This window comes from Chenopodium album, chromosome 11, assembly GCF_948465745.1.
Source record: "Chenopodium album chromosome 11, dcCheAlbu1.1, whole genome shotgun sequence".
NCBI lineage: Eukaryota > Viridiplantae > Streptophyta > Magnoliopsida > Caryophyllales > Amaranthaceae > Chenopodium > Chenopodium album.
In genome coordinates this window covers 21,622,296-21,694,384 of record NC_137844.1, presented here as the reverse complement: position 1 = coordinate 21,694,384, position 72,089 = coordinate 21,622,296, and the positions used below count along the sequence as shown (strand labels likewise).

General features: G+C 34.6%; 2 protein-coding genes and 1 long non-coding RNA gene across 3 annotated transcripts; 2 read left to right on the top strand and 1 right to left on the bottom strand.

Annotated features, from left to right (window-relative positions):
• The first annotated feature begins 30,957 nt into the window (after positions 1-30,957).
• LOC145567490 (cyclin-dependent kinase D-1-like) lies at positions 30,958-49,442 on the top strand. The gene is made up of 8 exons (XM_081626783.1): positions 30,958-31,359; positions 32,615-32,913; positions 33,000-33,108; positions 36,143-36,268; positions 43,951-44,186; positions 44,366-44,689; positions 48,745-48,863; positions 48,977-49,442. Exons 1-7 carry the CDS (start codon positions 31,249-31,251, stop codon positions 48,800-48,802), a joined length of 1,263 nt encoding a protein of 420 aa, XP_081482909.1. The 5' UTR covers positions 30,958-31,248; the 3' UTR covers positions 48,803-48,863; positions 48,977-49,442.
• On the bottom strand, positions 49,304-54,565 carry LOC145567489 (protein DETOXIFICATION 16-like). Its single transcript, XM_081626782.1, has 8 exons — positions 54,172-54,565; positions 51,818-52,362; positions 51,610-51,696; positions 51,153-51,209; positions 50,783-51,021; positions 50,566-50,684; positions 50,379-50,465; positions 49,304-50,281 (listed from the first exon to the last, which is right to left on the bottom strand). The coding sequence occupies exons 1-8, from the start codon at positions 54,430-54,432 to the stop codon at positions 50,222-50,224; spliced, it is 1,455 nt and encodes a 484-aa protein (XP_081482908.1). The 5' UTR covers positions 54,433-54,565; the 3' UTR covers positions 49,304-50,221.
• A 1,900-nt stretch (positions 54,566-56,465) lies between these two features.
• Positions 56,466-58,194, top strand: LOC145568729 (uncharacterized). The gene is made up of 2 exons (XR_014095911.1): positions 56,466-56,967; positions 57,989-58,194. It is a non-coding gene; the product is annotated as an uncharacterized LOC145568729 (long non-coding RNA).
• The last annotated feature ends 13,895 nt before the right edge of the window (positions 58,195-72,089 follow it).

Here is a 72,089-nt window from a genome sequence, read left to right as displayed (position 1 = left end):
GCTCTCTTCAGGTTTTAGAGACGGCTGAGCAGGCCGACTCTCTTTCTGTCTGTCAGACTTCTTGGAGTCCGACTACTTATTTGAGGAGCAGAGTTCGGTCGCTTGTATGTAGGCTTCCGCCTCCATCAAGGCTCCCTGGAGGGTGAAGATTTTCTTGCGGACGAGTTCGAACTTGAAAGTCGACCCATCCTTCAGACCCTTGAAAAAGTCTATATAAGCCACTTCGTCAAGCAGTCCTTGGATCTGGATTCTCACCAGATTGAACCGCCTGACGTATGAACGCGGCCCCTCTCTATCTCCCTGCTGCATATTGTCTAGATCAAGGCTCGTTTTCTTCACAGGAATGTTCATAGAGAAGTTAGAAGCAAACAAGAACGCTTGAAGCTATTGATGCAACCAGCCGGCAGATTACCGAACCACTGTTGGGCTATGCCCTTCAAGGTGGCTGAAAGCAACGACACCATGCGGCATCATCCAACCCCTGTAAGTAAATGAGGTGGGTGTATGCCAGAAGGTGATCTTCTGGGTTGGCGGTACCATCATAGGTCCCAACCAACACATTTTTAACTTTGGTCGATTGTTCGGCCTCAGCTATTTCCCTGGAGAACGCAGAGGGTTGTTCCCCAAGGTTTTGCAGCCGAAGCTGCCAGTCCATAGGCTGGTAGTTATATGCCGCTTGTCCTCCGAAGCAGGCAGGCTGGATGTAGGGCAAAGCAGGCGGCCTGTATAATGGTTGTGCCATATACTACGCTCAGTTGATTACATGGGGTCTCGACTGGACGAAAGGGCCGCTTTATAGAGTCCCATGCACAGATTGAGAATTCCTCACAGATGTATTCTGAAAGCTATCATGATAAGTCGACGTAGATGCCGACTCTGACAGCTGCTGGGTCTTCTTTTGCTCGATGTACTGTCGAGCGTCAGAGAATGTTTTCTTGCTTCCATCCGGCTGTACATGCCGGATGGCTTTTCTTGCCACCGTTTCCGGGAAACGGAGTCTTGAAAGGTCAATCTGGGGTCGAGCCTTCTCCTTTGGAGCAGGGTGAGGAGTCGACTGTCGGTCCCTGACCGACTTCTACTTTCCAGACTAAGCTAGTTTTTTGGCCGACTGTTCCTTTCTGGGAGCGGTCGACCGTTTGGTGATCATATCTTTAATTGCACCCTTGAAGCTGCTCATGAATTTCATGAGCTCATCTCGGGTGACTGGGGCTGATCCTACCGCCTAGGATAAATCAGCCAGCTGCCTTGAGGGCTTACTGATCTGTCCATGGGGCCTGCTTGGACCTTCCTGGTTAGCGTTGTGCTCCTGCCTGTCTTTATGATGGATACGCTTAGAGATAAGGGACCCATCATGGGCCACATAGGTTTCGATGTCTCCATCATCACCAGAGTCATGGTCCGACTGGACCACCACTTCTTCCGGAGGCCAATTGGTCTCTGGAGGCGGCACAGGTAGATCTTGTGAAGCCATCTTAGAGGTACTCTCCCCAAAAATGGCGCCAAATATTTCGGGGGTTTTTGTATCCCTTGGGAGAGTTACAACTCAAAGATTGGATTCAACATAGACACCTGTACCTGCAAAACAAACGGAGCTCCGAATGGTCGGAGGTCCGCCTCCGAAGATTAAGTTAGTACGGAATCGGAGTAAAGCGTGCGGAAAGAAAATTATCTGCTCGGATTCCGAGCTCAGGTGTTCTCTGTTTTAGAGAGCAATAAATGCCTTAATGATTGAGACGTGAAGTTCGAGGTGTCAAAGTTATCCCAATTATTGGGGGAATCTCCCTATTTATAGGGTCTTAGAAAAACGTGCCCTACCCTAGGGTTTGATGACCTAGGGATTAGGGCTGCGCCGTTTTGCGGCGCCCCTTGGGATTTGGGCCTTGAAGGCCGCAATTCCCAGGGGGCATATCTGAGTGACACGTGTCGCCCATGTGGGAAGTCCATTTGGACACCTCCCAGAATGACACGTGTCATTCTCTCATTGGTCCACTTGGGGGTATTAAATACCCCAAATCAAGCTTAATTTAAATGATTATAATAGGGTGAATGTTGATTGTACATAATTTGGATTTAAACTCTTATAGAATATCCCATTGTATTTTGCCAACGAACACCTCCACCATAGCGACTTCAACGGAGGAGTCGCGTATGTCGGCTTGTCGGACGAGGATGCAAACGTTAAGACAGAGGTTAAGTTGTAGGCGATTATTGAAAAGGTAAGTTGATCCAGTGTACAATCAAATGTTGTTATTGAATAAAGGACTACTTCGGTTTGATTCTTGCATTTAATTTTTATTTCTCTTATTTTGATGCTTGCTTTCCTATTTTATGAATATCGAGGTTTCAAAACATAGTTTATTCCTTCTATAGAATCTTCCACTGTAACTATCTTTTATTTCAAATATTAAAATAATTCATCGTGTGATTCAATAACTTAAAAAAGGACACTAGTGTCAATCAAAATTAACATAAACATGCAACTAACCATTGTTGGACATGTGACAATTGCCTAGCCCTTTTAAGATTCATATTAGTATATCTTCAACTAAATACACTAAACTCTTACCATAACTTATTCCCTCTCTTCTTTCAAAAACTTAAATATAGAAATCAACTTTTTAAAAATTAAATTTACTCCCTATAATTCAACTTTCAAAAAAATAAAATATAGAATTTAACTTTTAAAATATAAACGTGTACTATTAAAATAGTAATATAATTCAAACAAAATCATTCATAATTCTCGTGGGAATATAAATCCATGTCACTCATATTCATCTCACTCCATCACCCTCTTCATCTCACTCTTTCATTTTAGTTGTTCACCACAATCTTGAATCTTCCATCTCAAAAATGGTAATATTTTACTTTACCTTACTTTTTTTATGTAATAATTTAATAATCCTCGTTGTTTATTGTTAAATTATTTTCACATTTTAACATTAAATATATACGATTCTTTTGCAGCCTCCTACTATGCGGATTAGGTACACAAACCTGAGATGGAGTGGATGGTTGGTAAGTTACTATATCTGTATTTTTGTTGTAGATTTACAGAAAAGCATTATTAATTTATATTCATACGTACTTGCAACCAGTGGGGCCTTGGTTTGCTTCTTACACCAAGGATACGCCTCGTCATAAGTTGTACCGGGGAAGATTGGTCAACGAAGTTGGGACATCGGTATAACTAATTTAAGTGAATTTTACTTCATCGATGAAGGGTGTGATGTATTCGTTAGCTGACAATGGGTTAGAAGATGGGGATCTCTTAACGTTGTACTATTTCTTTGACGGAGAGATGCGGATCAAAGTTAAAAGGTTTTCGTTTGTCCTTCAACTTGAGAATAACTATGATCCCGAAGATTTAGATTGGGATATTGGTCGTCTGGTAAGGGAAGAAAATCTTCCCTTAAAGGTTCATCATCGACAACTTCAAGTGCAAGAGAGAGAGTAGACAACTTTGTCGTGGGAAAGGCAATAAAGCGTTTGGAATAATGTTTACAAAATCGTACATCAATAACGGCATCATTGTAAGTCTGTTTTAATATTAAATAGTGTTATTTAATTGTTTGTATGTGATGAACGCTTGTAGTACTTATTGACGAGAAGTTACATTTCCTTAATATGATTTTATCTAATAAAGGTAATAAAATATTAGTGAAATTCTCTTTGGTAAACTCAAACTTTATGATTTTCTCAGTGGTAAACATTAAAAAAAATTATTATCAATGGTAAACCCTAATTATCTTTACTAATTCATTAGTAACATTAATGATCATTTTTTATTCAACTCTTTAACTAAAATTAGAGTTTTTTTAATTAAAAAAGTTATTTTAGAGATAATTATTTTTTTAAAAAAAAAAAACAAACAAACAAACCCCTTCCCCCACCCACCGGCCACTAAGCCACCTGACCCCCCTTCCCCCCGGCCAGCAGCGCCTATCGGCGACCCCCACGCTTGCCGGTGACCTTCTATCCATTCCCGCGACACCCCACCCCCTCCATTCCCCAACCCTGATTCTACCCATTCCTGCGACATCCCTCCCCCTCCATTCCCCAATCTCGAATTTTTGTAACAATGGCGGACAACTAATCTGGAAACTTCAAAATCCAACTTTACAATTTCAACCTTCACCTTCAATTTCACCAGCGTCTTTTTTCGATCAATTCACTTCCAATTTGATCCTCTCTCTCTTCGTCAAGATCTGATGCGTGGTTTTTTTTGCTGTCGATCCTCCAAATTAGGATTTGCAAGAGAGGAATTGGGGATTTTTTTAGGGTTAGGGTTCGGGTAGAAATCGGGGATTGGGAATTAGGGTGGAGGGAATGGGAGGGGGAGTCTAACAGGGGGGAATCGGTGTCGCCGGCAACATACAAGAGTGGGGAGCTGAGCTATCTGGCGTCGGTCAGGTGGTTGCGGTGGAAGGAGGAGAAAGAGGTTGGTGGTGAAAGAGGGTCGTGGGCGGTGATTTGTCTGGGTTGGTGGTGGTCTGAAAAGAGGTTGGCTTCTTTTTTTTAATAAAATAATTGAATTATTAAAAAATATAAGAAATTAACCATGGTTAGTGAGTTTATATTAAAATAGCTATTATCTATGGTAATCAATAATTCAAGTTTACCATTGATAATAATTTTTTTTTAATGTTTACCATTAAGAAAATCAAAAAGTTTGAGTTTACCAAAGAGAATTTTCCAGAATATTATAAGATTATCATATCCTTAATATGATTTTATCTAAAAAAGGTAATAAAATATTGCCTAAGAATATTTACAGCTAACTTAATCACCTAAGAATATTAACATGATAAATTAAGAAGATACAAGGTTAATTACAGCTAGGATCAAGGGATTGTAGTCAGTGAGATATTATACGATATTATCCTTTTCATTTAATTCAAACTTAAACTTGTGCAGAGAAGACACTAACCATGGCGACTTCGATGGTACATCCGATATTAATATATGGGATGAAGGCGAAGAGACAAAGGTAAAGTTGCAGTCAGATTATACGCTTACAAACCGTGGTTTCTACGATATTTCAATCAACTGTTGTGGCATCAAAGGGTACATTGTTAAGTATGAAATTCGTGTAGGCCAAGAATTGGTTGTTAGTTCAAACGTGAGGACAATGACGACCTAACCTTTTTCCTGTGGCTTGTGTAATGAGGTCGAAATAAAATTACTTTTGCTATATATGTTTGTTTTTTACGTTTATGAGTAGTGCATCTGTTGGGTTAATTAGTGTTAAATGGTAACATCATGTACGGTTTAAATTTGGTTTGACAATTTAATAATTATTATATTGTGTAATAATGAGTAGTGCATTACTTAGGTTAGTGTCGCGGATTATATTGTGTAATAATGAGTAGTGCATTACTTAGGTTAGTGTCGCGGATTAATAGTTATTGAGTTGTGTTGAATTGGGGTTGAAGATGGTTTTAGGTCCTTAGCTTTCACGAGTCTTTATGTACACAACTATGCCAAATAATCTTTACTTGGTTTGGTTTCGGTCTAAATCATAGTACTTTCATATGACTTGTTGATTTATTAGTAGTGCTTTCATTTGGTGTACTAATAGTGAACTAATCAATCCATATATACAGGGTTACATTTTATAATTAAATTAACCGAATAAAATTTCTAATGACATGTATGACAATGGATTATTTTGAATAATGTATTGATGTACGTGTTATTGAAAACTTTATAAACATTATCAAACAATAAATGAATATATCATCATTATTTTGAACAAGTTGAATATAAAGTTTATATTTAATTTGGTTATAAATATTTATCAATGTATGTTGATCAAGTTGAATTTTGACTTGCTATGTTCCATGTTCATGGTTATATTGATGCATTTTAAGCATAGATTGTTTGTTGTTGAATGTGTAAAATTTTAATGGCTCTTAAAAATAAGACCTATAACTGACTGGTGCATTAAATGTATACTACTCCGTACTAAAATTGTACTGCATTTATAAAAGTAAAAGCTATCATATGGCTAAAATGGGTAGGGGAAATGCATAGCAATTGTTTAGCACCCACGTGGCCATGCACTGTCAAATGGTTGTATGTAAAAGTTTTCATCCAACGACTACTAATAAGAGTGAGAAAAAAGAGAAAGATTAAGATATAATTTTAAGAGTAGGCTTTAAAAATAATTGCTAGAATCCTAGATAGAATTAGGGCCCCTCTTCGGATAGGGGCATATAGTGTAGCCTTTTAGGGGGTTAGGGCTTTTGAAAGGGTTTTGTGTCTACTTTACTTTGGACAAGATAAGTCATATCACCTTTTGTGTAGTTGTACATTTTTTAGTGCTGTCAAATAATAATTGTAGTTTGATTTAGTTAATTTATATGTTAAGGGGAAAAGCTTAGTCATTAAGTTAGATTTTTGGGTGCCGTGAATGGTTAAGTAGTTATATGTACAATCGACTTTGTAATTCAAATAAATTGCACAATATCTTCTGTAAGCTAAGCATTGGTAAGATTTAAGTGTTACGGACTATTAATCAAGTTTTTTTTTAGATATGTGTTTTGTTAATAATCACCTTACATAATTAAGCTAAGACAAGTATATTTTGATGAAATTGAGTAAAAGATTAAGTAATTAATTTATAGTTCATGAAGGAGTAAATTCGTTTTAGATAGAATCGTTGTTGATAGAATTTGCTTTGGTTATAATCAACTTACATAATTAAGGTAAGAAGAGAATATTTTGACCAAAAAATAATAATGAATGATTAAAGGATATTACGTAACTATTTTATAGTTAGTGATAAAGTAATATCTTTAAATATATCAAAGATATCAAAAAAAGATATAGTGATATATACTCCATTAATATAGTGACAAGACATGGTAGAGCAGGAGTAGGGCTAGGCATGTAAAAATAGGTGTGTAGCTGTGTAGGGCTATAAGCCTATAGGTTATAGTGACAAGACAAGTCATACAAAGTAGCTTTTCTTTTGCAGCATTTATGGGTGCCGTGAAAGTAGTTTTGAATCTTGTGTGTGATGCACCTGTTTGCAATATATAGGTGCCATGAAATAGTAAGAGTAGTTTTTCTTTTTGTCATTTTCAATGCTTTGTCAATCTTCAATGCCTTGTGATTTTCAATGCCTTGTGATTTTCAATGCCTTGTCAATTTTCAATGCCTTGTCATTTTTAATGCTTCAAAGTTCAACACTCGCTTTTGTAATTTTCAATCAGGATCAACAAAATTACCTGTAAGAACCATGACTCAATTCTTTGTGGTTTTGAACACCATAAATCCGTGGTTAAAGAGATCCTATCCACATCTTTTAAGGTTTCTTTCAACTTGTTTTTATCAATCTCATAAGCTTTAAATGCATCGTTTCTTATAGTATAAAGTGATACACTTGTTCATTGTGGTATTCCCCTCTTTAACATCATTTTCAAACCCTACTTTTTCTACAACATAAAATGGTTTCTCATGCTTTATAATTCCAATTTGCAATCCTTCCCTCATACTTAACATATCATGCTTACCATTATGCAAAACACTAATAAACCCAGAATTAGGTGTACTCATTTTATTAGTCTTTGTTTGGGTGTTTATAAGTGTCACTTCTTCAGCATTGTTCTCTAATTCATCATCGAGTTTGGGTATCTCATCACCAAGACGTACAAAAATTCATCCACAACAGGTGTTGAAGAGCAATTACGTGTCGGTAATTGTGGAGAATTAGATTGATATGTGAAAGCGAAAAATAACGCAACATATATAACCATAAAAAATTATAGGCAATCCACAAATGCATAGTGGTATACTGTAGGGAATATTTCAAGCCATCCCACACTTGAGCCCCACTGTGATCATGCACTTAAGCATGGTGGTGTCCAAAGGGAAGGAAGCTAGAGCAAAAGAGTCGCCAACAAGTTTTAGGAACTTGTAAACCGTTCACAAGGTGAAGGTTACACCCCTTAACGATCCATGAGATCGTCAACTCCAAAAGGTCTTGAACCAAATAGGGTTCGGGGATGAAGGTACAAATCCAACCTAAAAGAGATTGAACTTGCCCTAAATAGGCCTCAACTTTATTCTTCTTGTATTCATGTGCGCTTTCTGACTAACATGCAAACAATAGATTAACCCTAAACATGTTTCGTCTATGTTGGTTGATTATTAATGCACAAATAAAACTATTATTGGCGATCACTTGAATTATAATCATATTAGCCTAAACAAGATTATTAATTATCTTATTAAGCGTGATTTCAAGTACAAAATTCCCTTTAAATATGCATAAAAGGCGTGATCAAGCAATAACAATAAATAAGTATCAAGCAACATAATAATCATCATAATTATTATAATCATGTTAAAGCATAATAATAGAAAGATCCTAGGCATGATACTAACAAGATTAATAACAAACCCTAGCATGTCACTAAGCAATAAAAATCGAAGCTTTAAACCTAACATGGTACTAACATGATATTAGAAAAGAGTAAAAGACACCTTAAACATGATACTAGAAAGCAATAATAACATCCTAACATGATACTAGGAATTAAACAAATTTAAACATGCTTTCTACAAGAATAGAGCAATAAGACTACATACTTTAATGCCTCGTATCTCTTTCTAATAACAAAATACACGCGTTAGTAACTTCAAGGAAAAGTATAAAACAAATAATTAAATTAAATAATTGAAATAGAGATTTGGGACCAAACCCTCAGAAATTATAACCTTTCACGTCTAGGGCGAAGACAACTTCGAACTCGGCTAGGTGTGTCTAGTGCTAATGTATGAGGAATTGTGTTTGAGGGAAGGTTTAGAAAAAGAATAGAGAGAGAAGGAAAGCTTTTAGCTTTAGAGAGAGAAAGAGAGAGATGATGATTGTAGATGATTGAAAAAAGGGGAGATATGACCTCTATTTATAGGAAAAAAGAGAGTCGAAGAATAAGAAAAGAATCCGAATTCGAATCGAAATAAAACTCGTCGGTCAGCCGTTTTTGTAGATTTTGTTTTTATCATAAATTTTGATCCAGAAGTCCAAATAAGTCATATAATATGTAGTTGGAAATATCTTGAAGTCTACTTTCCAACCCAATTAGAATCATATTAAAATATTTTATAGATAAAAAGATATGGCCGAAATAGTGGGACGGTGTTAGTTTTGGATAGAGTTTCGTATTCCTTTCATATCTTTTTCGTTATAGCTCGGAATTAATATTATAATATATCATTGGAAAGATAATTTCAAGATCTATCCAACCATATAAGATTTGGATAAAGATTATGAGGCACGAAAATAATATCTGACTGTCTTTAAACATCTTTAAATTCGAATAGAATTAGGACTTAAAAAAGGAAAGTTTTAAAAAAGGAAAGTTTTATTCAATTTCAAACTCTTTGATTTTATCTTTTCAAAAAAGGATAATTAAGATCTTTTAGAAACTCATAGAAGCTTCTAATAAATCCTAATTAGTTTAGGAATGGGATTAAACCTTTGGATACTCCACATGATCATTAGGTCGTAGGTAAAATCCGGTTTGGGCCCGGTTTAGTATTTTGGCCATAACTTCCTCATTATTCATCGGAATTGGGCTTATAATATGTCGTTGGAAAGGTCTTTTCAAACCCCATCCAACTACACTATTATTTGACCCATATCATGGACCAAACTGGACTGCACGTTTTTCATAAAATAGAGTAAGAAAAGAAATATTTTCAAAAACAGAAAAAAGAGATATTTTAATTAAAACATCCTCATCACTAGACTTTTCACACTTTCACCTCATTCGATAATCAAATGACGTGAAAGGTATTCATCACTGGGTTTGGTTTTTGGGGAGACACAATTGGGTGTCTACAGAAGCCCCCACTTTGACTAAGTTTGGAGAAACTTATGTTTCGAAAACAAAAGTCAAAGTAGCGATAGGGACATAAAATGATTCAGAACATTTTGCGATCCTAAATCATTCTTGTAACGCCGATACCTGCAAACTAGCGTTAGTTAAAACAGATAAAAGAGTTAAGAAACGCGTATCTTGTACCGTCGAGCACACGTCTCTGGAGTAACCGATTTTTGTTGTTGCATTGTTGTTGTGACAACCTTCCACAAGCTAGGGAACGTCATCTTGCCGTTGTTGATGTTGTGGTCATGCTTCGTTGCCGTTGATGGTCACTCGTTTCTGAACAAAAGAGCTTCTTTTTTAAGAATGTTCACTCGTCTCTAAACAATGGAGCTTTTAGGGGGATGTTCACTCGTCTCTGAACAAAAGAGATTTTGGAGGGATGTTCACTCGTCTCTGAACAATGGAGCTTTGATAGGATGCCCACGCGTCCCTGAGCAACAGAGCTTGAAAAGAAATGTCCACACGTCTCTGAACAAAAGAGCTTGAAAAGAAATGTCCATGTGTCTCTGAACAAAGAGCTTTAATAGGATGCACACGCGTCTCTAAGCAAAAGATCTTGAAAAGAAATGTCCACGCATCTCTGAACAAAGAGCTTTGAATCATATGCCCACGCGTCTCTGAGCAAAAGAGCTTTTTATGTCCACGCGTCTCTGAACAAAGAGCTTTGATACTTGAATGTTTGTTGAGATCGTTCGGTTGGCTGCGAACAGGAGCTTTGCTGAATGGTTGTATCCTGTAAAAATCAAAAGATTGCCAAAAGACTTTGCTGGTGTTTTTCTTAGGGTTGACCTAAGGTGATTGACTGACTTGAGGTTGACTCAATGTGTTTTGACATGTGTGTGACTCTTGTGTGACTTAATGTGTTTTAACACATGTGTTAGACTCAATTCGAGGTGACATGACTCAACGTACATGACTCGTGTGTGCATTATAATGTGATTGTGCGACTCAAAAAATGCAAAAAAGCAAAAAATTTCCGTCATTTTTTGTGAAGGGTACCGACTTTCTCCCGAAAAAGAAAGACACAAAAAAGAAAGAAGTTTTTTATGGTGCATGTTGAATGAGCTTAGTCAAATGTATGCGCCCACGTTGTATCTCATAGTACAAGGATTGTAACATCTTACACTATCCTACTTGACTCGATAATGAAAGTATTTAGGTAACTTAGGCGCGGAGGCTAAGTGATTCATACTTTGTGATGCAATGATGATTATGATTGATGAGTGATGTTGATATGAAAAGGCATGCTTCAGCGTTGTGTTAAGATTTCATGACAAAGGGTTCCTAAAGGTAGGATTATTTGGTCATGTATCTGTGATGTGTATGATAGTGACACTAAAGTTAGGCCGCAAGGGCTAAGTGTGTGGAAAAATATATTGAAAAGAGTCAAATGGTGGTGACTCTTAGGCTAGGTAGGCTAATAATGTAAGGATTAAGCCCCCAAGTCTAGCTCTAAATGGAAAAGAATGAGCATTGGAAATTCCTTGATATGATCAATTATGAATGTAAATATGAATGCATTTTTATTACGGCCGCACCCCAATGTGAATCAGGCCAAACGTAGCTCTAGCCGAACCTCGCACAAGTATGTGTATACCTCAAAGAGGTCTTTTAAGGGTTATAACGTGGTTAGGCTAAAGGTTGAAGAAGAAAGGGATAAAGGCTCAAGACCCTACATAAGCCCCCAAGGTGTGCAACCTTGCTTTTGAATCTTTGTATTATTATGCTTGAGGTTTCTCACTTTTGAGCTCTTTCTTTTTTTATTTTTGCTCTCTTTTTTTTTTTTTTTTTTGCTTTTGCATTTTTTTTTTAATTTGAACCTTTTTTGATAAGTGTGGGCAATCTCGATCATGCGGTCTATCACTCACTTGGCATTCATGTTTCTCAGACACGGTACCTAGCACTCGATAAGAGACGCAATCTGAGACGTGTTCATATCAAAGACATTGGAACACTTGCCCTTTCGCCACTTGTATTGTTTTTGCTATTTTAATTTTTTGATTCACTCAAGCTTTTGATTTGCATAAGTTACACACCATCCTATCCCAAGGTTAGGTAGATGTGGGTTGAAGAAATAAAGGTCAATCATTAGATGAGGCTCAAAGTGGTTTATCAAGAAAGGATTACATATTTGAAGAGTAAAAGATTATATGATATGGCTACAAGAGGTGCCTCAAATCATTGATATACCTCATGCTCAATTTGACATGGATTTTTTTTTTTAAAATGCAATGCAATGTGATGATTATATGTAAGGAAATAAATGCTCATTTTATTAAAAGGGGAAGAAATAATGATCCTACAAAATAAATCTAAGGAGAATAAAACGGTGCCTATGCTAGACTTATTGGGGAAAGGAATAAAAAAGAAATAGAAAAAGAGGTCACGAAATCTTGTCGTTGAAGCTCGCCTCTTGTGTTGTGCCTTATCATCACTCGGTTTTCTTGCCGACTGGAGGTATAGGAAGCTTGTTATTGTCGATCAAATATTGGATTGCTTCCTTTAGCTTCCAACAGCTCTCGGTAGTATGACCCCTACCTTAATGGTACTTGCAGCGTACATTTGGGTTCCAACTAGGCAATCTCTTCTCAAGTGGGGGATCTTGAATAGGTCCAATAGGAGTAATGAATTTCTTTGCATGGAGTCGATCGAAAGCATCATCGTAGCTAATTCCAATAGGGGTGAAATCCTTTCTTAGTTGCTTTCTAAATCCTCGATTATCCATGGCTAAGATTTCATTAAGGTCGAAAGTACCAACACTGTTGCTAGAGTAGGTGTTTTCAGAAGAAGAAGGATAATCGTTCTTCTTTCCTTTACAGCCACTGTTGTTATCGTTACTAATTCGGGCCTTCTTGTCGCGCGGAGGAACATGAAGGAGACTTGAATCAATGAGGTCTTGAACACGATCTTTGAGAGCGAGACATACTTCGGTGGTGTGACCACGACCTCTATGGTATCGGCAATAAGATTTTGGGTCCCAATTGGGATACTGTTTTTTAGGCGGAGGGTCTTGACTGGGACCAATGGGGCGAATGAGACCTTGATCATGGAGACAGTCAAAAGCTTCATTGTAAGTCATTCCTATTGGTGTGTATTCTTCAATGGTCTGTTTTGCCCGTGGCTTAGGAGCATTGAGTTCTTCATTAGATCCTTGGTGAGAATTTTATTCAACAACCATCATCCGATTTGCTAATCCTTCTACCACATTCAAGAGCATGGCAATGACATCTTGCAGTTTTCGAACGTCTTCTTTTAGACTTGACGAGTCTTCCCTGATATTATCTAAGAAAATACTTTCATCCTCCTCAATCACGGCCACTTCATCAAGAGAGGTTATATAAGCTGTCTCGATCATGGGCTTACCTACAGGTGTGATAAGAAGTGAAGGATCGAAGGATGTTTGATCTTCTACAATGGCTAGAATCTCGGAAGTTTTATTGTCATCGATCAGATCTTGAATAGCTTCTTTGAGTTTCCAACACTTCTCAGTGTCGTGACCCTTTCCTTGGTGATATTTGCAGTGCTTATTAGGATCCCACTTGGGTGGCCTGGCCTCTGGAACTGGATCTTTGATGGGCCCTATGGGCATGACTAGTCCTTTGTGGTGTAATTTTTCGAAAGCTGTTTCATAACTCATACCAAGTGGAGTGAACACTCTTTTCGACCTTTGGATTCGTGGTTTGGAGGTGATCGTAGCATGTACTTCATTAATGGGAGAGGAAGAAGAAGGATGGTCATTCTTCTTTACTCTCGCACTATTATCTTTCAGAAGGTCATCTTCAATGTCAATGCCTATATTATACACAGCCTTGAAAGTATTCAAGTTGTGTTGATATTTTAAGTGCTTTGCATATTTTTCTTGAAGATTTTTGATGAACATCCTCACAGATTCTTTCTCGGTAGGAACCTTGACCATATTAGCAGAAGTTTCCCTCCATTTGTTAAAGAAAGGAGTGAACCCTTCGTTTTCTTTTTGTTTTAACATCTCAAGTTGTCTGTGATCTGTTTCATCTTGAATGTTGCACTTATATCTATCTATGAAAGCGTTTACAATTGACTCCCAACTAGAGGTTTTCTCTTTATCAAGAGAAAAGTACCATTGCTGACAAACAGTTTCTAAAGATAGAGAGAACATAGAATGAAAAGCTTTCTTATCTATTCCCTTAATATTCATTACAGTTTCAAAGGCTCTTAAATGAAAATAAGGGTTATCCATTGCCTTGAATTTCGGGATGTCGTTGGCATTGAACTTCTGCAGAAGAAGATCCTTGTCCACCGAGACCCCTTGTGAGCTAATGCCCTGGAATCTATAGTCATTGGATAATCTGCTCAAACTTTCCTGGATGAGCTCCATTTGCTGTTGTCTCACAGGGTCATTGATTTGAAGAGTCAGATTCTTCAACATTTTAGCCATGTTAGCCACTTGTCCCTTGAGTTCGTTGACTTCTTCCTGACTTGCCATTATCTTCTTAGCTTTCCTTTTTCGACCGAATGGCTTATCAAAAAGTGAGACTTGAACGAGAGTGTTGTCCTTGATTAATCGTCCTTCTCTCCTTGACCAAGTACTGTGGAAAGGGAAATTAAGGGATATTCATTGTTAATTATTTGACTCAACTCTATTCAACATGTAATATATGGAAGAAAGTAGGAAGAATGAATATTGTGATATGGGGAAAGCATGTAGAGAATGGAAAGATGATGTAGATGCAGAGATATGTAAAAATTAGGAATATAATGTACCCCCAACTCAAATGACGGAAAAAACCGACTCATGCATGAACCTAAGACATGGTCATGGTGACTATATAAAGTGTGTGCTAACACTAGTGAGTGTAGGTGACATGTTAAAACTTGTGTCATGACCATGTGGCCAGACTATGTGACTAGACTCAAGCAAAGACTAAGTTAAGACCTCACATATATGCATTAAACTGGACAGGCTGTGGTATTTTAGTCATAACTTTTGATCTGTGACTCTGATTGGGACAAAACCAACTCCACATTAAAGATAAAACTCGAGGCTACAGATCCATAGGTTGTACGACTCGTAGTTCTTCCTAGAACTCCGGCTATGACCAAAACAAGTTGACGCTTGTGCAGTATACGGGAATAAAAATCCGGGTTGACTCAAAGGAACTATGACTCGATTTTAGACATATTTATTAGCCAAATTAATTAACTAATTAATTAAGCAAAGTCTTTTAGTCCTTGATTAGTTTATTTAATCATATTTATAAATACAAGTCAAACCAAACGGTTAGTTAAATCACATTTAAGTATGCACAAGCAAATAATGCACAAGTAGTCAAATAGTCACAACATGATGCAACGAGTTTGCAACCTAACCATGGCTCTAGTTCTCTAAAGTTCAAGGATATGGGTTAGTCAAAGAGGGTCCATGGTTATGAGTCCGGATGCATCGCGCGGAAGCCTTACCTTTGGAAGGGTTGGCGCGTATGGATGGGACCCCGCAAGTTAAAAACTTGCTTCCACGGTTTGGTGGATTCACAAACTCGGATGTACCCGTCGTTGCCAGGAGCGTTCGATTGGGTAGATGGTGCGTGAACCCCCAGAGGGTTATGTCCATAATGTAGAACACATATGGGTTTCAGAAAATAGAGAAAAACTCAATCAGAAAGTAGAATCGAGCCAACAATGCTAGAAATGGTCAAAACAAGAAGGCAGAGTTCTGGCTCAGTATTGGAAGAACTTGGCGCTAGACTACAGGGACTGTCGCCGCAAAAGTACCCCTGTCGCCAAGCCACAGAACTGTCGCTAGGCGACAGAAGCACTTTACAGGCGACAAGCCCTGTTTTCTAGACGCTGGTTCCTACATGCCTCAGCAGGTATCTACGTTCTTAGAATTTTCCAGATTTCGCAGTATTATTTCAATTCTAGTTGTGAAAGATATTTCTCAAGTTTCCTACATGTAAAAATCCTATATTTTTGACTCATTTCGGATGGTCTATCCAATGAGGACCTTTTTTATGCATATGACAATAATGTTAATCAAAATTACGCACATGAAATACTTAGAACTTTTTGAGTCTTATCCACTCATTCTAAATCATTGCCAAAATAAATTTTAAGAACTGAAATAGAAATCCTCCCAGTGGAGTCGCCAAAAACTGTAGGGAATATTTCAAGCTATCCCACACTTAAGCCCCACTGAACATGCACTTAAGCATGGTGGCGTCCAAATGGAAGGAAGCTAGAGCAAAAGAGTCGCCAACAAGTTTTAGGAACTTGTAAACTGTTCACAGGGTGAAGGTTACACCCCTTAACGATCCATGAGATCGTCAACTCCAAAAGGTCTTGAATCAAATAGGGTTCGGGAATGAAGGTACAAATCCAACCTAAAAGAGATTGAACTTGCCCTAAATAGGCCTCTACTTTATTCTTCTCGTATTCATGTGCGCTTTCTGACTAACATGCAAACAATATATTAACCCTAAACCTGTTTAGTCTATGTTGGTTGATTATTAATGCACAAATAAAACTATTATTGGTGATCACTTGAATTATAATCATATTATCCTAAACAAGATTATTAATTATCTTATTAAGCGTGATTACAAGTACAAAGTTCCCTTTAAATATGCATAAAAGGCATGATCAAGCAATAACAATAAATAAGCATCAAGCAACATAATAATCATCATAATTATTATAATCATGTTAAAGCATAATAATAGAAAGATCCTAGGCATGATACTAACAAGATTAATAACAAACTCTAGCATGTCACTAAGCAATAAAAATCGAAGCTTTAAACCTAACATGGTACTAACATGATATTAGAAAAGAGTAAAAGACACCTTAAACATGATACCAGAAAGCAATAATAACATCCTAACATGATACTAGGAATTAAACAAATTTAAACATGCTTTCTACAAGAATAGAACAATAAGACTACATACTTTAATGCCTCGTATCTCTTTCTAATAACAAAATACACGCGTTAGTAACTTCAAGGAAAAGTATAAAACAAACAATTAAATTAAATAATTGAAATAGAGATTTGGGACCAAACCCTCAGAAATTATAACCTTTCACGTCTAGGGCAAAGGCAACTTCGAACTCGGCTAGGTGTGTCTAGTGCTAATGTATGAGGAATTGTGTTTGAGGGAAGGTTTAGAAAAAGAATAGAGAGAGAAGGAAAGCTTTTAGCTTTAGAGAGAGAAAGAGAGAGATGATGATTGTAGATGATTGAAAAAAGGGGAGATATGACCTCTATTTATAGGAAAAAAGAGAGTCGAAGAATAAGAAAAGAATCCGAATTCGAATCGAAATAAAACTCGTCGGTCAGCCGTTTTTGTAGATTTTGTTTTTATCATAAATTTTGATCCAGAAGTCCAAATAAGTCATAAAATATGTCGTTGGAAAGATCTTGAAGTCTACTTTCCAACCCAATTAGAATCAGATAAAAATATTTTGTAGATAAAAAGATATGGCAGAAATAGTGGGACAGTATCAGTTTTGGATAGAGTTTCGTATTCCTTTCATATCTTTTTCGTTATAACTCGGAATTAATATTATAATATATCATTGGAAAGATAATTTCAAGATCTATCCAACCATATAAGATTTGGATAAAGATTATGAGGCACGAAAATAATATCTGACTGTCTTTGAATATCTTTAAATTCGAATAGAATTAGGACTTAAAAAAGGAAAGTTTTATTCAATTTCAAACTCTTTGATTTTATCTTTTCAAAAAAGGATAATTAAGATCTTTTAGAAACTCATAGAAGCTTCTAATAAATCCTAATTAGTTTAGGAATGGGATTAAACCTTTGGACCCTCCACATGATCATTAGGTCGTAGGTAAAATCCAGTTTGGGCCCGGTTTAGTATTTTGGCCATAACTTCCTCATTATTCATCGGAATTGGGCTTATAATATGTCGTTGGAAAGGTCTCTTCAAACCCCATCCAACTACACTATTATTGGACCCATGTCATGGACCAAACTGGACTGCACGTTTTTCATAAAATAGAGTAAGAAAAGAAATATTTTCAAAAACAGAAAAAAGAGATATTTTAATAAAAACATCCTCATCACTAGACTTTTCATACTTTCACCTTGTTCGATAATCAAATAATGTGAAAGGTATTCATCATTGGGTTTGGTTTTTGGGGAGACACAATTGGGTGTCTACATATACAAATCTAAATAAAAATATTCATTAAATTGAATAAATAAAAATGAACTCAATTTTTTTCGTGTTGCTCCGTCCACAGTTTCATATCAATGAAACATTACTAGTTTACTCCATAATGCATGAAGCTGACCCCATTGAAACATTACTACATAATACATATAGTTAACCATTTTAAGTTTTTAACATTTAAGTTCTTTAATTTAATATGCATCGACAAATTATAAGGAAAGATGAAACTCATTACACGAGTATACGACATTATTTAACAACAAAGTTTATAATAAATTCAATAACTACAACCATAACTTCAAATTATTTGACCAAAAATTCAACAAATTTAAATAAAAACAAATTAATCAAAACTAATAGCCAAACAAATCATATATGAAATTAAACATTGATAAATGAAAACAAACTTATATTGTTGCTCATAATCAAACTATGAAATCAAATCTTGCTTAATGTTACTTGTAAACTAACAATCTAATAATTTCGTGAGACAAATTGAACAAAAATAACATGTACGTCATTTTATGGTTGGAGCTTTAGAGGAATCAGAGTTTGATCAGAAGACTACTTCACTGGGTGGAGAATTGCTTGATTAGATCGAAGAAGTGAGGCAAATAGTGAAGTGAAAAACCAAGGGAGGAAATTAGGAAATAACGGCTAGGGTTGAAACTTGAAAGTAGTAATATGAAATATGTATAATGGAGGGTAAATGTATAAATAAAAATGAGGCCTAATATATAAAGTCTGAAAGTTATTTATTTTTATATGGGAAATTCTCTTTGGGAAATTTTGTCAAGAACTACCAATTAAAGCTCGTAATTTGAAAACAACTACCTATTAATTTATTTTTTTTTTCAAAAGAACTACCACAAAGTTATAAAAAGTTTAAGTAGCACTATCACTCTAATAATTCCAACTAGAATATTCGGTATATAGGTTCCATTTTTCACCTTTACCTCATAAAATAACCATCTAAATTGACTAAATTACCCTTCATAAAGTTAAAAGTAGTAAAAAGTGAGACTCAAATGTCGGAGATTCTAGCCGAAATTGTTAGAGTGGTAGTGCTACTTAAACTTTTTACAACTTTGTGGTAGTTTTTTAAAAAAAAAATTAATAGGTAGTTGTTTTCAAAACACATGCTTTAATTTGTAGTTGTTGACAAAATTTTATTCTCTTTGGTAACACTATATTTTTTTAATTTTCTAAGTGGTAAATTGTAAGAAAATTTATTATCTTTGGTAAATTCTAATTAGTTATAATAATCAATGGTGACACTAACGATGTTTATTTGCTTATAATCTTAACCATAGTTAGATTTTATAAGAAAAAATATTAAGAAATAAAAAAAAAAATTACCCACTCCCCCACCATTGCTCGGCCAGGCAGCCTTGCCCCTATCCCTCTGATCCACCATAGCTTAGCCAGGCAGCCTTGCCCAAACTTTCCCCCGCCGACCATCAATGGCGATCTAGGGTTTCGTTCCAATCACGATCGATCTCTCTTCAAACACGCTCACCCTCGTCCTCATAATTCTAATGCTTGAATTCTCTTATCGTCAATTTCAAGCGTCTGTCATTCAATTTCGTTCTCGTCGAAAATCGTTTCAATTGAAAGGAAATTTGTTGATTTATGGTGTAATTTTGCTTGCGGTTTGGATTTGTGTCCGCTTCAATGGTGTTGTAGAATTCTGTAACTTTTGTGTTAAGTCAACGTGGTGATGGCGGTGATACGTTAACGCATGGGTTGAGGCTTAGGACTGGTTTGAGGTTCAATTCGTCGCTTCGGCGAAGTTTCAAGGCGAATTGAAGGTCACCTTGATCTGCTTAGGTGAGGAAAATGTAGAAGATGATAATGGGTAGGATTGGTCGGCGGGGGAAAAGCTAGGGCCGTCAGAGGGAAGGGTGGGCCATGGTCGAAAATCAAAGCTTGGCTGGTGGGGGAGAGGAAGCCGGGAAGCTAGGTTGGTGGGGGGAGGGGAATGGTGGGTTGGTGGAGAGAGAAGGTGGGGTTTTTTTTAATTATTTATAAATTAAAATTATTATTGTTAGAAAATAAATAATAAAAAATTTAAAAAAAAAACATTTTAGTTGGTTGAGTTATTGAGTGCATTAAGCATGGGTATATTCGGAATTTTAGTTTTCTTTTTATTTAGAAAAAACATTAACCAGGGTTAAGCCCTTTATTAAATTCTTTCATCAATGTTACCATTAGATAAGTATAACTAATTAGAGTTAACCAAGGATAATTAAAAATTTTACTATTTACCACTGAGAAAATTAAAAAATATAGTGTTACTAAATAGAATTTTCCTTTTTATTTTTATTTTTTTAATTATTTTAAAATATAATTCCTCTGTTTTCATGTTATGTGCAACGAAATGGGTTGCACATTTCCCAAGAAGAAACTTTTAAGGGAGATTAATTAAGGAAAGAGAAAATAATTAAGGGAGATTAATTAAGGGAGGTCATAACAGGACACCACCAACAACACCCCTAGAAACCACCAAAACCCACCTCCACCCACCTTGTTGCCCCCATAAACCCCGAAACGTAACAACCACCAAACCCACAACCACCCAAAATCGACCAGACCCACAACCACCAAACCCAAATCCCGCAACCTCGTAAACACCCTTGGCCCTCTCTCCCCTCTCCCACCCAATCAACCACCAACCACCCACCGTCTCCCTAAAACCACAAGCACCCACCCTTGCCTCTCACCGAAATCTACAACCACCCATTCACCCTCCCCTCTGCCCGAAATCCACAACACCCACCTCCCTTCCCTCTCCCTGAAATCACCACCAACCACCGTAAAGATATAAAGAAAAAAAAAAGCTTAAATTTGGAGATTATTACCTCCTCATCGCCAATTTGGGGTTTATTTTTGGTCAAATTTGACCATGAAAACTCTAGATCTAGAGTTTTCATGGTTATATTTGACCATAAAAACCTCAACTTTAAGCTTTAATGGTGTTGTAGAAACTATATATAAAAGAAGAGAGAGGAGGAAGCCGGCGATCCGATTTGATGAGGAGGGTAGCGGCGACGACTTTAATGGAGGAGGAAATGGCGGCGACCCGATCTTACAGTTTTGGTGGTGTGGTGGTTGTGAGAGAAGATACAGAAGATTGGTGGTGAGGGTGGCTTGAAAGAGAGGAGAGAGAAAATAGGATGGTGGTGGAGTGGTGGTTGTTAGAGAAAAGAGAGTGGAGGTAGGGGTGGCTTACTATCTTGAGAGAGAGGAGAGAGAAAATATGGTGGTGTGGGTGGTGGTCCTAGTGGATATGGTTGTGAGGGAGGAAAGATAATGTGTGTTAGTGTTATTATTGAGGGTTAATAAAGTTAGGTTAATAAGTTAATAACATGTAGTTAATGTGATAATATTTTTCTTCCTGTAAAAAAAAATGTGTTAATTAGATTGAAGTTGATGAGTGTCATTTATGGCACTTATTTAGCTTCTTTTAGGATGATTTTTCATTGCTTTTACATCTCTTTTATCTTCTTTTCTCTAGTTTTACATGTAATTTCTCTATTTTGCATTTTCTTTAGTTGTTTTCTTACTTTCTTGCATTTCTTAGTTTATTTTGCATTTTCTTCTTTACTTGTTTGCCTTTCTTTGATTTTAGGAAGTTGGAGATGTTCGAGAAGCTCATTGGCGTTCTCTCGGGGCATACAAGGCCAAAGATGCATCTCGGTTCCCCCTCTTGAAGCTCAAAAGCAAAGGAGTGCAAGAGTCAAGTCTTCAAGGCCGCGCTCTCATACCGTGTGTACATTAAAAGACAATGTTGAACCCACCGTAAGGGCTTCAAGGGACTACCTCACCAACATGCATCATGTGGAGCGCACGATGTAACACCCCCAAATCTCCCTCTACGGAAATACTAGTATAATACATATAATTATACCGTAGAGAAAGACTTAGGCGTATTACCCCTGCGTGATTACGCAAGGCTACTCAAACTTACTAAACAAATCCAATACTTTGCAGCGGAAAACTTTAATACTCTTGTCTTATTAATAATAGACTATAAATAGTAACCATTGTCATGAGTACTCAAAAATAAACATAAAAACCAACATTTCCTAATCTAGGTGAAACCATTCCCGGGACTCCAAATGCTCAATTATTGACTCCACCTGAAATTAGTCAACACTGCTTACCATTAAGGTAAACAGGGCGAACCAAAACAAAATAAAAAATACGGATTAGCAAAATATGCTAAGTACGATAAGTGCAAGATAATTAAACTCAATTTATTAGCAAACATGCTTTTGAAATCAATTCCATCCTTTCTAATAATTTAACCAATAATTCCAACTCAAAATTCCAAAACCAATTTCAATAATCAATATCAATAGTCAATTCAATAAACCAATTCCTCTTTAAAACCAATTCCTTTTAATCCAATTCCTCACCCAAGTGTGCACACCCCCTAAGTTAGTCTCCTTATATTACAAGGCTATCCTTGAGAAAAGACCCGGTCATACAAAGTCCAAGGCCTTATCAATAAACCAAATCCGCATAGTGGGATTACCAATATGCTTGTAAAGCATTAATAATAATAATTCAATAAATCCTCTTTAAATCCAATAATTCCAACTTTTAATAATAATAATTCAAACTCCTTTTTATTTAATTCCACATGCTTTCAAAATCAAACCTTTTAAACATGAATAATAATTTTAATTATTTAAAACATGATATAAAATCAATACTCCAATTTATTTATCAAAACCAATTTATTTAAACATGTTTTTATTTCATAAATCATAATTCAATTCAATTTAATTCAATTTAATTCAATCATCATAAAATCATTCAAACATGCTTATTCAAACCAATCACTTCCAAGGTATCTAGCCACCTAACGTACCTTGATTCTTGCTTAGCAAAAACACACAAAAGGAACCTCAAGAATCTTGATCGAACACACCCTACAAATAAATATAACCTTAATCAATATAAGGTTAACAAATAATCACAATAATTAAATTAAAAACCCTCCAACTCTATGTACATGAACCTTTTAAATTAATTTTCATAGACATCATTAAAAATCTGATTTTATATAATTAAAACTACTAATAATAATTTTTATAAATCCCCCATAATAATAATAATAATAATAATTGAATAAGAGAAGGGCAGAAGAAAAGATAAGAAACCAAGGAAAAGAGATGAATTGGATTTGCGTTAGAAAGAATAGGCAGAACTTTCAGAGGCTGTAAATCCTTCGATATAACTCCGAATAGGGTAATTCTTAAGCCTAACCTCAAGGATTTTTCGAGAGGAACAATCTTCTGTGAAACATCAATACCCCAAAAACAGATCAAAAGTGCCCGAAAATTGGCTTCAAAGATATACGGGATGATTTGTGTGAAAAGAGAAGAAGAAAAGAAGAGAATTGGTGTGAAGAATGTGAGAGGTATGGAGGGATATTTATGGGCTAGCTCATGCAAGAATTATGGCAAGAGAATGTGGGAAGAATTATGGCAAGTAGGGTTTATGGAATTACTTGGAGAAGTGAATGAAAGAAATATGGAAAGTTTTGATATTAAGGTGATTATGTATAATTAAATATGGAAGGTATGTTTGTCATGAAAAATAATATGGCAAGAAAGATTACTTGGGGAATAATCAAGAGGGATAAAGGTAAGAAAATATGATGATCAAATATTAAGAAGATGGAAAAATAGAATTAAGGAAAATAATAGATTTTTGGGAGATAATTAAAAATACAATTTACCAAAATAATTTTCCCCAAAATAATGCAAGAGGGCCGAAAATCTTGAGCTTTCCATAGCTCAGATTTTCGGATTCCCTTAGTAGTATTTAGGAAGATTTTTGCTCAGTTTAAAGAATAAAAATAATTGTATAAGTAATATAGAATAACTAATTAAATAATTAATTAATTAAATACCAATTATTCACCAATAAATAACTAAGAAAATCAAATTTTCTATACATAGAAAATCCGAATTTCCTAGCTAAATAAATGGGAATTTTTGACCATCTAATATAATTAATAAAATATAATTTTGCTTTATTAAAATATCCGAAATATATAAATAATCCGGTTTTTAAAATAAGATAAATGGATAATAAATCTTATCCAAAATAATAATTAGATTTCAAAATACTTTTGGCGCAAAATTTAAATATCATTTTGGCTCCAAATAATAAATTTACTAAAATACCCTTTTTATAAAATAATTCATAATTAATTAATTAGAAAATACATATGAAAATATGGGGTGTTACACACGAGGACATCTTCGAGCGCACCAAGGCTTTTCCCCTGCTCCCAAGGCGCGGCCGTGCGCGAGGGAGGAGCGGCCCCGCGGGTGGTTGGCGCTGCCGCGCAGGTACTAGGAGCGGTCGCGCGTCTCTCCTCCCTCTGTTTCCGTACCTATTTTGTTGCGATCGCGCTTAGGAGTAAGAGGCCGCACTTTTTGAGGTCTTTTTTGGACGTCTAACTAACTTCTCCTTACTTAGTTTTACTATATATAGAATTCCTTCATTTCTAAAGAGAGAATCATCTTAGAAGATCTTAGAATTGCATGAGAATTAGATTTTGATTAGAATTTTAGAGAGAGAAGCTCTTGATTTTGTGATATTGTTCTTAGATTTTAGAGAGAAAAACTTGGTGTTTGATGATTGTGATATTGTGATTTTCGTTCCTCTTTGATATTGATTAAAGTTTTGTAAGAATTCCTTCCTTTTCAATGCAATTTTATGTTTGATTTTGATATATTGTTGAATTTCTATTGTTTAGCTTGATTTTGATTGTTGATATTTGGATTACAATGTTGATGATGAGATTGATGATTACTTTTGTTATGCTTTTCAATTTTACCATGAGTAGTGAGTATTTCCTTTGCTAGGGATGTGGTGAAGCATGTATTAGTGATAATCTATAGCTAATTTGGGGTTTTTGATTGATTTGTTGATGTGATTAAATTGGTTGATGAAATTTGTGCATGTGCTTGATTTGAAGAGGAGTAGCTAACCTTGATGATCATGCTAGATTGCATAATATCTTTCAATGAAACGAACAATTGATTTGGATGCCATTATTATCGATTGATCTTGATTTGCGATTTTCCTTTGAAGTCATTTGTAGAGACATCTAGCTTGACCCTAGGAAATAGTTTTTTGAGTGATTTTGATTGTAAAATTCGTTTTCCCTCGCATTGCTTAATTGATCAAATTCCCGTCAAATTAGCAAGTTTATCATTGGTGCATGTGGATCCTAAATTCCCTAGTGTTTTGATAATTGATTTCCATTTGTTTGATTGAATTGATTTCGATAGCATAGACCAACCCATAGTTTTAAGATTTCGGAATAGCTTAGCTTAGACCTTAGCAAAACCGCCTTCCCTTGGATTCGACCTGGACTTGCCCCTATACCTAGGGTTGGGTTTAGTTTTACAAATTTTGTTTTGACCGAGGGAATCTAGACACCAACGACCTAGTTTTACCCGCCGTCAGAAGTAAGGATTTTTTAGTAAATTTACTCAAAAACTTTTACAATATAAGGAAACTTTTTTTTTTTGTTGCACATAACTTGTAACATCACAAAATGGCAAATGTTGCATAAAATATGAAATGGAAGAAGTAATAAAATATTAATATAAAAAAAATTTGAGCTTGTTCATGAGCTTTTGAGCCGAGTCATGGATGGCTCAGGCTTGGCTTGTTAAGATGTTGAGCCGAACCTGAACTCAAGCCGAGCATCGAATAGTTGGTGTTAACGAGCCGAGCTTGCTCGTGAATTGTTCAATGCTCTGCTCAAGCAGCCTCGACTCGAATGAATTAGGAAAATGAATGAATGAATGAATAGTTAGGGTTTGTGACTATTTGGAGGGGCACACACAACCGCTCGTTAACAAGTCCAGCATCTGAGGCTAGGTGTTGAGTTGATGAAATGGACGTTGCAACTGGTGTGAAATGTGTAGTTGATGAAGAAGTTGATGCTATGTGACTATTTGGAGGGGCACCATCAAGCCTTGGCTTACCTCTTGGTTTTTTGGGGGTGGTTCAGTAGGAACAACATTTTCCTTATTAGGATATCTTCTTTAATTATGCCTTAGCTTTTTTTGAACATGCAAAACTTTTACACAACATTTTTTTTTGTCATCTGCTTACCCATTATATTAAGTATACCTGGCCTTTTGGGATCTTCACGGGGGTTCTTTTATCCTATTCTTCATCAATATCACATACACACAAACCTAATTAAAAAAAAAAAAAAAAACCCACAAATATGCTTATACCTCTCACCCCCCACACTCCTTAACTAATTCAACTAAATACTAGTAAGGCAGTAACATATTTCATATGGATCAACATTAAAAGTCTAACCCTCCCCTCCCATATCATATACACCAAATCCCCATCAACACGTTGAAAACCACCCTTGTGCCATATTGGCACAATACATTTATCAAAAAGATATGTTATTTCTCATTCTTGAAATTACCAAATAATCCAACTTAACAATTACAGAAAAACAAAAAAATAATTACAAACAAATTTAACCACACGAATAAACATACGATATGATCAACCAAACCTAAAAACCAGATTAATTACTCTAAAACTACATATAAAGTGCCTCAATTATTTAAAAAAATAATAAAATTCATGCATATCAATAACAATAATCAACGAGAGTGAGGGATAGCTTAAGTGGTTAGAGCTTCCCTCCCGATTCCAGAAGATCTTGTGATCGATTTTCATCCCTGCCCTTGTGGCTCTCTAAACACCAAAAAAAAAAAAAAAATAACAATAATCAACGATAAACAAAAAATAATTCACACAAAATCCACAATGTCATCATACCCAAAATATTTACACACCATACAATTTAGAATTCTTGTAAAAACAACCCCAAAAACCAAAAATAATTTGCATAAAATCTATATCATACCCAAATTTACTCTACACACCCTATAATTTAGAACTTAGTGTGTGCCTCAGGCGATGTCCCAGATTGCTACTTTGTGTACTTCTTTAATTTGATGATTACGTTTGATTGTTTGTATAGTTAGTGTGTGATTTGGGCATTGCCTTAGGTGTCACTTTTTCTTTTACCTTATATATATGTATTTTTATTCAAACCTTATGAAAAATAGATAAATATATTACCTCTAATTTACTTAATAAATGAAAGGAATATATAATTATATCTCTATCCCTACCTTATAAAAAGTATAAGATAACTCTTAGGAATAGTGTGCTACCAACTATACCCTCAAAAATGTGTACAAAAGTATGTACAAAAATGTGTTTTTACATTTTTACCCTCATTAATATGTTTATCCTCATTAATATATTGAATGTTTTTTTTTCATTAACATATCATCAATTAATTCAAAATTTTTTTCTTATAAAAAAACTTAATGTTTTTTTTTAGTAAAAAAAACTTCTAATGCTTTACACTTCATATGTTATTATTATTATTATTATTATTATTATTATTATTATTAAACAAAAAAAAAACCTTTATGTACAAAGCGACTGTATCTTACCAAGAGTCTATTTATTTTTACTCCTACGTGGGTACTCTTCTTATTTAAAATCTTGTCGTCCTTTTATTGCAACTATTGTTAAGGCTAATTAGTTTGGAAATTTACATTGTTTGATGGCATATAAACAACATTATGGAATTGTGAACGGGATTCATATTAGATAGTGATATTTAAGCATATGTGAGGTATAAAGAGCTTAAAAATCCTAAATCAAGGGAATCAATGATAGAGAGAAAAAAAAAACCCTGGTATTAATTATGGGAGAGAAAATGAAGAAATTTAAAAGGAAAAAGTCCTGGTATTAATTATGGGAGAGAAAATGAAGAAATTTAAAAGGAAAAATATAACTAAGCGGTTATTACTTTAGTATTAGATATAGATATTAGATGGTCGTAGAACATTAAAGAACTTACATTTACAAGTTTTTAGCTGCAACATTTCACATATTAATTCTCCGTATGATCTCACAAAAATCTCATCGAAAGAAAACCTCACTAAAAAATATTATACTAAGTATTATTGTAATATGCAAATCAATTAAGAATTCTAAATTAAAAATTGCCCTTTAAGATATGAAGGGATAATAATAGATATGAAGGGATGCAAATCAATTAAATATTATTTAATAATAAATTTGGAATAATATTGTCAAACTTTAAAGGGTTTTAAAAAATAATCGTCATAAAAGGATTTAGGTACGCTTTCAATCCCTTCTACAAAGCCACCACATAAGCACATAAAACTACCACCCAAACCTAAGGTGTAAACATACGTCAATACAACTTCCCCGTAAGAGCTAGCTCCTCCGCGCGCATTGTGCGTGTAGGCCATCCTAGTTAGGTGAAATTTGAAACATTAATAAAAGTTAGTTGATATGGTAAATGTATTACCATGATGTATCCGAAGTGGGTTCGAATCTAGTTCAAAGCATAAATTATATTGTTAAATGAAGTGGCAAGCTTACATGGCGCATATATTTGGATAGTGATGTGGCATTGTGACATGGCGCATATACTTTGAAAAGAGCCACGTGACAGCGTCCTTTGAAAGGAACGCCTTTAATATATAGTAGATAGATTCTTGTAAAACCCCTAAATTCGCATGAAAAACCCTAATTGAATTCGTGCATTGAAACTAGGGTTTTGAATTCGTATATGAAATTAGCTATAGGTTTATGCCTATGGAGTTTCAAATTTTCGCATCATTGATAGGTAGTAGCTGCTCCTTTATCTTGATCATCAACAGTAGTTGGTGCAATTTGTTGTTTTAGGAGTTGAATTATAGGTTGTAAAGGTGTGCGTGAAGTAGAGAAAAAGAGCTTATTATTATTTCTTTTTTGTTTAACTCTAGATAATAATGAGTCAACAATTATCTTAGTTAACTTTTGGGAGCAAGGGAAGGTGGCCAATTGTTACTTGTTAACCTCAACTTACTTGTAAACTCACCTATTTCAAATGAGATTAAAGGTAGGTTGTATTATAAACCAATAACCCAAATGTTGTATTATTTTGAGCTGGTTAAGCAAAGATTGTATTTTTTTGATAAATTTTTCTAAAAAAAAGGAAAAAAAAACATATTCATCTTCCTGCTCACTACCCACCTCCATGCATGGTCCATCCATGGTTTCTTCCACCTTTGTTCAATTCCCAATTCCCACCCAGCTAATCACCTTCATCTTCTTCATTTTCTTCTTGAAGTTACTTCAATGGAGCCCACCAAACCTCAACATCACCATTTTCGGAGTCTTAAGCCCCCAAATCTAGCGAAAACCATAAGAAAAATATAGAATCAAGGAAACGATAAACCCTTTAAGAAAGGTGCTTGATGTTTGGTTGTGCAATTTCCCTTCTTTATGGAGTTCGCCATTGATGCAGCTCGCGAAAAACACAAGCTATCCGACCTCCATGGAAGTTATTTTGGAGCTTCTTCATTTTCAACTTCTCACTAACAGAGTAAATTGGCCTAAAATACCAAATACACCCTTACTTTATAATCTTAAATGACGTTTTTACCCTAAGATAAATATACCATGTTTCTCTCTAATAGAAATTTAGATTTTCTCAAATTCACTAAACCGAAAAATTTGCCAATTGCAGCCATTTAAAATTTGTATATTGCAAATTGTAGCCATTTTAAAAAAATTGCAAATTGCAGCACAAAAATACTAATAAACTGTAAATTGCCACCCAATACAATTTTTTCTTCGATTTGCATGCTAAAAAATGTTCTGTCAAGGTTTAAGGGGTCATATTAGTTCTTAATTATCCAAATTGAGCTTGAAATTAACAAAAAATTAAAATAAAGTGCCTCATTTTCATGGCAAAAAATACTTGCATACAAATTAGTAATATTTGCTAATTACGACCGGTAAATTTACCCATTTTGCGGGTTACAACCATCACTTTTTATTTTTGCAAATTACAACAAAAAATTTAATGAACATGTTAAACTACAACCAAAATTCAATTTTCGGCCATTTTTATCGGAATATGATGTCATTACATCAATAAATGATCCCAAACTAATATTGGCTTGGGGTTATCTTTTATATCAATAACTAATTAATAACGTCACATTCCAGTGAAAGCGGCCAAAAATCGGATTTTGGTTGTAATTTAAAATGTTTGATGACTTTTTTGGTTTTAATTTATAAAAATAAAAAGTGATGGTTGTAATTAGCAAATTTGTCCACAAATTAATAAATTTTTTCATACGCAAAATGAGACACTTACATTATTTTTTTTTTACCAATCCCAAACTCAATTTGGATCCTTAAGGGCTAAAATGATCCTAAAACCTTTACGAAACATTTTTCAGCTCGCAAATCAAAGAAAAAAATTAACTTGAATGACAATTAACAAGTTATTATTACTTTTAGACTGTAATTTACAATTTTTTATTTATTAAATAACTACCATTTACAAATTACAAACTTTAAATAAATGCAACTGTATATTTTCATATACTAGTGTGTTCTATTCACCTGATTTTTACTTATCTGAACTTATCTGAAGTTATCTGATCTTATCTGAACTTATTAGCCCTTATTAAAACTTATTTTAGTTATAAATTAAACTTGGTAGCCCTAATTAACCCTTATCACAACTTATCTGAATTTATTTTTCCTGAACTTATCTTATCTGAAATTATTATCCCTTATCTGAACTTATTAACCTTAAAATAAGTGAAAATACGGTGAACGGGCCTTGCTCACACACCCTCCCCACCTTCAATTTTTTGTTTTGTTTTGTTTTTGTTTTTTGGGTTAAATTTGTTATTCATTCATGTTATTTAACTAAAACCTCCTTCACCTTCACCTTTTTAATTGCCAAAAAGAATCACAATTCAAACTAGAGCAATTCACAACATAATTTTCACACTCAAAACAACAAAAAATATTTTCCCTTTTCTTTTTCTTTTTCTTTTTCTCTGTATCTCCACTTCACAGAGTTCAGACCCTTCCACCTGCTAATATGCATAACTTCTTCAATGTCTTCATCTCAATCCCATCAAATTAATTTGTACAACGCGTAATTTTCTTCCTAAATCACAAAAAATTAGGGTTTTTTTTTGTCAATTTCTGGAATTTCCCCCTTTCAGAAAAAGGGGATTATTTTTTTTCTTTTTAATTTGCAATGTCGGATTTGGATAATTTGGTTACAAAGAAAGTTGCTGATCGCTACTTAAAGCGTGAAGTTCTTGGTGAAGGTACCTATGGTGTTGTCTACAAGGCCATCGATACCCAGGTTTAACTCTTTGATTCTTTTTCGTTCATTTTTTTTTTTTGTTCTTGTATGATAGATGGGGTTCTAAATTTTCAGTTGTTTACTAAATTTTCGTTCATATCATATTATTATATGCTTAATAGTATTACGCAGTTTAAGGGGTGGATTAATTTAATGTAGAATTGTTGTTGTTGATGCTGCATATTCTTACTTGTGTGGGTTAGTTTCATAAACTAGCTTTTGAATGTTGATATGTTGTTAATCATATTCTTACTTGTGTTTGTTCATAGTACTATAGCTATGGTATTATTAATTTATTTTTGTTAATATGATTAGGGGAGTTATTGAATTGTTTAGAAGAAGTGATTTGATTTGGGGATGATATTGGAAGTTATGATGGAAATTACTAGTTTTTTTTTTTTTTTTTTTTTTTTTTTTTTTTTTTTTTTTTTTTTTTTTTTTTTAAAAAAAAAAGGATAAAAGAAATAGTGAAGTTAACAACATTTGCGGATTAAGAGTTTAAAAGGTTACGGTGAGAAGTTGTAAAATTGACTTTGAAATTATTATATTTTTTTTTTGAAGAAAACTTTGAAATTATTATATAGATTAGTATTAGTGTTGTTTTCAATTAAGGTGGAAATAGGAATATAAAGGCAAATCCGTGGTTTAGATGAAACCTTGTTTATTGGTAAAATTTTACTAATCTCTATGATAGTATCTCCTTTGCCTTTTATGTATGCATCTTTTTTTTGGTGATAGGCAAAAATTCTCTTTATATGTATGTGCATCTTATTTTGTTGGTAGGCGAAAATTTTGTCACGGTGGTTTTTGTGATGAGTTTGGTGGGAATATGAATTTGTCTCCTTATAAAAATATATAAATGATCTTACTTAACATGTTTAACATGTTTTTCTCTGTAGTTTCTGTATAATTTTGTTTTGCTTGCTCTCTTATGTACTTATGTTCATTGTGAATTATATATAGCTCATCTTTGGTCAGAAAGAATAGTGGCCTTGCATAGAAAGGGTCAAAAGTAAGCTTTCTTATTTGGAGATATGTCGTGTGCCCAGCACTTGAAGTAGTGATAGTCATAGATTTTTGGGAGTTTACTCTTGTAGCACCATATGCATTTTAGTATGGTTCACATAGGATATGACCTGAGGAATTGGTGATCTTAAATTATTGGTTTTAAAAATTTGAATTGTATATGTGTGACCTTATGATGTTCTTGTTTTAGTGATAGCTTTGGTTTAAAAATTCATTCGCTGCTATGCAGACAAATCAAACTGTTGCAATCAAGAAAATTCGTCTTGGAAAGCAGAAGGAAGGTGTAAATTTCACTGCCCTGAGAGAAATTAAACTGTTAAAAGAGCTTAAAGACCCTAACATAATAGCGTTGATAGATGCCTTCCCCCATAAGGGAAACTTGCATCTTGTGTTTGAGTTCATGGAGAGTGATCTTGAAGCTGTCATTCGGGATAGGAATATTGTACTCTCTCCTGCTGACACAAAATCTTATCTACAAATGACCTTGAAAGCACTAGCTTTTTGTCACAAGAAGTGGGTCCTTCACAGGTGCTTCTTACAACTCAAAATTACTGGAGTGCTGTTGGCTGAGAGTGATTTGATATATTTGCTGACTAACTCTGTGTCTTTAACAGGGATATGAAGCCAAACAACCTGTTGTTAGCAGCTGATGGACATCTCAAACTTGGGGATTTTGGTTTAGCACGTATATTTGGCAGTCCAGATCGCAGGTTTACCCATCAAGTGAGTATTAAGTAGTTTTGGAGTTCATTTATGTCCTCAGAGACTTGTTGCTAATTTAAATTTTATATAGAGGTGTAGCTCTTTAGACACTTTAGATTGACAAGTTTCCCTCTTGGGATACTACTCTATTTTTATTCCTCTTTCTAGTGCATGCTGAGTATACCTAACTTGTTTCAAATAAATTTGAATTACTCTATTAGTATGCATTCTTAGACTTTTTAAATTTTTTATTAATTTTTTCTTAAACTAAATTTTGTTTAGGGAAATTCTCATTGGTAGCCATGTAAAATTACACATTTCAATGGTAACAAATTTTTTTACAAATTCTCCCAAACAACATTACTTTTGATAAGTTTCCCTAACATGACAATATATTTGTAATTAGCTTAATTAAACAAGAATTTACTTAATAATTAACAAAAATAAAAAAAACCAGCTACCCTGCCAACCCCCGCCACCTTGCTCCCCACCCCGGCCACCCCGGCCGGCGCCGTACTACCCCTAAAAGCGTGCGCCGGCAACAATCCTACCCCTTGAACCACCCTCCCTTTCCCCTCTCCCTAAAACCCCTACCCCTCCCCTCAGAAAAATCTCCCTCCTCACCGGCCGGCGCTGGCCAACATGATTCAGCCTATCCCCTGTCATCTCCACTCCCTTTCCCCCATTTAACCACCACTCGAAACCCTTAAACCCCCAAATAAAAAATCTAGGGTTTCGATTTGGGTGGTTGGGTATTGGGGTGGAGATCAAAGGGGGGAAAGGGAGTGGAGACGACAAGGGGTGGGGTGAATCGTGTTTGTCGGCGTCGAGGAGAGGATTTTGGCGCCGGCCGGTGGGGAGGGAGAGTTTTTCTAGGCGAGGGGAAGGGGTTTTAGGGAGAGGGGAAGGTGGTTCAGGGGAAGCAGAGGGTGGTTTAGGGGTGAGGTCTAGGTGAGGTGTCGCCGGTGCGCGGTTTCAGGGTACTACGGCGCCGGCGGGGGGTGGCCGGGGTGGGGAGCAGGTTGGCGGGGGTGGGGGCAGGGTGGCTGGGTTTTTTATTTTTTTATTTTTATTATATTTTTGTTGTTAATTATTAAAATAATTTTTGTTTATCTAAGCTAATTAGTTGTTAATTACAAATATATTGTCATGTTAGGGAAACTTATCAAAAGTAATGCTATTTGGAAATTTGTAAAAAAAATTGTTACCATTGAGAATGTGCAATTTTACATGGCTACCAATGGGAATTTCCCTTATTTTTTATTTTTTTTTTATTGATTGAAACTTATTTGACATCTACAATAGGAATATGAATATAATGAAACAAAATAAAACTATCCTTTGGTAAAATAAAACCATATTGTTATTTCATACTGTGTTCCATGATTGAGTTTCTGGATTCTGTGGCAACTGCTTTTTAAATTTATTGAAATCGTGGTTTGGAATTAAGCCCCTGAATCTGAGATAACGCAAACAATGCTAAGATCAGGGCCAGAGTTCTTTCTTTAATCTCAGTAGAATCTCTTCATGTTATTTTCTTTAGGTAACTTTTGAATGAACAATTTCTGTTCAGATGATGACAGCTTGATTGTGTTGCTAGCATATCTTATAGATGGAAATTTTTGTTTCATTTTGTTTCAACTTTCTGTTGGTTTATTGCTGTGACCTTGTGTTGCTTGCATATCATAGAGATGTAGATTCCTGTTGTATTTTGTTTGAACTTTCTGTTGGTTTATTACTGTGTCCTTGAGCTGTCTACATCTTGGCACCTTGGAAATCTTACCTTGTTTTGTCACTTTTATCTGTAGTTGGCTTACTTATTGATAACTTATTGAAATTTCTTAAAGTACATCTGAATTATAATTTTAATTCTTGTTCTCTTTTATATTGGTAAGATTTTTGAAATTTCAAACAATTTCATATAAAATACTTTAATTTGACTGCATATTTCCTAGATATGCTCGTGTTAATGGAGGTTAAAGCATGATGGGATGAACCAAGGGCCTTAACGTCATGTAAAGAATGCTATTTTATGTTATGTCTAGGATTTTGCTACTTGTTGCACAATATGTTGCTATAAACTTGGGGTTTTCAATTCATATCGCAGGTAATAGTATATGCTACAGGTCGTGTTACGGTTACTATTTGTTAATATCATTAGGCCCATTATGTTCATATATAAACAAGCCCTTAAACTGTTGTTATTGGAAGTGTAAGGGAACTCCTTTAAGTCAAATACACTTTACATAAAAAGATTATCTGTTGGAAGGTGCTTGTAGAGGTATAGCTTTTAGTCACTTGATTGGAACTATGAAGTTAAGAAGTTCTGATATTTCATTTCAGCATACACTGAGCCAGCTGTGGTTCGTTTTGTCTGGCACATGTTATGTTGACCTTATGATCATCAATGTAATTGTCACCATGACCAAGATCACGAGTTTTCTCTTAAGTGTTGAACTAGGAATGAATATAAATATGCCTTTGAGCTATACCATATTATGCCAACAGTTTTATCTGTGAAAGTACCAGCTGATCATGAGCACATCTCTAACTTTTTATTGTTTACAACACTAACTTTATTTTGTATCTATTGATACAAAGTGCTTTAGTAGAAGAAGATCAACTATACAGAACATTTATAGGTATTCCCTCTTAGGGAGGTCAGGGAGAGGCCAGAAACAAGAAGTTTAGATTCTCTTAATGTACTAACACAATTAGGTCATTGTGCTTGTGTGCACTGTAGTATTGGATAGATCTGGGTGACCTGAATGAGGATGTGTCTCTGCTGAACTAGTTTGGGTCATTAGTGTTTTTAGTCATGTACCAAAGAATAAACTGAGTAGAAGTATGTGCCTTTATTTATTTTTTATTTTATTTTTTTGCGGAAATGCTTGTGGTGAAGCTTAAGGATCAAGGTGCTAATTTTGACTAACAAATCTCCCTCTCATAGTCTTTTCTAGTATTTTGTCATATAATTGTTGTGAGGGTGACAAAATTTTGTTAAATAGCTTATGTTCTGCTCAATCTGTGTTAGGCTCTAATATATTTTTCATAGGTTTTTGCTAGATGGTATAGAGCACCTGAGCTGCTATTTGGCACTAAGCAATATGGTCCTGCAGTGGATGTCTGGGGTGCCGCTTGTGTGTTTGCAGAACTACTATTGAGAAGACCTTTTTTACAGGTAAGCTTGTTGTACTTTACAAATTTTGTTTATTTATTTAGGATGTGTAGATTTATTTGACCTCTTGTGGGTTATCAAAATCATGAATATAAAACAAAGGAAACCATTTGTTAGCTATATATCGAAAGTTAACCTCTATTTCTCTGTTTTGTCTGATTTTGAAAGTTTGGATCACACTAACCTTATAATTTGGCAAGGTGATTGCCCGGAAGACCTATATATGTTGATCGTCATATTACTGATTATTTGCTAAGAATGATGCAAGAAGTTGGGTTTAGAGGAGCATACAATCATTGATAGAAGTGAATAGATAGAGAAGGTATTTGTTATTGCAACATTGGGGGGGGGGGGGTGATTTGCGCATCCTAATGCTCATTTGTAGCCTTAAATTTCTGTAGTTATATAAAAGTAAAAAATTTGATATCATGAAAGTATATACTAAGACTTTTCTAATAAGACCATGTATAACTATATTTTTCCTTGTGTATACATCACATTGGTCACAATATGTAATCACAGAGGAGTGTGTGAGTAGTGTCAAATGTCCAATTGGTGCAATATTAGGGGAGTGGAGGAAGTAATTAATATGTAAACTAATTATTTATGTAATGGAAAGTACGTAATGGAATTTCTTTTTCTAAAGCTCTAATGCGGCAAGTCAAAGTTCAAGTTCTGTTTAGTATTGGACTATTGAAACAACCAAAATTTAATTCCATAGAAATAGAATCCCACACATCTAAATGCTATAATTCATGATATAAAGTATCAACTACTACTGAGAATTCCTTACAAAACACTCTTTATGTATTGGAATGGTCTTAATTTAATTATATGATTGATGATATTCGTACAAGATCTACAGATGGCCTTGTGTCAAGTGTTTATAGCCTGTGTACAAGGCCACCCATATGCATCTACTATGAACCATCTGGCCTTTGGAAAAAAAACTTGGATATAGAATTCAGGCTTCCTTTTTCTGTGCGTTATAATGATTTATATTGCATGTATATTTCACAAGGGTGTTGGGTCTCTTAGGTGAGTGTATTGGATGTTGTATTATAGGTTTTTGTTTTCTTTTGATTTGTTTGTATATCTGTTTATCTGCTATTACTATTATAAATCTGTGCTTAACATACATGATGTGTTTACTATTTCATGCCAACCTTCTTGGTTTTATGGACACTTTGCTCCTTGGAGTTCTTTGGAAAGATCAAAGTTATTTCATGAAATTGAGTGATTTCACTAGGCTGAAGTACGTTTTCAGTAAATTTTGTTTGGAATGGTAGGCTCTAAAAGGATTAATGGGGTGTTGTCAAACAAAGGGAAAGGGTATGCAGTCAAGAAAGGGAAAGGAGGTGAAAGGAAATTAGAACCGTTACATTTGTCTTTTAAAAAAACCACCATAGCTCATCGTCTTTCTTTTTTCTCAACCCCATCTCAATCTCCACAACCAAACCCCACCTTCTTCTCATCGGAGCATTGCCTCACTCTTGTACCACCATATCTTATTGGAGTACCTTCCCTTTATCTTTTTGTCTCTTTTGTTTTTTTCCCCCTCTTAGATCTAGTTTTTTTCTAGGATGAGGGTGGGCATTTGATGGTGTGGCTAGGTTTTCGGATGGGATTTGGGTGGATTTTAAGGGTCGAGGTGGGTTTTCTGGTGGGGTTGTGGGTGGGTTGTTAGATTGGGGTGGTAGTTATGTAGAGTTTGTAGAAATAAGGTTTGTTTTGTAGTGGATTGGTGGCGCAGTGGTGGGTTTGTTAGATTAGGGTGGTGGTTGGGTAAATTTCTCTAAGATTAAGTGGGTTTCGTAGTAAATAAGCAGTGGTGGTTAGGGTGGCAGTGGTGGGTCATTGGCGGTGATAAGTTGGTGATGGTGGAATACATGGAAGTGGTGGTTGTGGTGCGGTGGCGGCTATGAAAGAAATTGGAAATATGTTGGGGGGAGTTTTGGGAATCAATGTAGTAGACTTTGGGTTAATAGGGAGGATAAATGGAATGTCATAAATGTGGATAAACATCAACAAAGGAAATTTGATTCTCTTATCTTACTTGAATACCCGGGACCAAATGCCCCCCTAAAGTTTTTTTTTTTTTTTTTTATGAATTAGAGTAATTTCACAAGGCTGAAATGTATTAGGGTGGTCAGTGAGGACTTATGCATTGTACTAAAGGGAAGTTTTTTTAGGAGAGTAAGGATTGCAAAACTCTTTTTAGAATGTGATAGTGGCATTTCTCTTGACAGATTGTTTGAGGTTTGAGAGTACATGTTTTCCCGCGCGGTATTAGGAAAGTCTTTGCATCCTATGTCTTTCTTTTGGGGCATTTCTTGTGTTGCCTCTCAACTTTTAAAACCAAGACTTAGGTCTTGTTTGGCTGCACTGATTTCTTATAGGCACTCAAATTCCTAAGAAGTACACTTAAAGTATGTTGTTTGGGTAACCAAAAAAGTGCCAAATGTGGGAATTATTTTACCCAGCTTCTTTAGGTAATTCAAATTTCCTAGGAATTGTAATTTCCTTAATACCAACCAAACAAACTAAAGCGAATTCTTGGCGATCAGATAAGAGAAATTATTTCCCATAAATTGTAAATTATTGGGGGAAGTTAAGTCCCACTGCAACAAGTAAGGCCTTTGTATTCTGTCTATTGCAATTGAATAGCTGAATTGGGATATTATTGTTCATAAACTTAGAGCTTGATCCTTTCGTTTCTTTCTTCAAAACCTACATTTATGACCAATCATTGCCTTTCAAAGGGAAAAGTGATATACTATAATTTAAGAGAGCTAAAATTCATGACATTTTTTTTTAATTCATCCCAAGGGTCATTTTACTAATTTATGGTAGTTGCTAGGGAATGCTCTAATGGAAGAAGGGAGCGAAGAAAACAGGTAGGTGGTGCTAAACGCAGATTGTGAATAAAAAGTTGATAGTTACCATTGTGTAAAGTTATTTTTTGTGGGAAAAATTACTTTAAATAATCCAACTTTTGCTCCATTCTCCCAAAATAAACTAACCTTTGGATTATTCTAGAATAATCCAACCTTTATACCCCTTCTTTTCATAATGAATCCAAATGACCAGTTACCTATACAACCGGTCATCCTTTACTTTCTCCTCCATCCCACCATCTTCCTCCATTACCACCACCCCAAAAGCTCCACCGGTCCACCCCTATGATGACCAACTCCTTCATCTTTCCTCCATGACTAACAACACCACCAACCACAAGCACCGAAAACAACCACCACTAACACTAAAACCGCACCAGCAACACCAACATCTAAATCGCACTCAATCACCCACCAACACCAACACCAAAACTACACCTCACCTAGAAAAATTGTCCTCAAACAACCCCTCACCTCAATAAGCAACTACCACCCCCACAAGGCCACACGAAATCAGCCCCCTACCCAATACCCACCACCCCACCCCCGAAACAACCCCTCACTTACACAAATCAACCCCACCTACCGAATAAGTACGACATCCATATAATCAGCCTGCCCAAAAATAGTGGATTGGGGGTTTTTCGAGGTTCGGTGTTTTTAATTTGTGGTAGTTCTTGGTGTGTGGGAGTGGTTAAATTCGGTGATGGCGAGGTTCGTGGTGGTGGTGGTTCTTCGTGAGTTGGGGTGGTGAGGTTTTGGGTTCATGGTTTTCTTATTGGTTGGTAAGGAGGGGAGATGAGGTAGATGGTAATTGGGGAAGATGGTGTTAATAATGGAGGTTAGCCATGGAAGGAGAGGAGAGAGAAAGGAATTGGTGTTGGTGGTGGCTAAAGGGAGTACGTGGTGGCTAAGGAGGTGGTCATGGAGAAAGAGAGAGGAAAGAGAAAGAAATGGGGTGGGGTTTTTTTTTTTTTTTTAAAAAATAATTGTAAATAAAAAAAAAAACCAATAAGAAAATGACACGTAGGCAAGGCAACTTGTTATAGCGGTTTGGTGACCTGTTGGGTTGATATGGGAAGATGGGGGTAAAAAGGTTGGATTATTCTTGAATAAACCAAAGGTTGGTTTATTTTGGGAGAATGGGGCAAAGGTTGGATTATTTAAAGTAATTTTTCCTTTTTTGTATACTAGGAAATTTTCTAAAATATATTTGTATATAACAATTGTAAATGTGTAAATAATTGTAATTTTTTTTCCCTTTTCATTTTGACTTTTGTAAGTTGAAACTTACCATGTGTACAAAAATATTTTTTTTGTATAGGGAAAATCTTGCAATTGTATATATCATCAACGACAAAATTGTAAATAATTGTTAAGGTCCCCCCTCCCCCCCTCTCTCTCTCAACTTTGGACATTTTTTATGTACAACATTTGGTTTCAACACGTACTACATTAGCTCTTAAATGTTCAACATTTGTAAAATGCTTTTAAAATGAATTCACTAAAATGCTTTTAAATATATAGCGAGATTGCTAAAATACTACATGATATGCAATGGCTTGAATGTAATAGATGTATACATGGCCACCCTCAAATGGAATAGCCACTTGGCAACCTTAAATGGAAAAGCCAAGAGTACATGGATATTAGGTTAAATTTCCCTAAATCCTTACATTCATGACAATACTAATGGCATTATATTGTTTTTCCATGCACTTTAAGTGACCTGGGATATACTACCTCTATTTCTTTCTTTTTAGTTGACACGTATTCCTTTTTAGGAAGTTTTTTTTTTAGTTGACACGTTTCCTTTTGGGGTAAATTTTTTACCTTGTATTTACAAGTTACCCCACTTGCTTTTTTATTCTCTCTCCTCTCCTTAATATATGTGCCTAAATCAAACGCGTCAACTAAATAGAAATAGAGGAAGTATTTTTTTTCCTGCTTATGTCATTGGAGGAGTTGAAGAAAACAAAGAACATAAAACACAAAGCATTTTATTTGTTTCTCTTTGTCATTTGAAATATTCTATTCTCAATGCTTGATTTCTAAATGTTAAGCCAACCGAACCACTTGTACTTTTTGGACACACTATTCATGTGTTCCATCCAAATGCTTTCAATTTTTGAAAAAGATAAGGGGGTGTTTGGTTCGCATAGTGGTATGAGTTTGGAATCAGGAATGAGGTTAAGGTGGTATCGGGTTGGAACTTGATACTTGATACCATGTGTTTGCTTCTAGAATGGAATCTCTCACTATTTCTTCCTTTTATTTGTTACTTAAGGGAATGGAATGGGCCAAACCCACCTCCCCCCAAGGGTTTTTATTTAAAATTCATACTTTTGACAACTAAACATATGGTATGGGTTTTAGTCATTCTAAACCCATACCTCATACCTATATTCCGTGAACCAAACACCCCTAAATATTCTAAAGTATCGTCACCTTTCAAGTTCCGATGATTCCATTTTCTCTAACATAAAGTATTGCGGATGAAAATGGATGACAAAACATGCTTTTCCATGAAAGAATAGGGACCCTCCATTATATCTTTCAAATAAAGGGATGATGCAGGAAAGTGAGCTTATTTGTGTTCCCCTTTACATCATCATTAGGGCATAGGACCATACAATCTTTTATTTCTGCAACATATTCCTTTTGTTTGTTTTGTTTTAGTGTGAGCAGTAAATGATAATTATAGTAAGTATTTTGGACTTTTTGATGCAAGTACCAACCTGGCAAGATGTAGAGTGATGCTCTACGGGGTTAAATTTTTGTAGGCTTTGTATGAGGATAACTTTGAGGTGTCTACCGTCCAAATCCTTTTGTTGGGACCAGTAAGAACTAGATTGGTGAAAGTTGTTAAGGCTATGAAACCTTTCATCCACTTTTTTCTCGTGATCATTTGTTGTATACTTCCTCTGTTTCATAAAATTGCAACACTTTGCCTAAAAAACTCACACATTTTAGTCAAAGTGTTGCAATATTTTTGAAATAGAAGAAGTATTAGAAAGTTCAAGTCGTCAAAGCCATTGAGACAAAGGGTAACTTATACTTTGTATATATATATACTGGTGAATCATAATATGCTCAATGTTTAACACAATGGGTTCACGTGTGATATTCAATCAATCAATTAAACCTTAATCCCATAAGTGGGGTCGGCTACATGAAACAAATTTGATTATTCCGTGTAGTTATCCTGCTCCATCCCTTACGATCCAATGCTTCATCCTCATGCAAATCCATATACTTCATATCCTTCCTAACTCCTTCCAATCAATTCATCTTCGATCTCCCTCTCCCTCATTTAACTCCTCCATGGTCCCACTCTTCCACTTTGAATCGGTGCACCCTCGGGTACCATCTTACATGCCCAAACCAACGCAAACGATTTTCCCTTAATCTGTCTATAATACTTGCCACACCTACTTTCTTGCGAATAACCTCATTTCTGATTCTATCTCTTAGAGTGTTCCCATACATCCACCTTAACATGCGCATTTCCATAACCTCCATCTTTTTAATGTGCTCCTTCTTAGAAGCCCATCATTTTGTACCATAGAGAAACACTGGTTTTATGGCAGTCCTCTAAACTTTTCCCTTCAACTGTCACATAACACTCCCGTGGCCGCTCTCCATTTAAGCCAACCCGACTTAATCCTATAAGGCCAGGTCTTGGTCAATGTCACCATTTTTCTGGATGATCAACCCAAGATATTTAAAACATTCACTCATGGTCAAATCCTTACCATCCAAACTCACCACTTCGCTTTTCCTTGTGAGTACCAAAGCGACATACCAACTTAAACCCTCTAGATTCCCACCTTTGCCTCCATAACTTGACATTAATCCCATCTTTAGTTTCATCCACCAAAACGATATCATCCACAAATAACATCCATCATGGAACCTCATCTTCTAGTTACTTCGTCTAGAACCATTGCAAAAGGAAAAGGGCTTAATACAGACCCTTGGTGCAATCCAATTGTAATAGGGAAATCTTTTGTCAACCCTCCACATGTCCTTTCATTCGTTGACACATCTCGATACATATCCTTGACATTGAAAATCAATTTTTAGCTCACCAGATTCTTTGACACAACCTCTCTTGGCATCTCATGATAACTTTGTTGTGTCAAAGAGTCTGGGTCCAGCCAACAATTGCAGCCATTTCCTTGTTAAGCTGAATTTAAATTTCTGTACCACATTCATTGGACCTATGAGCCTGAATGCTTTCTTCTAAAGTATCTCTTACTTGGATTTTTAACCAGTGTTGGACTCATTAAGAATATCTTATATGAATATAGTGTGCTTTATTTTCTCAAAGATCAAACCCAAGTACTCATATCAATTTTGATTGGAGTATGTTGGAGTGTTGGACATGAGCTGGCACTTGGCAGTGTAATTATTGAGCTGAGGTAACATAGTCCTATACTACCAAAGCACCATGTATATAATGTTCTTTAAAGGAAAGCTCTTGTAACATTTCGACATGCCTTAGTTTGTCATTGTATCTTCTCTTGTTTGTGCTACGAGCTGTTATCCTCCATCAATTAATCACCCAACATTACAGAACTGTAATTTATGACTTGATTGTATGGTGTGCCTATCTTGCTCTACTGTTTTCAATGTGGAAAATGTTTTGAATTGGATGTCTTGACTACTTGTATAAGATCTCATAATTCCCTTATTTTTTATTTATTTTTTTTTATTTTGTTATTTTTAATATTTTTGTTGCTGATTTTTGTATGAGCTGATTAGTTGACCTCCCTTATTATGCAGGGTTCAAGTGACATTGATCAACTTGGCAAAATTTTTGCAGCCTTTGGGACACCAAAGCCTGCACAGTGGCCTGATATGGTATACCTTCCCGATTATGTAGAATACCAATATGTGCCGGCACCTCCTTTACGTACATTGTTCCCAATGGCAAGTGATGATGCTTTGGACTTGTTGTCTAAGATGTTCGCTTACGATCCAAAAGCTCGAATTTCCGCGCAGCAGGCCTTGGAGCACAGGTATGTCTTGAGACTCTCGACAGTTTGTTTGTAATCTTTACTTCCAATTTGGTTTCAGGTTATATCTTCCATATATAATTGTGGTGGGGAATTGGTGTGCTACTGTGCTTTATTTGGTGCGTCCAACGATTATCACATTTATCCTTTTATATCTTTATTTATTTGTGCTAACCGTACAGATACTTTACATCACCACCAGCTGCTACAAATCCAGCTTCTTTACCACGACCTTCACATAAAGGCGATAATAACTCAAAAGTTCCCGAGTCTAATCCAAATGAAGGACCTACTGTGTTGTCTCCACCTAGAAAAATGAGAAGAGTAATGCCCAATAGAAATGATGGGGGTGAAGAAAATGTTCACAACGCTGAAAAGTTAGATGATTATGTCAGTGGGAGTAGATTAACAACTGGCCCAAGCTCAAGCAGAACTGATACAATACCAATGTCAATAGATTTTTCTGTGTTTGGATCTAGACCTCCTCCTAGACCAACTATTAACAGGTAATTTTATTTTCTGACATCTAGTAACTTATTATCATTGATGAATGCGAAAGCTGACCCTAATCAATAACTAGTACTAAAACAAAAGCCAGTGACATCATCATTGTCTGCATGTCAGCTTCTCATCAATTCTTCTTTTTTTTTCCATTTAAATAATATTTTAGTATGTTATTAAAATTGTTGATAGTCACAGGTGCATCTTGAAGACTGTGCAATATGAAGTATACACTATACGTCCTTTTTTTTTTTATTTATTTTTATTTTATATCACAACCTTTGAATTTTTGCACTATTCACACACTCCTTTGATCGTCTGTTCTGATTTATATGTTAGGAAAAAAAGTTATGTGGGATCTTGTTAGATTCATCTTGAAATACACTTGCATATAATTAACTCTTTTAATTTTTACTACAACAAAACTTGATATATTTAAATGTGCATTGGGAACTGTTAAATCCTCAATGTTGTGAATTATAAAAAAAAAAAAGAAAAAAAAAAGCGAGGAATCATTTTGGGACAGAGGTAGTAATTATTAGCTATGACTCCCAATGGATGGAGAACTTGTGACAGAGCATTGATTTTTCCATTATATTGGTTTTCCTATCATTTTTTTTTTCTACTTGTGGAACTAAGGCATGTACTCAACATTATTATTAAGGAGGGCTATTTTTAATAGGGGAACCAATCCATTCTACTCTAGTTTGTTGAACTAAACAACCCCTAAATGGTAGTTGATGGAGTTTAGCTACCTCTCCAGTGTTGTGGTCAGGCATGTAGAGTCTTTTTTATCCTATTTTTTGAAGGCCAGTGCCCTAGACATGTGAGTTTTGTGTGGCAGCTACCAGCAACATGTCCTTTCTGTTTTAGATGGCTCCCTGGTTTTGGCATAGACTACACTATTTGATGCAACAGGGCCATGCAGACTTGGCGTCATCCTTAACTCTTTTAACTGACACCCCAGGTATAATTCCAACTTAGACTTCTCCCCTGTAATTCATTTAACCTAATCTCAAAAACAAAGTTCTGATTCTTAAGCAGAGGTTTATAAAGAATCGACTCACCACAACTTCTTCTAAAGCAACTGGGTTATTAGGTTGATTAGTTAAGTGTTCACAAGTCATAAATGTTAGCTAGCTTCTTAGAAGCTTATAGAGAGCTTAAGAGACAAACATGAGAGTTGAATGTCCGAACATTATCATAGTTCTGAATAATACATGAAATTATCCACCTCCATAGGGTAGTGTTCTTCTTAAATAAGGAAACTAAGTCAATTGATCTGCTAGAATGGATTCAACTTGGGACCTCTGAACTCGAAGCTGACATAGCTTTATTTAAAATGTGGAATGTAATATTGTATTCTTAAGATAAGTTTCCTACATAACAACTATATTAGTCTTGGGATGCTGAGAGGGCTAGAGGAACTTAGGTTCCTTGTGCACTTTATTGACCGCTGGTACTATCTGGCTAGGGATGTATATATGAATTTTTATATTTGAAAGCCTGAAAGAAAACTCACCAAATTCTGAATATTAACATTTACTTATTTACCAATTAGCTTCAGCCCTAATCAAGCTCATTTCCTTAGGTCCAAAGCATGCTTGTATAAAACTTGCTATAGCTTTGGAACTGTATTTGGGAGAGGTAAGAAACTGTAATACCAAATCATTGATGAACCTGTTTATTGGTTCCATGCTGTTTCTCCCGATTATGTCTCCTTTTTCTTGAAAAAACTTGAAGTTCTTCTTCCTGAAATCAGATTTAAGGCACCTTCATCGAGAATTTCCATAATTGAAGTACGAATTCACATATTGGACAGCAATTTGTCACGTACTATCTATACCTTTCTTCCGCTTGGAAATTTCATCATATTTAAGGCACCTTTCTTTCATCGAGGTTCCTGTTACTACGATCTTTTTCTCTTCATTCTCAACATATTTTCTTTTTTTTTCTTACAAAAAAATATTTTTTATTTTTATATTGAAGCAAACACATTTTCTTTAATGACATTGAAGGCATTCCTTTCTTCTTTTTGGGTCTGTCTGTCAGATTAAAAGTAAACTTGACATTTTTTTTCATGTTATCTGTCTCTAATTAATATTTCACCTGAAACATAATCATTAATACCTTTTGAAGTGGTTCCTTGATGTGTTAGGAGGACTCTTCAGCGTTCATACTGGATTAATACTTATTTTTGTGCCCTTTACTGTTGGATAACTCTATTTTGTTTTTATAATCTATGTTACTCGGAATTTTCATTCACCTCAAATATATCCATGAAACATGAGTAGTAGGACAATTGGACACTTCACTGTATACCAAAATCATGGAACTTTTTTTACAGCATTGGTGATTCAGACACCTGGACAATGTACAAATTTCAGGCATGGGTAGCCATATCTTTGTAAATTAGTTTAAAACAAACATAAACAAGTTTTGTATTAGAACACCTTTATTTCATTTTTTTTTTATTTTATAAAATTTTCATAGTAGACCAACTTTAAAATCTTCTTTTCTGCTATTTTCTTCAATGGGATTTCAAGTGCTACTACCAAACAACTTGAACATGCTTCTTGAGTAAAGGTATAATTTGTTCTTTTCCATATGTAAAAGTGAGTTAATTCATCACCCAACAGGATAGAAAATAATTTATTTATTAGTATTTCTGTGATTGTATTTTACTTGGAGAAATTCTCAGTCAAAGTCAAACATCTAATATATAAAACACATCAAATATATCCGTCCGTTTCTCAATACATGCAACATGTTAACTTTTAATCGTGTATTATAAAGTCAAGTTGTTGCATGTATTAGAAATGGAGGAAGTACTTAGTGACCGAGTCATTACTAAGCTATCTTACGCATCAAGCCTCAAAAGAATCCTGATATAGCCAGTGGAAATGATGTGCAAGTCTTCTAGTTATGAAAAATCCTGCCATATTGAATTAATATCATTTATTTACAAGGGTCCAGTTGGCAGTTACTATACCCCAAGTCCATTGCCTTACCATTAAGTTTCGTTTTGCTGCAGTCATGATTTCCTATCCTATATCCTGAATTGGTCTATATTGATTGATCAACAGCCTTTCTGTTTACTCATGATACTATCTGCTGGGATCTGTAACATCTTTCAGGTTTAGCTGGGTGGGCTACTGTTACTGAGTGATAAGTCTCTTATTTGAAACATCAAAGTAATCAGCATTTTTTGCTGTGTTTTGGTCTTTTGGATGAAAAGATAGTAATTTCCAAGTTGGGTGTCTAGCTTGGTTACAGTTTATAGTTTGACCTGGAAGCTTTATGGGGCTTGTTCTTTATCAAATTTATTGGAATTTCTTCTTTTTTTTTTCTTGCTCGCTACCAAATTATTTTTTACACACACAAATATATGTTAGTTATTAAAAAAATGAAAAAAATTATGCCCACCTTTATGGTTGATATAGTATCTTCTGGAAGAAGCTTAATGTAAGTGCATTTTAGTTTTATTTATATTAAAAGAATGCTCGACAAATTCGCCGCTTGAATGTGTTGGTGCCTGTTAGGACACAATAATGAAGAGCTTAAAGCAGGGAAAAGAGAATAATGACCAAGAGTTATTATCTTATCGTCTTCCCCTCGCTTCTCTCCTGCAATTTGAACTTGGGTTTGACCTGGCTTTTATACTTATTTGGATATATTTGTCTTTTAAGAACAGGTTGATAATTCATCTGACATATTATTACAGGAACTGTTTACAAAGTTCTCATTACCAATCTAATAATGTTGAAACTCATATCCAATCTTAAATTTAAATCTAATAAAAACCCCAAACAGAATTTTCTGTATGGCTAAACTTGTTTTTCATTGCTTGTGCTTCAGTTTTGACAATTACTGTCTCCTATTTTAATGTTTTGGATGACTTCTCAAAGGTTATGGTGTAGCATGGTATGGTAGAATTGTAGTATAATGGGCTTGTGTAGAAGCCTGTGCTATGAATGAGATCTAGAAACACGTATAATATTTTAGAATAAAAGTCTAAAATGGTTTTCTTCGGCTAAACTCTTATTTTTTTCTCTGGCAGTGCTGATAGGACACATCTAAAGCGCAAATTAGATCTTGAATTCCAGATGCCTGAATAAGCTGAATACTGATACCAAGTGTGTTTCTCTGTGTTTTCTCTGAATGCACAAATTAAACCAGGTATGGCTTGATTGACCATCAATTGCTCCATTGTTTTTATCCCTCTTAGTTTCTTTTTGTATTCAAGTATGTGAGTTTTTGTGAGTTAACTTTTGGGCTATTGGCTGTTGCAGGCCGTTTATTAACGAAAGCAGTGGGAGTCTGATGATGGTTGAATATCTGTAGAGCTGTTTGAGAGGATTGGTAGAAGGTAGGAGCAAATAAATTGAGCTTTATCGTTTCCCTGCAACCCCTCGACAATCCTTGAAAATTTGATGGGGAACAATGGTTGAACAATTTTTTTATAGCTTCTAAATTTTGTTATGTAAGGTATTGTGCGCGATGTAGAACTGAGTGAATTATTGTAACAGCCTAACAGGTGATGAGTGTAGAGGGTTTTTTTTTTTTTTTTTTTAAAACTTTTTTTTTTTTTTTATATATATATGTATATATATTTTTTATTATTTTTTTTTTGCAGAAGTTACCAGTTGCCTCTCCAGATGTTGAGAGTTATTCAATTGTTGTAAACAATCTTCGTGCATGATGTCGATTGTTTAAGGGAAGTTATCATGATGAAGGCGTAATGCTTTCTTTTGAAAATTTTTACCATTCCCAAATTTGCTTCTTCTTCATTGTTTCAGAGGTTTCTATTTCTAATTTCTTCCTGGAGATGGGAAGATAGTAATGGCACAATTATGGGTGTTTCACTCCAATCTGGGCAATGCTTTATATCTGGAAGTTAAGACGGTCCACTTTACTTTACACTGGTGAATCCTTAGCCAGTTACCCTGAGCTCCAGGATCTAAACTGTTCTGGCAATTTCAATCCTTTATGGTTAAAACAAATGTTCTTTCCATCTCATAGTACTCTTAAGTTGCAACAATTTGACTTTTTTTGCATTATTTACATTACTCTCTAAGAACATGTTTTTTATTAGGTTAATTTTAAGTATGTTTTAAGACATTAAGCTTATCAATCTTACAAATAGATAGTTATATATTTATGGTCAAAATTGTATTTTAACGTGGCTAAAGTGTTACAATTAATATGGGATAAAGGATTAAATAATTAAATTTTTTTGCTCATGCTAGTTGTTTTGTATATCTTTTTTGTAACTTTCATGTAATAGCAGCAGATCTCCAATATTAATTGTAATATAATTACAGCAAGAGCAAGACCTATTATCCAGTATAAATTTCATCATTAGCAGTACTCTAGGATTATATGTCGTTCAAAATTCTTCGCCTCATTCAAGCGGAACAAAATTGAATTCTTTGTCAAAGGTATTGAGAAACTAGTTCAATAGTGTTTGAAAGCCTTATTGATCGGAAGGTACTTCACAGGTTTGCCTCTTGAACTCTGGATTTCAAGCTGATGAATCACGACACTGATTCAACAGGGATGACTGCTTCATACACTCTTTCTCTTGCCGTCTTTGCCTAACACATGACCAGAAGCTTAGTTTAGTTATTATAGAAAAAGAGGTGGACAATATACTCATAAAATAAATGTGTGTTGAGATTTGAGGATCTCTACTTCTTGCTCCCAGTCTGTTTTAATCGTGAGGATGAAAAGAGACGCGACTTGTACAACCAGTGCACAGATTATTCCCAGCCAAAGTCCCTGTGTTGATTAAAAACAAAGATGCAGTTGAGAGAGCATGAACAAGTAAATTTTACAAGTGGTACGTAACTAGTGTTGGCAGAGTGAAGGAGATGCTTACCTTCCCTCCAACGTGTAATACGAAAGCTAGCAGGACAGCAAACGGAATGCCAACGATATAATAAGATCCTAGATTGATAAATGCTCCAATTTTCTGTCGCCCACATCCTCTAACAATTCCTTGAATTTTTATAACAATAGGGACCAATAGCTGTTAAGCAAACCGGTAGGAGATAAATTGAAAATGAGCACCATGTAAGGTTGAGTATAATATTTACCAGAAAGAACAGATTGAATTCCATCTAGGAGGTTAGATATTGCAAGTATAGGCATCATTACAGCTACATATCTGACCACTTCTTCTTCATTGCTATAAGCATAGCCCCAAATGTTGCGGATCAAGACAAGTATCATTCCGATGAATATGCCCTCGCTAATGGCTAGGAATAGAACAACCGATACTGCTAGTTTCGCTGCTTGAGGTCGCCCAGCTCCTAACTCATTGGAAACTCGAGTACTACCCAAATAATACAGAAAACATATCAGGAGCTACAGATATATATTTTAGCTCACTTCAAGAGGCATATCAGGTAATAGGTCTATTACAAATGTCAGATCATCATAATAATAAAAATCAAACAGACCGACCTCACTGCACCGCTAAGACCAAAGGGGATCATCCACACAATTGCAGCTGTATTGAGACTGCATATAAAAGAGGGTCAGAAGTCAATATACAGAAGCAAATACTTTGTCAGGGTATAACTCCATCAGCATAATTTTTTTGCAGCATAAGCTCATATATTGAAAGTTTAACATATATCAGCTCAGAATTAATAGTGGTATAGAGCTACATACACAGTACTAGTTTAGGATGTCCGAAAAAAGTGAGCAATTTTGCTATCATTGCAAATTTGCAATGTTTTATGATTATTTGCATAAAAAGATGCTTCATGATTATAATTCCTAACTAATATGCTAACCAGCATTTATCTAATTATAGGGATGAAGGAGAGAATTTGCCAACTAATTTTGGATGGAATATTAAGGATGTTTCTATGCAACGTGACTTATATATGATTATGTGATGCTCCAATGTACGTACCTGATGGAGAGTGCGGATGTTTCTAATGTTGGGTTGGGAAGAAGACCAGCTAAGAGAACCATCAGTTCGAATGACCACATTTCTAAGCTGTAGAAAGGAAAAAGATCAAATATCAATACCATACAATTATTACATGTAAGATAAGAAGTTAAATCTCAACTCAATCACAATCGATTTTGCAATGGAACTGCTGGTTCCGGGAACTTACCATACCATACAAGCAGAAGGAATACTAAGTTTAACAAATGAAGGTAAATTATGAAGAGCTTCACTAGAAAAACCAGTCCACGTTTTTGAGCATGAGGAAGAAAACTTGACATAGAATGCTAGCAATATTGCATTAATCCAATAGGACACACCAGTAGCAAGGGCAGCACCTCGGTTTCCAAGGCCAGATTTGAAAACCAAAATCCAGCAGATTGGCAAATGTAGTAGTGTGGCAATCCCTGTGCTTAGCATCATAGGGAAAACAATATTCTGGGTTTGTAAAAATCTCAGGATTGAGTAAAGAATGCCATAAGCAAAGAGACCAAGGATAAGAAAAAGAGCGTAGTGTCCGGCCTCAGTTGCTATCTGATGATCTTGACCAACTGCTATTAAAAGTGATTTTGAATTTGCCCATATAAGAGCCAGGGGAATGCTTGCAACAACAAGGATGATCACGGCCCGTTGTAAGTGTATTCCTAACATATGGTACTGTTTTGCCCCGTATGATTGTCCACAGAAGGTGTCTAAGGCACTTGACATTCCCATCTGTCAAACAGGCAAAGCAGATGATATTATTGTTTGCTTTAAAACACATTACATGAGCATATCGCAATCAAATTAGAAGGTGAATAGGTAAATGCATAGGTCAATCACCACACAACAAATCAAGTTAAGTTCAGTAAAAGCAAGTTTAACAAAAACTAGATTTATTTTTAATAAAAATAAGAGAAATTTGTAAAAAAGGACCTTTTAAATAGTTGACTTTTTATAAAAGCACCTTTAAAATGAAAAGTTGTGAAAAATAACCTTTTAAGTTGTATTATGTTTTTAGGGGGTACTTGGGTGAGTTTTCTTGGTGGTCAATGCCGAAACTCCGATCCGACGTTGACAGAGAAAGGGGAAAAATGAAAGAGGTAGTTCGAGAAAGGAGGGAAATTTGGGAGAAAAAAAAATATATTTTTTAACTCACGTGACTAACACGTGAAAGTCAACGCTGAACCTCCGGCGTTGACCATCAAGAAAACTCACCCAACTACCCCTTAAAATATAATACAATTTAAAAGTTCCTTTTTTTCACAACTTTTCACTTAAAAAGTCCTTTTACAAAAAGTCGATCACTTAAAAAGTCTTTTTTCACAAATTTGTCTAAAAATAATGCTGAGTTCAACTTATATTTGATGAACAATGTAGACCTCCTATTTACAAAATATTTGGTAAAAATCAATTTTGACAATTAAAAATCCGTTTTGGTCAGTAAACATAAGTAAATATCGATTTCATTCATTAAAAATGAGTTTTGCAAGTAATAATCAGTGACTAAATAGAACAAATACAACAATAAAATTTAAAGCATAAACAAGCATAGATTAGTGTAGTTAACGCTTATATCAACCTCACAATTTTTTTTGGTCGTTCAATATGACTTTTATGTTTACTGAGTCAATGACTAAGACAATTAATATATTAAATTATAATGAGTTAAAATTTATGGAAAGTAAAAATCTCTGTAATAGAAATCAATCTGACCACATATACTCACTGATTGGGAACAATTATTTTAAAAATTAAAATCCAGTAAATTAAATTCTAATTAGATGGTGAAAACACGGTTGTTACCTCAACCACACAAATAAAATTTGTCCCCTGGACAATTATGCTGCCATAATTAATTATTAAGCACAAACAAAAGAAATTTTTGACTTGTCAAGCCTCTAAGGTAGCTAGACTGGGAGAGGTCTAAGAAGTGATAATGTATTTTTCATTCTTATCCTCAATTATTGTTTCCTTGAGATAGGGGGATTATTTGCCGATACATTACTTTGATCATTAATATGAACTCTATTTTATTTTTGTTAATTTAAATTGTAAAATGCTAGTATTATGAAAATATAAGTTATAACTAATCCATCAACGAACTTATTATATAAAATTACTTGTTTTCTACACATTAAGAATAAAAATTGGAGTTAAAGTAATTTAATTAAATAGTGCAAAAAGGCAGTGTTGTGTTGAACTTGTGAAAATGGGAGGGAGTATAAAATTTGGAAACTTATGACAAAATCACAAGTATATCAATGTGATTAATGTTACTTACTCTTGATAATTTTTTAGGTACTTATACATATTGTATACTCTTCATGTTCCATAATATAGTGCATATTTCTATTTCAGAATCAAACTTTAAAGACTTTAACTATAAATTTTCATTAATATACGGTACTAAAAAAAAAAAAGAAAACTTAGTCATGGAAGATATATCATTGGATATGTGTCAATGTGTAGTTATATAATATCAACATAAAGATATCGATAGTTAAAGACGAAAATGAAATTGATAGTCGATATGGAACATACCAACAAGCTAAAACCGGTGACAGTAGCAAAGGAAGTAGCCATGGAGGAACCAGCAAGTGATAACTCACCAAGGTGACCAACAAACATAATAGAAATCAACTGCAAACTGAATAGCATCAAATTTACTGAAATTAATGGTCCTGCCAACCATACTTGTTTCTTCACTTCCTCAATTGCTGCCTTTTTCCAATTTTCCCTTTCAATATCACCACCTTCTTTATCTCCAATTATAAGTGGTGTTTTCTTTTGATCTTCTTCCATTTTCTTTTATTTATTTATTTTTTTAAAATTTAGATATGGAAAGGTTGAGGTTTGAAGGGGTGAAACCGTGAAATGCATTTATGAGAGCGCTTTTATAGGGGTGGGCAGGTACCATATCAATACTAATCTATATTATAATTTAATAGTCATTTTTTCAACTTTTAACCACAACACTCTAATTTGTGAATGGAGCAATTCTATGCATTCTACTTTTTTTTTTTTTTTAAAAAAAAAAAAAATTTATTTTTTGTTTAATGATAACTTCCTCTCGAACTTCCATTACTTTAACCATATCACTTCAACTTCTCTTATTTTTATATTTTTTTAAGAAAAAAAAACAATAACAGTATAACTTCCGCATAATTCCTTTTCTTTTATATATACATACAAGTACACGACATACGTATATTCCGTGCGCTAGCACGGATACACTCTCATGCATTTTTTTTTATTTTTTTTTTAAGAATAAAATAACTACCAATCCCACTACCCATCCACTATGTCCTTTTTGTTTTTTTTTTAATGGACTACTACTAACATTTCACTTTGTGGTTTTTTTTTTTTATTTTTTTTTTTTATTTTTACGGTACATATTATAACATATGACATGCATTAGCACGAGTATACAATTCCTTTATCAACAATTCACTATAGCACTCAAAATCCCCAACATTTCACTTTTTATTTAAGCACTACGTACTAACATTTCACTTTGTTTTACAAGTATTTTTTTTTTTGATATATAGTACTTCGTATAATATATGTCATGCATTAGCACGAGTATACGGTTCCTTTATCAACAATTCACTATAGTACTCTACATCCCCAACCCTTCAATTATATGCATTTTTTTAGGGACTACCCTCTGAACAATTTCCACTACTCTAATCATCAAAAACAAAAAAAAAATGTACAACACGTTTTTGTGCAATTGGCCTCAGTGAATAACTACTTTACTTGCAACAGAACAAAGTATCTAACTCCTAAAGCAAGACACTAACCCATATGACACTAACCGAGTAACACGAGTAATCCTTATAACACTGAACGGGTAACCTTTATAACTTTGACAAAGTAAACCCCATAATAGCATTGCGTGGCCACCGACTTAAAAGATTAAGACCCTGTTTATTGAGTTTCTAAGCAAAGCGTAGAATAACATATTTCAGCAGAGCAGAGCAGGTGTCAGCACAACAGAACAAGTATCAGCACATTATTAATACGATTATTAATACTCAGTACAATAGAGCTAATTAGGGTTCAACAGAGCCGACCAGTCCAAAATCTAATTAGGGTTCAACAGAGCCGACCAGTCCAAAACCGACCATTACAGCTCAAGTCTAAATTACAACATCAAAATTAATTTTCCATATTTTAAATATATCTTTTCTTATATATCCCGTGCATTTTGCACGGGTACACTCTAGTCTATATTATAATTTAAGAGTTGTTTTTTTCCAACACTTAACAACATCACTTCAAAACCCAATCTCTCAATTCTCATTCACTCCCCCCCCTTTTTTTTTTTTTTTTTTTTTTTTTTTTTTTTTTTTTTTTTTTTCTTTTCCTTTTTTTTGCCCTATAAATAACTTCCACCTGTTTTTTTTTTTAAATAAAAACCCTCCAAAAAAACTTCCAATATTATTTTTCATAATAACACACACAGTCCCAAAAAACTACCTACGTTGTCCAATTTTTTTTTTTTTAGAAACACCAATATTACAATAATTGCACATTTTTTTTTCCAAAATTAAGTGCACTTTTTTTTAAAAAATATCACCACCATAAGTTCTACTATTTTCCTTTTTAAAAATTCATCTATTTGTTTATTTATATATTTTAAAATCAGCTAACTACCTTATTATTAATTCAATAATCATCGGAAAAAAAATATATACATAATGTTTATTGTGAAAGAACAAGTTACTATAACACAAACAACTTACGTATTTAAAATATATTTTTGTTATTAGATCTTTGTAAATTGTAATATCTTTCTATAAACTATATATCCCGTGCATTTTGCACGAGTACACTCTAGTATTTTAAAACAAGAAGTTGGTAGGACACTTGTCCACTTCCTTTTTTTTTCCCTCTTGATTTATCTTAAATTTTTCAAACTTTTGTTTTCCCGATTTTTTTTTTTTTTTTCTTGATTTATCCAAAAAACATTTCACACAAGGTTTCAGTTTCATTCTCTGTTTTTTTTTTTTTTTTTTTTTTTTTTTTTTTTTTTTTTTTTTTTTTTTTAAGTTGTAAGGATTCTAAAACAACGTTATTCCCTTTCAGTTTCTCCATTCAATATCATGAATTAAATCTGAAGTGCCACATTAATTTCAAAAAAAAAAAAATAAAAATAACATTTCATTCAATTTCTTCTTCTCAAGCGACACTTTTCTCCTTTAGTTCCTCCATTAAATATTTACAGATAAATTGATTCCAAATTCTTCACTGCTTTCCTAAAAAAATAAAAATCATCAGTGCTACCCTATCAATCCTCTTTCTCTCTCCTAACGATCTGTGTGATTTTACAAGGTTGTAATTTTTTCCCCTAAATTCCTCAAAATTTGTCAATTTTTTGTGTTTAAATTTTGTCCGAACATTTCAAATCCATTTCTGATAATGGTGTTGAATGTTGGTGTTGTTGATGACAATTCTTAAAAAGATGTTTTTGGGTGTAGGGCTATGATACATGGATTTTTCCTGGCAAAGTTTATGCTTTTATTCACTGATAATGATTTTATTTTTTTTCTTCAATTCAATTTTAGTTTTTTTTTTTTTTTTTTTTTTTTTCTTTTTTTTTTTTTTTAAAAAAAAAATCTTTATTCCCTGCTTACTACCCTTAATTAAATATGTGTTAGATTACTATTTATCTTGCCTTCTTTCTCTTCCCTGATTTGGTATTCAATCAATTATTTAATTTGTAATGGTATTCCATTATTTTGATTCAACTGCTGTTTTTTCCCTTTAATTTATTTTTTTAAAAAATACTTAACATATTTATGAGAACATATTGTTTGGATGTTTCTCTTCAATTTCTATATTGCTCGATTTCTTCGAAGTGTTGCATATATATATATATATATATATATATATATATATATATATATATATATATATATATATATATATATATATATATATATATATATGTGATTAAGGTTAAAATTCTTCCGATCATATGTGTTTTCTTTTTTTTAAAAAAAATCATTTTATCTTTACAGTATTGAAAGGATTGAACATATGTGGTTAGTAAATATTTATAAGGCTTGGTTGCTATCCAAATTTATTTAGTTGTAGGGATGATGGAAAGTTTTAGTTCATTTGATATCTTCCATAATTTAATGGGCTTGATGCATGAATAATGTTGTTTGTTCCCTTGATTTTGTTCTTTGATTTTAACTTTTTTTTTTGGGTGAAGTAAAGAGTAATATTATTTGATGGTTTTTTTTAAGAAATATTTTAATGAATATCTCTATTTTACATAAGAAACTTTTTTTATGCATAGTTATATTGCCTTATTCCTGTATTGGCTAAGTATTTACTTTTGTTTCAGGAAACTATTGATAAGTCTTTCTTGGCCAATCTGGAAGATTTACGAGACAAGGAAGTCTCTACTTTTAGTTTTAATCTTATACTCCAAATTTTAACGTTTAAGTTCAATGAAGAGAATGTAATTAATTGTTCGTGTAGATTACAAGTAACTGAATTATGATGTAAAGGTTATAATGAGAATAATCACAAGGAGAAATTATGTCGAAAGTTTGTACGTTTTATATAGTTTTACAATCATTAATAATTTGCTCTTGAATTTTAGTTGCAGAAAGTTAGAGATGAATAGCAAAAGGTTTGAAGAATCCTGAACATGGAATAGTTTGGGAAGATGATCAAGAATATTGTCATTCTTAGTTCCTATAGCTTGTAGCCTTGTACATGTAAACCTATTGAATTTTATATATTTGTGTATTAATTTGAAAAATAATTTTATTCAATCTACAGGCATAAATATTTCTAGTCCTTTTATATAATACAAGTTTTAATCCTTAAGTTTTAATCACTACACTTGGCATAATCAAATTGATATGGTACTGAATTTTGAGGGCGCCCCCATTCATCTTCATGATGAACGCTCCTCGTTCATCTTGTGGCAAGTTCATAAATAAGGCGAACAGTATTGCGAAGATGTGGACAGTCCAGCGGAGGTGGGTGAGTACACGGAGGGTTGGGATGATGACTAACGATTATAATAACACATGTTGACGGAGAGAGCAGCTTAAAGCACATCTCATTTAATGCTTGTATCTATTAGCAGGTAGTAGTTGTGTCTTAAATCTCTTTCTATCGGGAGCTTATAACAAAGTGTCACTAAAGAAGCATTAGTGTTCAACGAGGAGGACGGGAAGCAATGGATTTCTGCTAAACGAAGGTGGTATAGTCGATTTTTCGAGTACGATTTCCAGCCCATTTTCATATTGCACCTATAGTGGAATTTATATGCTAGCTATGTTCAGTTTTGGTCGAATTTGTTATATGAGACATCTATGTGAGTTATGCTTCGAATTTGTTATATGAGCAAGCTTTGTTGAGTTATGGTTCAAATTTGTTATATAATTCTCATGATGCACGACATATATGTTTGTTACATACATGATCTAGCTAATTTTTTAGTTGATATTGTATGTAATTATAATTTTATATATGGAAAATGCAAATTTAGATCTACATATATTCTTGATTATATTCATTCATGATAGTTTGTGGTTAATTATATCTTAATTTTTCTTTTTATTAAGCGCGAATAATGACATCTGAATTGTGTTTTTGTATAAGTGATCTAGGTAATTATTGAACTAGATCTACATTTTGGTAAAATTGGACACTATAAATTAGCTAATCACATGAGTGTTAAAAAATTGACTTGTAGTAGTAGCATTAGTGTCTAGGCTAATGGTTAGGTTCTTAGAAGAATAGGTAGTGGGAATCAACTATGAAATTATATCTATACAAGGAGTGTGTAATTGAAATAACGAATATGGAAGTGTTGATATGAATCTGAATTGGTATTGTTTTAAAATTGTGTCATGTTTATAAAGGGTAATGGTTCACTTTTTGTAGACAAATCCTCTACAAGTATTTTCTCCTGTACAAAATGCTCCTGTTGTTAGGGGTAGCGAAGTAGGTGTAATACCCCTCATGATTGCTTTAAAGGAGTTTGATATACTACTCATATCAACAAGATGCATCTTCCTTTTAGGGAGCTCATATGCTAAGAATACTCCATAGTTAAGCGTGCTTGGCTGGGAGTAGTCTTAGGATGGGTGACCTCCTGGGAAGGTTTCCTAGGGTGCGCATGAGTGAGGACAAAATGCGCCGGAAGGACTCGTGTTGGTCTGTGGGGATAGTTGTTGGCCCTCGATGCGCATTTCGTGACAATAGGCCCCTCCCTAATTTGTTTGGGGTCGGGGTGTTGCAGTAGGAGTGCAAGATAAGGGCAGTGGTGTTCGGGTAATACTAGTTTGGATGAAGAGGAGGGGATGATCATGCATCCGTGTCAAGAGGACTGTCGTGTGTTGGTTCCTTTTGTAGAGGGGGATATAACACCACCAAATGGAGGCATTGAGGATAGGATGCAGTACGTAACACCAATAAAACGGATGAGACAGTACAAATAGTAGTTGCTAGTAATCATGTTAGTGTAGTTAGTTATGTGGAAGCACCAAGGGTTGGGATGATCTTTAAGAAATGGGAAGATGTCGAAGCTTATTATAAGGAATATGCTGAGCAAAAGGGTTTTGAAGTGAGTAGGGTGCAGGGTGTGTATTCCAAGGGCGAGGGGAGGGACCGAATCTCTACGACTTGGAGGTGTGAGTGCTATAGGAGACCTGATACGAGGGCGCAACGAGAAGCTAAAAAGAGGGCGAAAGCGATGGACGCAAGTGGTTCTGGTAGAGTCATAGGTGGAGTGGTGGGAGAGGTGTAGGGTTTTAGGTACTATAATGCGGAATTTCACGAATCATATTCGTTTGCACCTAAACAGGATCTACAAGCATAAAACATAAAGAATAACATAATACATACCTTTGACGCGTGATTTCCACAAGAGATTGACTGTCAATTAGGGAGATAATAGAGCCCCAAGTGTTGCTCCTCTACTTAGTCCACGGGGTAGGACTGAAACCTCCACTACTGCTAGGCAGTTGGGCACGAACACTTCGAACCACCTTCTGCGGAGAGGGGAGGAGGAAACCGACCACAAACACCAACACACCACCATCGTGTACCACCTTGAACAAGGAGGCCGTACAGTTGTACGGATGAGAGGAAGGGAGTAAGGAGAGAGATTGTGAGAGGCTAGGGTTTGGTTGCCCACTAGTCAATTCTCAATTGACTGGTTAAGTGTTGTATATCAAACCCTAGGCAAGGCCTCTATTTATACATCATATGTATAATTAGAGTCCAAAACCAAGCCCACAATACTTTCCCTTTAAAACCCACATGACCGGCCACTCCATGAGGCCCAATAATGGGTTTCTTTCTTTTTGTTCAATCCATCACCCTTTTGTGTGACCTTATAGGATCTATTTTATTGGGCTTTGGACTATTTGACTAGCCCAAAGATCATTGATCACGTCTAGCAACAGATAATGACGACCCAAAAGAACGAACTTAATTATCTCCATAATTTGATCCATTATATATCTAGTAATTGCACTTGACGAAGTCATAAATCCTTCAATCTCCCACTTGTCTGAGACAAGTGTGCAATATTCAAATTCCTTAAGTTAAAATGTGTCGATTTGATAAATATGATTGCATCACATGTCGAGATCATATTAATCTACAAATCTTTTCTTGAAATCTGAGTTAGAATTACAAAACAAATGATTAATGAGTAATACATTTGAGCGCGGCCATGCATTCACTGAATTCTCCCTCTTCAAGGCGCCATGACACATTCCTAATTAAATAGGTAGACTAAATCCAATATTGTGGCAACCAAAGCTCCCACTCACTTCTTGAAGTAACCAGGAAACATCCTTTATAATCTCCAGTTTCGGGTAGACGTTTGAATGTACCACAGTTAAATCAATCATTGAATGGAATCAGTGTTCCACTCATGTCAAAGGAATCCACTAATATATCCGAAAGCTCTATACTTAAACTTCAAAGTAGGTTAATAGTTCGATCTCGCATCATTCATGAAAATCCATATGATTGACCGAGCATCACTATGCCCCTATAGCCCATGAAACTGCGCTATCCAATCAATCTTACATGCTAGTCCATTATTGAAATCATATATGTCCAATTTAATGATTTCAAACTAGAAACTTAAATAATGTATGAATTTTGTTCACATGTGGGGTTTCATTCACCAGGTCATCAACTTGATGAGCCCATCAATTCATAATTATTTTGGACATTTTATTTAATTTCAAAAACCATAATTAAATATGATTGAAACTTTGTTTCAATTTATAAACATAATTATGCAAGTTGATGTATTACTTATGTAATATGTTTTCTCAAAACATACACAACTTAAATTACATAACTTGCTTCAATCCAAGAACCTTAATATGACTCTCATACCTTGGTTATGGAAGGGGTTTAGTAAGTATAATTCCTGAGACATTCTCATAAATATGAATTTTCCAACTTCTAAATTTTAATAATAATATTCATTTCCCTGCACTAAGAGTTTTCCTTCATCCTTTTACTAGGAATTAGAAATTTCTAATTGTATTCCAACGTTTCATTGGATTTGATTGAAATCTATCATCACTTGTTCTTAAAACATGTAAATCAAATAGACGAGTATAGGCATAAGGAGCATCACTCAAAACCTTAATTTCATAAGGAGCATCACTCAAAACCTTAATTTCATCAACCTTTCTCAAAGCATTGAATCTTTAAGCAATGTGCCATGTTATATGGGATTGAAACTCTTTTCAATATAATGCTGAATCTCATAAGAATCCTATCAATATAAGCTTCTTAACCAAACTCAAACATCCTTCGAGACCTATCTCAATAGATCTTGACTCCCAACTGTACTCATCTTCCTCTTTCAGGTTTTTCATTCAAAATGCATTAGCCATCACTTGACCCTTCAAGCAATGAATAATTGCTCTTTGTACTAGACCAAGAAGACTTTATAGCTCCCACTAAACATCTTGTATACACAACATATTCATTTTATGAGAACATCAAACAATTTTAATTAACTCACAAAATAAGGATATTAACTCCATGATGCTGTCTTTGATCCATAAATGAACCTCATATACATCCTTAGGATTATTGGTTTTTCAAAACTATTATGATTGTATCATATACAAATCTTCTTTCATGAACAATTTCAAGAAAGTGTTTTGAAATCCATCTACCAAAACTCATAAGGTAGAAATCACTAAAATTTCTTTAATAGATCTTTAGCAACATGACTAATGTAAAGGTTTCATCGTAGTCATAGTCATACTATGAATTAGTTGAATCCTTTAACGTACAAGTCTTTGCTTTGGTTAGAAAACATTTTTCTTTCCTGTCTGTTTTGCTTATAATAAGTCTTACCCAAGTAGGCAAATTAATCAAGTGTCATACACGTTCGTACAGAATCAGAATCTATTTAAGACTTCCACGGTTTTTAAACCACTTGGAGTTATAATTTGTCAAATCATCTTTATTACTTGCATAATCATAATGTTTCAAAATCAATATTTAAAAACTCTTAGTCAATATAAAATCATATTTCTTTGGCTAAGTTTTACGTATGCTAGTCATCATTGTGGGTTTTTATGCAACAATTGAAACTTATACAAAAACTTTGTTTATTTTTGAATGAGAAACGACAATAGAGGATGTGCACTTGGAATGTACTACCTTCGACACATGGTTATTATTCCCATTACACTTAATGAGACCACGTGTTGTCATTTGTAACATTAGGTGAATCATGCTCATATTGTTGCTTTTATTCGATTATTTCTCTAATTTCTTCAAGATTTTCGAACTTACTTTTCTTGAACTCTTTCAAGGCTCTCGAACTCTTTCGAGATTCTTATACTCCCACTTGCCTTTTGAAGAGGCATATTTAGCATAGGGTGAACCAACCATGGTTTGAACCATGTTTGTTTTTTGCTTTTATTGAACTCTTTCGAGATTTATACTACTCCCACTTGACCTTTTGGAATGACATCTTTTCCATAAGGGCACCTATATGAGCAACAAACATTTTCTGCTAAGTATGACTTGTGTAGTAGTACCCCGTGCTCTATATAAGACTTGAACGTGAAATAAACGATTTAATATAACTTTCATTCCTAGCTTTGTAGAAAGACTTTATAAGAACTTTTTTTATCCATATCATATATGAACCCTTTGTTACATTTTGATTTGACATATGTAGTTTTGTTTAGTTTTGCAGCTCATCTTAAAAGTATATCCCTTAAATAATGGTTGGGAGATAGGTAATTTTCATCCATTATCAAAATATATCTTATATACATTGATAGTTCCTTTATAAACACTGTAGACACCTAGTTTTGGCATCCTGTCCCGACAGGAAGTGCTATGACAATAAATAAAACCATCTTTGTATTGGATCAACGTGAAGAATGCTTATGGACAACTGATTAAATCACGAGAATGCAAAATAACTAGCCTAACCTAAAATAAAATGAATTAAGGTCCAAAATAACTAAGCCCGATCATAATTAGGCTTAAGCCCGAGGTTAAAACCTAATTATGACGGATTTAGAGGCGCCTAGGTTAAAAATCAATGCTGCCGCAGAGAAATCTGTGCGCATCTCAATGAGTTGCGTTGGTCTGATGCGAGCAACTTAATTAGTTACGCGTGACATCCAGCGCAACTGCTAGTGATGCGCTTGCGGAAGATTCATAATTTCATAAAAATATAAAATCGAATCTTACCATAATGCCGCGCGCAAGACGTTCAGTTGCGCTACCTAAAGCAGCGCATCTAAATCACTTGTGCTGGGATGTCGCGCACAACTCATTCAGATGCGCGGGACACCTGCTGCGGCACAATGCTCAAAACCCTAAACGTATCCATTCCCTATAAATAGAGGCTTAATATGAGGCTTCAACAGACAAAAGTTAACCTAAAAGTCTGGCAGAAACTTTGTGAACTTGTGTATTATCAAACCCTCTTGTCCTAAACACTCACCCCCTCAATACTTGTTACCACGGTGGAGGTTCCCGAACAAGAAAGAGTCCATAAGTGTTCTAAACGAAGATCTAGTAAGGAAAAGTGGTAAATTCCCGAGCACTTAGATCAATCACCTTTATTTTCTATTTTAAATAACTTTTAATTAATTAATTAGTGTTGTTTGATCACTTTAAACGAACTTTTAATTAATTAATTCCACATAGTATCTTGCGTTAAACAAAGAATAGAATTGAATAAATTTATTGTTGATTGATCACTTAAGCCAAGGCGAATCTTGTTTATTTTTGTTCTTTTTACGAATATTGATTAAATAAAGATAAAGACTTTTGCAATGTAATTCCCACATGATTGACGCGTGTAAATAAAATCAACTAACTTAGTTTTCAGGTGTCACATTGCATATATAGTTTGGTGATGAAATTGTGAAAAAGAAAGAGCTAGTAGAGGCTGCACTAGGGCTAGAATAGCGATTCCTCCCTAAAAGGAACGTTATTTTAGTACCCTCGCTCTCGAATTCATCTCTGGTACACGTAGACCAATTTGAGCATGGGCAAACTTACGATTCGTGCTAAATATCCCTTGAACTCTACTTGGGAGAAAGGCATGAACGAGGTTTATGAGTTTCCTAAAACTCATTGGCGACTCCTTGTTTTTTATAAAAAAAGCGTGATGATAGGATCAACTCTAATTCAAGGTCCCCCAAACAGTCAGGAATTCAAATCCTAATACACCCTAACAAGTGTAAAGTCCTAGACTTTTAAAGGGCCATGGGCATATAAGGAGAAGGATCCCCTATGATGGGAACACCCTCCTTACAGTGGCGACTCAACTGGGGACTTAGAGGTTATAAGATTAGTTCTTAGTTATGGTCCTAGGTTTCCAACACCAGGTTACCTATGGATTGTAACAATGGCTAACTTGGATAATCCCTAGTTAGAGAGCGAGACTTGAACGCATAACATCTTCCTTATTTGCAAAAGTAAAAACCAAACAAGCAACATTGTATCATGCATAATCATAGCACACTATAACCCTTGGGGATTGGCTCATTGACTAGGGGTTGCCAACACTAGACTTCTATCCCGAAATCAATAACAATCATCCCACCAATATCGCTAACAAAATGTTGGTTGGGCTATGTCATGGGTCAACACGTTGAGTGATTGATTCGTGCATCGTCTCATAAGATATGGTACCCTTGGACACCCAAGCCTTGACCTTAGAATGGCATTGTATGCTTTGACGGTTCCTTTTATGAGCTTATGTGACTACATGAATATGTGCTTATATGCTTCATCTAATCTAATTCCAACTTGTTACATAGGGATATTAAAAAAAAATTTCAAAAATTGTGGTTTGGCAAAAAAAAATAAAAAAAATGTCGAACCTACCAGGTGGAACGCGCAACTGTCGAAGTTGCGCGCGCCCTCCAAGCGCAAGTTCAGAAGTTGCGTGCGGCCCTTCCGCGCAACTTTGAGTCTTGCGCGCGCCCATTGTTCAACGTTAATTTGACTCGTTACGAGCATTGATATACGGAGAAAACGATATTACCGCTTCAAGGTTAATCGTTAAGCAGGTGCTAAAAATATCTCTTTGGTTAACAACGTTGTCTAACTTAGTTACTTTTACTTTGATCGTCTTTTTTTTTTCCCTTTTTCAAAAAATCCAAAAACATGTTTTTTTATCGTTCTTTTTGCGTTTTCCCCAAAAAAAAAAAAATGCATGTGGCAGATGCTACTCTTGAAGTTGTACTTTCCACCTTAGCGCAAGACGGAAAATTGTGCGCGATACTATTTTTGATTATGATGGTTCGTTTACATACTTTATAATCGAACTAATGACATTACTTCTTATGAGGATCGTAATTAGAAGTTCGCATCCCTTAATAGGACGTCATCAATATGTTTATTCTTAAACGTGCCTATTTTCATTTCATCATTTTTAAGTTGTAATTGATCAACCTTGATTTAAGAGTATAATTTACTTACCTCTTCTATGGTTTAAAAAGAAAGTCCCGAGAACCTTACTTGGGATGTTTGCCTCACACAAAAAAAAAAAAAAAAAAGAGAAATAGAACGAAAGAAAAAAAAATCGTTCTTAAAAAAAAAAAAAAAAAGAAAGAGTATGATACAAAAAAAAAATTATTACTCTAAAAAAAAAGAGAGAAGATAATGAATGATAAAATCGAGAAAATGATTTAATTATTTCTTGGATTTTACATTCGGAGGCCATCATTTTTTTTAAGCAAATAGTAATATATTATCCTTTGAAGATGACCAATATGAGAATCATAATTAAAAAAAAAAAACGATATAGATCTCTATTGTAATCTAAATGATCAACAAATACCATAATATATTTGATCATTTTAAGGAGTGTGTTCTGGTCGATTAATATTTCTAAAATTTGATGAGCATTTTCAATCCAACTTTCTTGTCTTTCTCTTCTACCTTTTTCGAAAACAATTCATTTAAAGTAAAATACTTAGATGATTACCTTGTTGAAGTCAACACAAATCATGAAATTCCATTAATGATTGTTCATTTTTTGACATTCTTCATCAACAAACTTGCTTAAAGTGAATTCGTATTACAAGGATTAAAAAAAAAAAATAAATAAAACAATCATTTTGACTTTGATTCATTGTTTGAATACTTGGCAGAAAAGGTTTAAGTGAGCGCGCTCAATTTCTCGTGATACACATTACTAGGTCATATTCCACATTCGCGTACTAGTTCAATCATGGGTGACAAAGCAGCATTGGAGAAACTTAGACAGGAACTCCAAAACCTAAAGGCCCTACAAGAAGAAGAAGCCCAATTAAAGGCTAACAAAAACGCAGAAAACGCTAAAATAAAAGTAGAGAAAGAAAAAGAAAACATTCTGCAAGAAAAAGCAAGAGCCAAAAGACTAGAGGCCTTGAAGAAACTTGTCCTTCGAGCTAGCTCAGGGACTAAGTACTTCAATTATGAGCTTGCATCACAACCTAGTGGCAAGACTCTCCCAGAAAAGTTCTTGACTACGGATTTACCAACCTTTAAGGTTACGGACAATCCTAGGACTCACTTAATGAGCTTTATTGGAATTATGACATTGAAAGGGGTTGAGAAAAGTTTATATGTGTAGGGAATATTTCAAGCAATTAACCCCAAGCTTGAACCCCACTGTGATCATACACTTAAGCATGGTAGCGTCCAAAGGGAAGGAAGCTAGAGCAAAAGAGTCGCCAACAAGTTTTAGGAACTTGTAAACCGTTCACAAGGTGAAGATTACACCCCTTAAAGATTCATGAGATTTTCAACTCCAAAAGGTCTTGAACCAATTAGGGTTCGGGGATGAAGGTACAAATCCAACCTAAAAGAGATTGAACCTGCCCTAATAATAGGCCTCTACTTCATTCTTCTCGTATTCATGTGCGCTTTCTGACTAACATGCAATCAATAGGTTAACCCTAACCTGTTTATCTATGTTGGTTGAATATTAATGCACAAACAAATCTATTATTGGCAATCACTTGAATTATAATCATATTAGCTCTAAACAAGATTATTAATTATCTTATTAAGCGTGAATACAAGTACAAATTCCCTTTAAACATGCATAAATGGCGTGATCAAGCAATAACAATAAATATCAAGCAACATAATAATAATCATAACAATTATAATCATGTTAATAATAAAGCTTAAATATAATAGCAAGATCCTAGGCATGATACTAACAAGATTAATAACAAACCCTAGCATGTCACTAGTAATAAAGATCAAAGCTTTAGCCCTAACATGGTACTAACATGATATTAGAAAAGAGTAAAAGGCACCCTAGATATGATACTAAAAAGCAATAACAACATCCTAACATGATACTAGGAATTAAACAAATTTAAACATGCTTTCTACAAGAATAGAGCAATAAGATTACATACTTTGATGCCTCGTATCTCTTTCTAATGACAAAATACACGCGTTAGTAACTTCAAGGAAAATATAAAATAAACAATTAAATTAAATAATTGAAATAGAGATTAGGGACCAAACCCTCAGAAATTATAACCTTTCACATCTAGGGCGAAGGCAACTTCGAACTCGGCTAGGTGTTTCTAGATCTCGTGAATGCGGAATTTTGTTTGTGAAAAGCTAGAGAGAGCTTAGAGAGAATAGATGATTGTAGATGATGATTGTGAATTGTAGATGATGATTGTGAATTGTAGATGAATAAAAACGGAGGTTCAGGACCCTATTTATAAGAAAACAGTCCGGAAATAGGTAGAATTTGATAAGGAATAAAACTCCACTCTGTCGCTGCAAAACCGACCTTGTCGCCAGGCGACAGGGTCTGTCGCGTGGCGACAGCCTGGATTCCTACGCGCTTTCAAACACGGAGTCCACATATGAATCAAAATTGATTTGTAAAGTCCGTATGAAAATCGAAATCGTATTTTCATAAAATAATATTTTATTCCAAATAAAACTTATTAAAATATAATTATTAATTCTAATTCTATTAGGACTTAAGAGAACCTTCTAGAGAATTCTAGAAGACTATAATTAATTCTAATAACTTTAGGAATAATAATTATCATTGGGCCCTCCCCTAGATCATTGAGCCGCATGTAAAGATCAAACCGAGCCCAGTTTAGTATTTTGGCCATAACTTCCTCATTATTCATCGGAATTGGGCTTATAATATATCGTTGGAAAGCTCTTTGCAAGCCCCATCCAACTACAATATTATTGGACCCTTGTCGTGGACCAAACTAAACCGGATTGGCTTTTTTCATAAAATAGAGTTGTTTTCGAAAACAGAAAGAAAGAATTTAATAAAAACCAACCGCAACACTTGACCTTTCACACTTTCACCTTATTCGATTATCATTCGACGCAAAAGGTATTCATCACTGGGTTTGGTTTTGGGGAGATACATTTGGGTGTCTACAATATGCATGTACTTTTCCTCTGTCATTGGACTTAACTGCTAGATCATGGTTTTATAACCACGATGCAAAACAAACTTCTACTTGGAGTGATGTTGTAAAAGTGTTTTTAACCCAATATGCAGATAACATCGAGCTCACAACTACCTTGCGCGATCTTGAGTTGCTTAAGCAAGGGGAAGAAGAAGGCTTCATTAACTTCTTTTCCAGGTGACGATCAAAGGTTGCTCTTCTTTCACAAAGACCTCCGGATCATGAACTTGTCCCAAAGTTCATAGACAATATGTCTCCACCATACAAGTGCCATTTACAATACCTTGGTTTAGACACATTTCAAAAGGTTTATACTGTAGGAACAATAATTGAAAGGGACTTGATAAATAAAACCATGAATCATATAGATAGACTAGATTTTTAGAGAGGATTTCACCTACGCTGGAAACGGACAAAGCTCGAAGACGCAATCTCAAGAAGTTGTCAACAATTCAAGATGTAGCACCCTAGGTCTTGTTTTGTTTCTTTCCTTTGTTTTTATGATAGACTAAAAAATTCATGTTGTCTAATCTACTTATTTTGTACTCTCATTAATTAATGAATAAAAAAATATATTTTCAAGTACGTCTATCTTGTTCTCTTTTCAATCTCTTTATTGTTATTGGCTCAAATTAAATAAAACGTATACATACAAACATGCATAATAAAAAAGGCATACATTCTCAACACTTTAAGATTCTTGATGAGCTTTGGCTTACTAGATTTATCGAATGAAAAGAGGCCTATCTTTGGCCCACAAAGAAAGGATATGATGATTTCACCAACACAAGAGGAAACTTGAAACTCCACAAAGATAATCCCATGTTCTTAACCTTAGAGAAAATCCATCTTTTTGGCAGCCCTTTTGAGCCTCGTCAGTCAAGCCTTAGTTATTCAACCTGCATTATTCCATACCTTGGGATGGGAATGGTGCAAAGAGATACAAATAGGAAATTGGGGAAATAAAACATAAAAGGGGGACACAAAGTTAGTCTAAACCTAAAAAGGAAAGATCCATTGTAAAAGAAAGAAAAAATCGTTCTAAACCCAAAACAAAACTTGTCAAAAAAAAAAGAAAAAAAAAAGAGAAAGAGGACAAGGAAAAGGCACCTAATGTAGGACTCGTCACACCAAGTACAAAGGTTTTGATTTGATAAGCACCAAAACAAAGGGATTATGGGAGTATACTTGAGCCTGTCCATTCTTCATAACCCCAAGCCTAGCCACGTTACAACCTTGGAAAGGCCCTCATTGAGGTAGAGCATAACCATGTACTAAAATCATCATTCCACGAAAATATGGCCAACCTTAGGCCTTTACACATATGGACCTACTATTGAGTAGTTATGCCCATACATAAAATGCATGAAGTGTTGAGTTATGATTACAAAATCATATAAAAAAATCAAATGATTTGGATGATTTGATAGCCATTGGCTTGATGACACCATTTTACTAAAGCAATCAAATCAAACTAAATTCGATGTTTTCCATATATTTTGCCAAGAAAAATGAGATGACTATCACTTTTTTTTTAAAAAAAAAACAATCATCTTATTTTCTTTTAATAATAGGGCTATTTATTACCAAGGTAATTCAAGTTCTATATACATTGCCTAGAAAGAAAAAGGGTTAATACAATAAATTGATTTGATATATCGACAGCCTCGACGTCAACTTTAGATGTCTTTTACAACCCTTTAGCATTGCTCTTCTCACTTATTATGAGCAACTAATATATCCGCTTGCATGGGATATCTCCATCTTCTCTAAGCGAGGAATATTGATTGAACATGATCACTACATGAAAAAATGATCGTTATCGCTATTACACGTATACCTCATTGTCAAGTCATCACGATGATTTAAATATTAAGTCAATAATCCTTGCTTTTCGAAAACATGTCTAATTCTCTTTCTTTATTCTTCTATGGGAAAGTTGGATTTCCTTTCCTTTTTTATGCAAATCCGTCTTTTTTTGTTCATTTCGTTTTTGGGGGGTTAGTCGGGATGATCCGTCCCATTTGGCAACTAAAATACTTGAAAAATAGTATAATTTTTTCACTCTTTGCCTCAAAATGGGGGCTAAAAAAGCCTGGACATCCCCACTTCTCTCTATTTACAGATTTGAACACACTATTTATAGTGCGAAATCAATGTCATGCAAAGCTTATTACGAACCATCTTAATAACTTTAAATGACAAATGGAAGAATACCACTTCCTATTATTTGACCAAGATAATTAATTATGTTACTTGATCAAACAATTCATAATAAACATATGCAATATTCCACAAATTAAAAATACAAATCTTAGGGTTTCAAATAAACATGAGAAACATCCTCTACCATATGTATAGATGAATTCCAAAAGCCACCTAAGTTTCGAGCCATTTTCAATTATGCACTAAGATGAACATCTATTCGAGCCATTTTCAACTTCAACTTCAAAAACTAATCTTAGTGCATAATTGTTGTTTCGATACTTCAATTTACTC

Excerpts from the sequence above, each read along its gene's own strand:
- LOC145567490 (XM_081626783.1), top strand. The coding sequence starts at position 31,249 with ATGTCGGATTTGGATAATTTGGTTACAAAGAAAGTTGCTGATCGCTAC. Across the intron at positions 31,360-32,614 it reads ACAAGGCCATCGATACCCAG|ACAAATCAAACTGTTGCAAT; the intron begins GTTTAACTCTTT and ends GCTGCTATGCAG. Across the intron at positions 44,187-44,365 it reads CAGCAGGCCTTGGAGCACAG|ATACTTTACATCACCACCAG; the intron begins GTATGTCTTGAG and ends CTAACCGTACAG.
- LOC145567489 (XM_081626782.1), bottom strand. The coding sequence starts at position 54,432 with ATGGAAGAAGATCAAAAGAAAACACCACTTATAATTGGAGATAAAGAA. Across the intron at positions 51,210-51,609 it reads ACATCCGCACTCTCCATCAG|TCTCAATACAGCTGCAATTG; the intron begins GTACGTACATTG and ends TTTTATATGCAG. Across the intron at positions 50,282-50,378 it reads AAACAGACTGGGAGCAAGAA|GCAAAGACGGCAAGAGAAAG; the intron begins GTAGAGATCCTC and ends GTCATGTGTTAG.